The sequence below is a fragment of the Anguilla rostrata genome, chromosome 13 (assembly GCF_018555375.3).
Source record: "Anguilla rostrata isolate EN2019 chromosome 13, ASM1855537v3, whole genome shotgun sequence".
Taxonomy (NCBI): domain Eukaryota; kingdom Metazoa; phylum Chordata; class Actinopteri; order Anguilliformes; family Anguillidae; genus Anguilla; species Anguilla rostrata.
In genome coordinates, this window is record NC_057945.1 from 30,966,812 (window position 1) to 31,030,292 (window position 63,481).

General features: G+C 42.7%; 5 protein-coding genes and 1 long non-coding RNA gene across 6 annotated transcripts; 5 read left to right on the forward strand and 1 right to left on the reverse strand.

The window, feature by feature from the left end:
- The first annotated feature begins 271 nt into the window (after nucleotides 1-271).
- Nucleotides 272-4,921, forward strand: lrrc23 (leucine rich repeat containing 23). The gene is made up of 6 exons (XM_064303890.1): nucleotides 272-403; nucleotides 518-780; nucleotides 1,249-1,379; nucleotides 2,791-2,927; nucleotides 3,542-3,746; nucleotides 4,107-4,921. The coding sequence occupies exons 1-6, from the start codon at nucleotides 321-323 to the stop codon at nucleotides 4,143-4,145; spliced, it is 858 nt and encodes a 285-aa protein (XP_064159960.1). The 5' UTR covers nucleotides 272-320; the 3' UTR covers nucleotides 4,146-4,921.
- Nucleotides 4,922-5,908: 987 nt separating this feature from the next.
- tktb (transketolase b) lies at nucleotides 5,909-15,372 on the forward strand. Its single transcript, XM_064303870.1, has 14 exons — nucleotides 5,909-6,157; nucleotides 8,058-8,175; nucleotides 8,509-8,622; nucleotides 8,762-8,859; nucleotides 9,585-9,776; nucleotides 10,512-10,639; nucleotides 10,992-11,185; nucleotides 11,406-11,570; nucleotides 12,302-12,458; nucleotides 12,836-12,966; nucleotides 13,066-13,149; nucleotides 13,423-13,519; nucleotides 13,864-13,983; nucleotides 14,084-15,372. The coding sequence occupies exons 1-14, from the start codon at nucleotides 6,051-6,053 to the stop codon at nucleotides 14,254-14,256; spliced, it is 1,878 nt and encodes a 625-aa protein (XP_064159940.1). The 5' UTR covers nucleotides 5,909-6,050; the 3' UTR covers nucleotides 14,257-15,372.
- A 1,399-nt stretch (nucleotides 15,373-16,771) lies between these two features.
- On the forward strand, nucleotides 16,772-22,306 carry LOC135237111 (butyrophilin subfamily 1 member A1-like). The gene is made up of 9 exons (XM_064303871.1): nucleotides 16,772-16,913; nucleotides 17,713-18,057; nucleotides 18,345-18,608; nucleotides 19,641-19,748; nucleotides 19,929-19,955; nucleotides 20,193-20,219; nucleotides 20,432-20,458; nucleotides 20,872-20,898; nucleotides 21,081-22,306. The coding sequence occupies exons 1-9, from the start codon at nucleotides 16,832-16,834 to the stop codon at nucleotides 21,605-21,607; spliced, it is 1,434 nt and encodes a 477-aa protein (XP_064159941.1). The 5' UTR covers nucleotides 16,772-16,831; the 3' UTR covers nucleotides 21,608-22,306.
- Nucleotides 22,298-27,736, reverse strand: tnnc1b (troponin C type 1b (slow)). The gene is made up of 6 exons (XM_064303896.1): nucleotides 27,593-27,736; nucleotides 25,883-25,913; nucleotides 24,943-25,089; nucleotides 24,430-24,544; nucleotides 23,082-23,218; nucleotides 22,298-22,719 (listed from the first exon to the last, which is right to left on the reverse strand). The coding sequence occupies exons 1-6, from the start codon at nucleotides 27,614-27,616 to the stop codon at nucleotides 22,688-22,690; spliced, it is 486 nt and encodes a 161-aa protein (XP_064159966.1). The 5' UTR covers nucleotides 27,617-27,736; the 3' UTR covers nucleotides 22,298-22,687.
- Nucleotides 27,737-32,122: 4,386 nt separating this feature from the next.
- On the forward strand, nucleotides 32,123-33,598 carry LOC135237125 (uncharacterized). Its single transcript, XR_010324754.1, has 2 exons — nucleotides 32,123-32,421; nucleotides 33,387-33,598. It is a non-coding gene; the product is annotated as an uncharacterized LOC135237125 (long non-coding RNA).
- A 3,511-nt stretch (nucleotides 33,599-37,109) lies between these two features.
- si:dkey-32e6.6 (extracellular matrix protein 2) lies at nucleotides 37,110-58,239 on the forward strand. The gene is made up of 10 exons (XM_064303869.1): nucleotides 37,110-37,578; nucleotides 37,657-37,788; nucleotides 38,336-38,544; nucleotides 39,492-39,948; nucleotides 40,230-40,345; nucleotides 41,718-41,850; nucleotides 42,254-42,411; nucleotides 42,884-43,023; nucleotides 53,902-54,228; nucleotides 56,404-58,239. Exons 1-10 carry the CDS (start codon nucleotides 37,419-37,421, stop codon nucleotides 56,579-56,581), a joined length of 2,010 nt encoding a protein of 669 aa, XP_064159939.1. The 5' UTR covers nucleotides 37,110-37,418; the 3' UTR covers nucleotides 56,582-58,239.
- The last annotated feature ends 5,242 nt before the right edge of the window (nucleotides 58,240-63,481 follow it).

The following is a 63,481-nucleotide window of genomic DNA, read 5'->3' on the forward strand; positions in this document are numbered from 1 at the left end:
ATGATGAAGAAAAAAGCAGGAGATGAAGGAGGGAGGAGAAAGGGAAAGGAAAGCAGTGGCTCATGCGTTCCCTGGAAAATGTGAATGTCAGCACAGGTGCTTCTCCCTCTGATTCTACTACAGCAAGAATTAGGATTTAAATTAGGAGTGAATAAATAAAAATCAGCTAATTAAGTACATTCATTGTGTGGTTTAACTCTTCCTGGATTATACACTAGTATAAGCCTGGAAGAATTAGTGATTGTGAGGGTACAAGTTTTAATACAGCTCGTCTGTCTTTTCTCTGTACTCAGGTAGAGACCTGCTCACTGACCCAGGAAATGATGGAGCAGGGTCTGTCTTTGCTCTGTCGCACAGGAAATGGTCTGTCTCACGCCTTTGTAAAGCTGGATCTTAAGGACAGGTGAATAACTCAAAGGAACAAAAATGTAATCAGTAAAGACATCCGGGGTGTAAATGTGAAATGCAGGCCAACGCATACACCTCTGACCTTAACCTCCCTGTTCCCCTTGATCAGACGTCTGACAGACCTCACTCTGCTCAGTTCCTTTGTCCACCTGAGATTTCTGGACATTTCATCCAACCACGTGTCAGACCTGTCCCCTCTCACTGCCCTCACTCAGCTTCTGTGGCTGAAGGGCGATGGGAATCTGATCCGGAGCCTTGCAGGTCAGCCCCTGGGCCAGCTGGCCTACCTGCAGTGGCTCAGCCTCGCCCTCAATCGCATCTGTGACCTGGATGGTCTGGGAGGACCTTCTCTGGAGAGCATAAACCTCATTGGTCAGTGTAAACTATTTCAAGCTATTTAGGCTAGCATTCAATCTCACTGTTGATTTGCATTTTTCAGTACTTGCAGAGAACAGTTTTTCACATGTTTTGAAAAGCAGATGCATTCCTAAATAATTTTCTTCTCATAGCATTTTGTTGGTTTCGTGGCCATTAGAAGTAGCAAAATAAAATTATCAAAGCTCTAAATTTTATTGTGGTGTAGGAGGTGGTATTTAGAAGTGGCTGTCTATATGATATATTTTATATAGATATTTTACTGAAGAGGCAGTAGCTTTCCATCACACAATGGGTGAGACAGTTTTTACATCATGATGGTTTTGATTAATTTAATGAAGAATTTACTTTAAAGAAAATCATTTATAGTTATGATTTGGACACCAGAAAGATCTCCATGCATGTGCAGCATAATTCACAGACGCAAGAACCAGGTTGTTGGTGAACCTCTCCTCTTCTCCTCAGGTAATGGCATCCAGCGTGTGACAGGGCTGGAGTACGGCCGGCTCACCAATCTGGTCACTCTGGAGTTGAGAGGAAATCAACTGGAGAGTACAGATGGCATCTATCTACCCAACCTACTCAAACTTTACCTGGTGCGGTACAATACGTATATCATGGCAATCATTTTTAGAACTGCATGGCTTATATTTTATCCTTCCTTGAATTGATTAGTATATCAATGAATTGATTCACTTTCATTGGTAAGTGCCATTTTTACTGCCAAATAGCCATGCCAAAAATGTTATGTATGTGATGTAATAACATTGTGCAGTACACTTCTTAAATCTCCTACACACACACACACAGTACCTATTCACACTCTTGATTAAGATGTGTAAAGCAGGCTGTATAAAGTAAATATTGAAGGTAATGAGCTATTTGAACATGTAGATTATTTGTATGTTCAGAAAATGGGAAAATTATATTAATTTATACTAATGCGATTGCTCATCAAACAATATAATTATAATTGTTTAAGTCCAACAAAAATCAATCTGCATCAACATGCTCACTTTTACATTATTCTAAATATTGAGGAAGTGCATTGTGACCTCGCAAGACTTCCCATGTCACACGTTTAAATTACCCGGTAAATATATACATAATTAATGCCTGCGTGTCTCTGTGTGCTTGAAGTTAAATGCAAAAGTATTGGCACAGTCGTGGCAGATTGGTTGTTTTTACTCTGTAGTAATGATATTTATATTTCCATTCAAACAATGACTATGAGGCAAAATTCTGAATGTCTACATGTATTTTATGACTTGTGTAACATGTATTGAACTATATTACAACAATGCCATTCAATGGGTCATGTCCCCCTATTTCAAGTCAGAAAGCATTAGGACAAAATACGTTTTGACAAATTTAATGACTTGCAAGGTCAATATTTTGTTGCACGCCTTTGCTGGGAATTCAGATTTCAGTTTCCTTTTGAGCAAGCAATTGAAAAACACATGCACTGGGGTTTACATCTGGAGACCACCGACTGGGCCACATCAAAAGCTTCCACCTTTTATTTAGATAAGCTCCTTGGTTAAGTTTGCTATATGTTTTCAGTCGTTGTCTTGCTGCATGATAGATAAACTTCTGTCCAATTAGTTTGGCTGCATTTCTCTGAATGTCTGCTGGAGAATAAGTTTCCTTACACTGCAGCTGTCATTCTGTTTCTGCCATCACTGGATACATCATCAATTAAAGACCATTGGACCAGTTCCAGATGCAGCCATACAGGGCTAAGCCATCCCACTGCCTCCATGACGCTTGACAGATGAAGTCACATGCTGAGGGTCCAGAACAGTCCCTCTCTCTCTCTCCACACTTTCACCTTTCTTGAGTGATGCATTAGTGCCATGTTTATACTACCCATTAACAGGGATCACTAATACAGCCTTCAGCATTGTTATTGCTATTCATTTCCTAGTTGTGATAAGTCCGGACTGATAAAACTAGCGACAGTAACAGAATACGTATTTATCTGTTTTTTTTGCATGATCTGCCCAGGCCCAGAATGGAATCAAGCGTCTGGAAGGTCTGGATAGATTGGAGCACCTCACTACCCTTCACCTAAGAGACAACCAGCTGGAGACACTGGATGGCATTTGTTCCAGTATGAAGGCCTTGCAGTACCTAAACATGAGGTAAGTGTAATGTGGCATCAGTCTCTATTAATATTGCACTGCCACACAACAGTGTGCTCTTTGCTCTTTATCGTAGCTCTTGGCTACACATTCCTTGCAGATTTTATGCAATTCTGAAATATCCTTAAAATATTTCCGTTCTGAGAAATCACAGAAAATCAGTGGAAAGTAGTCCCACTTCAAAAGCCAAAAGAAATGTAATTAAAAATCCATTCCTTGATTCTTACCCAACATATTTCAGTGTAAGTGCTGATATTACAAATGAATAGTCCTTTAATGCTCCTGATCTTGCTAACAAATGATAGCAAAAGATAGAAAGTTTGAAAGGAATATGTCTCAGAGTATTTCCTCAGGGGCTGGTGGCTCATCCTACCAAAGTCATGGGTTTCAGTGTATGAATGCACCTCAGTCTGGAATCAGATACATACTATGCCAGTGCTTGGAAGAAAATGTTAAAATTGTGGATATGTGGTCATGAATGATATATTTATATTTCCTCCTCAAATGCAAACTTCAGAGGAGCAAAAATTATACGTACATTGTTGCTGCTAGAATCATTGTTAGCGTTTGATCAGAGTGTTATGTCTTCTGACACCTCTCCTACCCTTTTAAAGGGGTAACCGGGTGTCTTCTCCACGAGCCCTGGCCAGCCTGGATGAGGTGGCGAGCACCCTGAAGACGCTGGTGCTGGCGGAAAACCCGCTAGCGGAGATCGAGGACTACCGCCTGTTTGTGCTGTCCCGCTTGCCCACGCTGGAGAGGCTGGACAAGGAGCAGGTCTCTGCTGAAGAGAGAGAAGAGGCCAGGGAGAGACACGGGGTCAGTGGGAAGAGGGGGGGGGGGGGGGGGGTGGAGGGATGGACTCATTCTTCTGGATGTGAGTCTGTATGTGAGTTTTGAAGTGCGGAAAAGTTGCGTCCTTGTTATTTATGGACGATTCACATTGCAAAGTGCACTAGAAAGCATGTGAGTGCAGGTGTAGTCTTCTTTCTGTATGTCGCTGACTGTGTTTCATGTCTGTATAACAGAAGGATATACTTCAGGATAGATATGGTGAAAAACAACTGAATGCGGGCAAAAAGAAACTGTGATTAGGTTCTGGTCTGTGAAGAGTTGGGTGAAGTAATTTATGCAGCAGAAACTGCATTTAATCACAATATTCGTTCTTTTTTTCCCCAGGAATTTGAAAATGAAGATCTAGAACACGATGAGGTGTAACCCCGGTGATACTGGGTGCCTGATACACCCTGTGTCTACAGCTCTGATTCCACAGGGCCCGTCACCCACCATGGCTTATATGTCTAAAAATGAACAGGGAACTCCGAGTGAGCAGCATGGGATTTGTGTTGATTATTGGTTCAAACTTACCAACTACCTGGAGTAAACACCTGGAGAAGGTCATTGCACGGATGGTCATAATTGTTAAGTACACTTCTTTAGAACATATTAATGGTACAGGTGCTCTGTCCCTTCTATTCAAAACAATCCTTGGTTTTATTGGGGTGCCCCATGCTGTCCTGTTTGATTATGTATTGAGAGCATGAAGTGCTAAAATCATGCTTTTTTCAGTTAAAATAGCTGTTAAATACAAACCTTCCCTATAAAGACATTTACAAGTCTTGGCACTCATCTGTCTTGAAGGGTTTCACACTTTCAAACCATCTAAAATGTTCAGGCAAAACGAGGGTTTTTCCATTAAATGATCTGCAGTTTCCACTTTGCATTAGTCTGTGGATATTGTGCTAGCCATGAACTGAAGTTCACATTCTGTTTCACATTCCTTGTGTCATCAAATAATGTGAAATTATGCACGTAATATAGAATATAGCTAAGATTTTGGAAAATACAGGATGTTGTACTGTTTCATCTCACAGTTAAATATATTTGATGGTAAGATACTGATCAGTTATATAAAAACTATTAGATTTTATAAGGCTGTGAAGACTCGTCTGGGTCACTTGTGGAAAAATAAAACGCTGATCCAGTTTTCCAGATGAATGTGCTAGCAAACATTTTTTCATTCGTATCAAATGTACATTTTTTGGAAATGCATATATTTTTTTAGAATAATAGTTACAACCTTGAAACACAGAAGTGTATCAATAATGAAGGGACTGGGGAAGTCGTAAAAGAAAACGATCTCGGTGACTTCTCTCATTTTTCACCAAGTAACAGTGAGAAAGCAAAACTGCCGGCACTTCCTTTTGGTAACCATAGGAGGAACTGTTGCAAACAACATAATACATGAGAAATGCTTGAGGAACTAGGTGTGTTGGAGTTCAGGTATTAGGAAATACGTTTTTTGTTCCTGATTTGTCTTCAGGAAATTGTGACATTCGAAAGGCAAGCATTTGGGTTTTCAGCGCCTAGTTTATTCCAAACTCAATCAAGACCAATCTGCTCTTAATATCTGTACTGGTGGTTTAATATACTAGGGAAGCCAAATAAAACTGGCACTGGAACTGTAATACTTGCGACAGCCCCGGTCTTACGTTACCATGACTCTGCAATTTAAATTTCGTTACTGCCAAATGTCTGATCACACCACATCCCATGACAGAAACAGACAGCATTGATTTCACCGCTTTTTCTTTTTACCGTTACGGAGTGAAGATATTGTGACCTATTTTATACAGGTTACGATTAATTCATGAATTAAAGCTGGACCATTTGAGTCAATGGGACAGCAAACGACGGAGAAAAAAATACAGTTCACAATATTGCTTCAGTTGACACACAAAGGAATGACTTTTATTCCTAGTATTCTCACATCAGGTACAGTTTTCCGACCTGTCGACGACAGCTAAAATTCTATGAGAAACTTTCTGTTCATTCGCAATAGAATACTCTCGTGGTGTGTGCACATCACGGCAAACCCCTCCGTCCCGCCCAGGATGTACGTTCCAGCCATGATATTTCCTCTTTGTTGAGTGTCTCCTCCAATGATAAGATAAAGTGGGAGGGCAGTCTGCGATTTTACCTTAAAACTGCAACGCCTCGGTCTCAAAACGCGGGGCACTTGCAGGAAATATTTGGCAGTAGCTGATCGCGCACACGTGGAGTTTAACGTTTAGGGATTTCGCAGGCTGTTCAACTGTTCGGCGTTGGAAGATAAACTTGAAAATGGCCAGCTATCACAAACCCGACGAGAAGACACTTCAGGGGCTGAAAGATACTGCGAACAAGTTGAGGATTCACTCCATCAAGGCAACATGCGCTTCCAACTCGGGGTAAATAAAAATAGACGTTTAGCAATAGTTTCGTTTTAAGATTTGCTGCGTCCATTCATTATGTTGCTTGAAATAGCTAGTTGATCAAAATTTTTTTCGCAATGATAAAGTGGGCCTAACACAAACTGTCTTGCAGGAGGCATTAATTTAGTTCCTTTTGCCCCAAAAATTAAAATCCTAATCTAGGAGTGTGCAAATTAGCCCCAATAAATTGTGGCTGCTAAAATAGGTGGCAATGCTAGCTCGTATGGCCGGTTGATAAAATGCAGTAGACTACCTTACCAAGCTGTTTGAGTCTGAATTATTTATCTTAGTTCCAGCATATTTTAATCAAATTGTGATGTCTTTGTTGGCTAGTTTCTGCAACATGAATACTTTTTGACCTAACAGAAATCACGGGGTGGAGGATGTCATTTGTAGTGGTCTCGTGGTAGAGTTTCCTTGTTAGCTGACCATACTAGTTTATGGCTTCATGCTGTAAATTACCTGAGAGACTTTTCAAGAGAGGTTGTTATAATTGTACTAAAGTGGCTATTCTCTAATGTTATCATCTAACGTTAGGTCTAAATGGAAGAAGCGTAGGGCCAGTAATTGCTTGGTATTTCTTCGTTACAGACGGAGTCGCATTTTTTTTTTTTTTAAATGAACGTGAAGCACGTGGACTACCTGCTGGTGCTAAATGAACGAATTGATTTTAAATGATCGATAACATATTATATGCACACTTGAAATGAGGCACAATTTGGCGAACGTTGCAGAAATTGTCCTTTTTTGCATAGCAATTTACACTTTCTTTGCTCAATGAATTCCCTCATGCAATGCAATGGTCTTTTCAGGTTTTTCCAGAGATTTCATGTCGACGTCCATGATATTTTAGACCCATATTTGGGAATAGACCCTCTTCAGGTATCTGATTTGAGGTGCTCTTGATTTTCAGAAGTAGTTGACGTTATAAATTACTTGTCTTTACTTTTCAGCGACGATGAATTCACCATTCTTGAGGATCAATGGCAGGGAAAAAAGGCAATGTTGCACTGTGATGCGTTTGACCTTGAATGTGAAATACCTAATGCATGCAAGTCACCAGTACTCACTGTTATCTTGACCAGATTGGAACAAACCCGTCTTTTCACTTACATGAGTTATTGCTGCACTAGTGTGGGGTTTAAAGGTTTATTTGGCTTCCCTTCAGTCTTTTTAATTTGTGCACTGCCTGATGCTGTTCTATAGTTTTTTAAACATTCTACAGTCGCGGTTCCACAAGCTTCACTTGTGCTTGTTCTTTGTCCCAATCAGGAAATGTATGTTGGCAGATGAGTGATCTTGCTGTACTCGTACCCCCCCCCTGCCAGTAGCTGGTGTCCTCCCCCTTTTGTGTCCTCCCCCTTTTGCTCATGCACACTCACTGACTCTGTAAGCTGTATGAAGTGCCAGTTTTTGTGCATGCACTTGGTCTACTCTCTGCACTTGATATGTTTATGTGTGGATACTCTTTGCAAAATCGCTGAGCCTAGATGTACTGAATTGCATTTTCTTGTCAAACATGCATGTATTCCAAATTGGATTTAGTCAGTTTGGTGTTGATATTAACTCAATAAAATGGCCCAATGGCACACTGAATTTGCACTACTAACCCGCCCTAGATTATACACCAAAAGCGGGTGAGGCCTGTCTCTTGTTGCGGGATGCTTTGTTGTGGTTGTGCTTGTATACAAATGGTGCCCTTGGTTTTGCTAACTTTGATTTTTAAATTATGATTGAGCAAGTTCCCTGTAACCTTGATAATGGTTTGTAATATGCACGTGTGTTGAAAGATCTCATAATCTGGGCTCTTCCCTGTGTAAATATTAGCTATTGCTAGATGTGGTTAATGAATCTGGACTTTCCCTCCTCCCTTCAGACACCCAAGCTCGTGCTGCAGTGCTGCGGAAATCATGTCTGTGTTGTTCTTCCACACCATGCGCTACAAAGCCAGCGACCCCCGGAATGCCTGCAATGACCGCTTCATCTTGTCCAAGGTGAGGCTGTCCTGGATGCGTTCTCCAACTCTCCTGCAAACTCACTGTCATGGTTACTCTTAATTTGGACTCAGAGGAACATTGAGCTCTTCTCTTGTGTACAGACTAATTCAGGGCACTGCAACCATATATAACCATGTATAGCTGCAGTTTTTTTTTTTTCACCTTAAAATAAACAACCAGTTTGAACTTAAAAACCAGACACGAGTTTGTAGTCAACTGCTTTAATTGGTCAGGTGTGCTCAGTAACAGTGAACACCACAACGCACTGGTTCTTCCGCATCTGGGTAATTCATGAGTTGTCTTCTTTGTTTTGTTTTCCCCTCGCTCCAGGGTCATGCTGCCCCTATCCTGTACGCCGCCTGGGCGGAGGCCGGGTACGTTAAGGAGGCGGAGCTCCTGAACTTGCGCAAGATCGACTCTGAGCTGGAGGGACACCCGACACCCGTGAGTTCGGCCGGGGCGTCAGTCCGTGGCAGGCTTTTCGCCTCCTCGTGTTTCATATTAAACAGTGGTGTCATTGTTGTCCTTGTCTGACTGGTGGTGGTGTTGAATACCTGTTCCCCGTGCCATGTCTGCTCTGCAGAAGCTGGCGTTTGTGGACGTTGCGACGGGCTCTCTGGGTCAGGGACTCGGGGCTGCCTGTGGGATGGCCTACACCGGGAAGCATTTTGACAAATCCAGGTACTCAAGCACAAACCGTAACCTGCTTGCCAGCATTGATCTCTTCCTTGAGTTGTGCAATGGTGGCCTAGCTGTGTGACATAGCCCTATAGTGTAAATTCTCATAGTAATGCAGTCCAAAAGCAAATGGATTATGACCTTAAGCTTTATACTTTATTACTGTCTTTATGGTATATCAAATTTAACATGCAGTCAGTCTTATCTAAACCAGTTGAAACATGAGTGTGTCAACACCCCCGTCATGTATAACAGCAGATAGGTACCACACAGGCCTTCTGTGACATGGCCTCTGACATTCCCACCATGTGACAGGCCTCCATTTGATTCAATAGATCTGTTCATATGCCTTCAAGATTTTTTTTCTTCGATTTCTGCTTAACAAATGGGGATGGTCCAACAGCTGGTACCCTATAATCTCAAGATATGTCTATACTTTCTCACTAGTTTTGACTGGTCTCAGCTCTGTTCCCCTAAAGAAACATGTTTGACTGGCTTTAAAATGTCTTTTACTTGTGTAAAGGGAAGTAGTGTATGCACTATTGTGTTTACTTGGAACCCACCATGGGCACCACAGAGCTCCCTGCCCTTTTCTGTATTAACCGCTTCTTCTTTCCCCCCCTCACACACACACACGCGTACACACTCATACACATACACATGCACGCGCACACACACACACACACACACTCATACATTTACACGCACACACTCGTACACACACACAGCTACCGTGTGTTCTGCCTGCTGGGAGACGGGGAGTGCTCAGAGGGCTCGGTGTGGGAGGCCATGGCGTTCGCCTCCTACTACCAGCTGGACAACCTGGTGGCCATCCTGGACGTGAACCGGCTGGGCCAGAGCGAGGCGGCGCCTCTGCAGCACGACATGGAGACCTACCGCAAGCGCTGCGAAGCCTTCGGGTAGGCCCTTAGCACTGTCCTTATCGCTAGCGCTGCCAAGCCTTCGGGTAGGCCCTTAGCACTGTCCTTATCGCTAGCGCTGCGAAGCCTTCGGGTAGGCCCTTAGCACTGTCCTTATCGCTAGCGCTGCCAAGCCTTCGGGTAGGCCCTTAGCACTGTCCTTATCGCTAGCGCTACGAAGTCTTCGGGTAGGCCCTTAGCACTGTCCTTATCGCTAGCGCTGCGAAGCCTTCGGGTCGTGCTTCCCCAATGAGCCCCTCCACCACACTGCCATGGACCAGAAATCATATGTATTTGCACCACAGAGTGCATTGCCATATAATCACGTATGTCTATATTTTATGAAATTGTAGCATCAAAACCATTTCAGGAAACAGGCTATGAATGTTCAGTCACACCAGTATGTGCAAGAATTACACAAGGCAGAGTTGAGCAAATGCTGGTCAGTTTGGGTGAATTCCAAATGAGTTGCACATGCAAGTGCTAGTGCTTCTGTTGGGGAAGGACTGAAAAGGACAATCAATCATAGTGGGATTTTGGGTCAAGCATGTAAAAGAGGAATTTGTGTTAAAGATGTATTGCTCCATGGTTTTATTCCTGCTGTAAAAGGTGTAAAGTAGAGGTCCTGTGGTCAGCGATCCGTTTGTGGATCAAAAAAACATGTAATGCATGGTTGTAGTGTCTCGCTGAGCGCGCAGAGTGTATTTTAACTTGCGGTCCCCTCCTCACCCTCAGGTGGAACACGTATGTGGTGGACGGCCATGACGTGGAGGAGTTGTGCAAGGCCCTGTGGCAGGCCCAGCAGCTCAAGGGAAAGCCTACTGCCATTGTGGCCAAGACCTTCAAGGGCAAGGGACTCGAGGGTGAGTAGGTCCCCTCACACTGAATGCAAAGAGTTCAAAATGTTACCTGTTAAATGCAACAATATGTGTAAGGTACCACAGGTCTAAGGGTATGCTTATGAGGCAATGAATTAAGGGATTTTCACCTTATCCATGCAAAGTGGTTTCTTGCAGGGGATGGGCTGAGATGTGTCCCAGAATGAGGTTTTTGCTCATGTGCTGCCTCACACTGGTAGATCAGTACAGCTGAGTGTATTGGCACCAGGTCTTTCAGAATTGAGCTTCATTACTATTGTGCTGCCCCCCTACTGTTAGCTGGATGTATAGCGGTCTCTGTGGATTGACGCGATGCTGACGGTGCTCTTCTCTGCAGGAATTGAGAATGAGGATAACTGGCACGGTAAGCCCATTCCCAAGGACCGTGTGGAAGGCCTGCTGGCAGAGCTCCGGAGTCAAATCCAGACCAACAGGTCCCTTTGCCCCCAGCAGCCCAACGAGGACACGGCCAAGGCCGACCTCTCCCCCATCAGCCTGCCCTCCCCGCCCGAGTACAAGATCGGTGACAAGGTGGGAGTATGGACTGGCCGAAGGTCTCAGTTTTTTGATGTGGTGCCAAAAGTTCTTTAGCATTTTCTTTTTCCAGTTCAATACAATTTCTCTCATATTCCTGTTTGAGTTGTGTACTGTAAATGCAGTCGGCTTGTTTTTTTTTTTGGTGTTTTGCCGTTTTTGTGTGTAACCCTTTCCATCATGACACGTGGTCTGCCGTTGTGCCCGCCTGCTGCAGATGGCGACCCGTCGTGCGTACGGTGTGGCTCTGGCCAGGCTTGGCAAGTCCAGTCAGCGGGTGGTGGCTCTAGATGGGGACACAAAGAACTCCACCTTCTCAGAGACCTTCAAGAAGGCCCACCCAGACCGCTACATCGAGTGCTTCATCGCCGAGCAGAACATGGTGAGAGCAGACTGCTGGGGAACCTCCCACATTGCCAGTCATGTGACTTCCCCAGTCTGGCCAATGGAAACTGTTCTGTTCAGTCACTACTGTTCACTGTTACTGTAAATTCCTGTCCCCCTCTACTAATACATCAGCTCTCAGCCCAGGCATATGTGCACATCTTTGATCACAATTCCTTTAAAGACTTAACGTTTAAATGGAAGCCTTGTGAGAACAAATTATACAAATACAACTAGCATAGTTGCGGGATATTTTTAAAAAATGCAAAAAGCTTCATTTTTTTCATTGTCTTCATTGTCTGTTACTTGACCTTCCTGCTGGCAGTGAAAGCATTTGAGGTGATCACATGCTCTTCTGCTGTGTAGACTAATCTTGAATGGAATCAGACCATCCTGTTTTTCAACAGAATGTGCTTGTATGAATAATTGTGATGTGTTGAGCAGGGTATGTTTTCGTGTAGGGAACAAAATAATTTTTACCTTTTCACACCTGAGTTATCAAAGTGTTAAACAAATTGGAAATTCATTGCAGCTTCATACTGTATGTAATGTGTATATGTTCCCCAGAAAGATTAGTTTTCCTGTCCGTTTTTAATATGACTGACATCCTGCAGTCATCAGTGCCTACATTGAAATTGATACCAAGTCCGTGCTCCTGTAGCTGCTTGTTGTACCAGTAATGGGAGAAAAGGTCTCATCTTAATGTACTAATCTTTCTTCCCCACGCAGGTGAGTGTGGCAATCGGCTGTGCCACACGGGACCGCACGGTGGCGTTTGCCAGTACCTTTGCCGCCTTCCTGTCCCGGGCATACGACCAGATTCGCATGGCGGCCATCTCCCAGTCCAATGTCAACCTGGTCGGCTCCCACTGCGGCATCTCCATTGGTGAGGAACATTAGAACAAGAGGAAGTCCCACCATGTCTTATCGTTCACATTGTACACGCTGACAGTGGTTATGGTTTTTTAATTATTGTGTGTGTGCTTACGTGAATTTGGCTTTAGGGTTTTTTTTATTTTCTTTTACAATTTCGGACAACTGATGCCATTTTTGTGGCAGAACTACCCCATCCTCATTTTCAGTTCCTCCTATAAGTACTCTTTTTAGGAACCATTGTATATACACATTATCTGTGTATTAACCATTTTATTGTCAGGCATCCTAAAGCATAAAACGGCTTTATTCTGACACACACTGCTTAAATAAGTGTGTTTTTAGAAGCATGTTGGAACTCAAACCTGTGTCTCTCCTACCTGTGTCCAGGTGAGGATGGGCCCTCTCAGATGGCTTTGGAGGACCTGGCCATGTTCAGAGCAGTCCCCACCTGCACCGTTTTCTACCCCAGCGACGCGGTCTCCACCGAGAGGGCCGTGGAACTGGCTGCCAACACCAAGGTGAGGGTCAGCAGAGGGGCCGTGTGAGGTCTGTTTCAGCTGGCTGTGGTCCCTTTTAGCCTGAGCCTGTTTTTCATTATTCTGTCTCTCACTTTTTAGGGAATCTGTTTCATTAGGACCAGCCGACCAGACCTGGCTGTTCTCTACTCTCCTGAGGAAAAGTTTGAAGTGGGACACGCTAAGGTATTGGACAGTTTTATTGGCCCTCTTTCACTGATTTTAAAGTAATTGGAAAATACACCTGAACTGGATACTCCATTAGACACACTGCTGAAACATGGCTTTCCCAGGAGGCCCCCCTATCAGCCACTAGCCAAGCCCAACCCCATTTAGCTTCAGAGTTTGACCACTTGGTTGAATGGCTATTGAGGCATAACAACTGTATGCCAGTGTTGCAAGAGTGTTTTTTCTGGATTCGTTGAAGTATTTGTATTCTTTAAATGGGTGTATCTGTAGGTGGTGCGTCAGTCGGAGAATGACAAAGTGACCGTCGTCGGGGCAGGGGTGACTCTGCATGAGGCGCTGGCTGCAGCAGATCAGCTGGCAATGGAAGGTAAGCATGCCTCCTATTGGCTGAATGAGGTATAACACCTATGACTGGCTGGAAAAGGGATTTAGTGTCGCTTTAATTTTTACCTTTTGGTCACCTCAAAAGTGACATTGTTGACTACCAGAATTATTTTTATCTTAAGCATAAATGGTTTATAAGCAGATTGTTTTTTGATGGGTAGTTAACAGCAGTAATGTATTGATTCCCACTGGGTAATGCAATTGTGTTGTACCGTAAGGTTTGAGCAGTTTAGAAGTCTGGTAATGCCTCAGAACTGGTTTTAGTTGAATTATGTAAATAAGTAATCTAATCAGAGTTCACTAAACAAACTGTATCCCTCGGCCCAGGTGTGAACATCAGAGTGATCGACCCCTTCACCATCAAGCCCCTGGATGCCACCACGATCGTGTCCTGTGCCCGAGCCACCGGCGGCAGAGTGATAACCGTGGAGGACCACTACAAAGAGGGTGAGGCGCCTCAACCGCTCTCGTTCCGATACGGTCGGATTGTGTAACCGCTCCGGTTCACGGTGGCCGTTTTAAACGCGTTTTCTCTCTCCTCCTCCAGGGGGCCTGGGCGAGGCCGTGTGCGCCGCGGTGGCGGAGGAGCCGGGCATCGTGGTGAAGCGTCTGGCGGTCTCCCGCATGCCCCAGAGCGGGAAGCCCCAGGAGCTGCTCGACCTCCACGGCATCAGCGCCAAGGGCATCGCCGCCGCCGTCAGGGCCACCTTCGCCAACTGAGGGACACGCCCCGACCTCGCGCTCGCGCCCCCCCCCCCCCCGCGGCTAGCCCCGTCTCTGCGCTAACACTGTAAAAACTGCACTTTCAACACAACATCTTTCCACCTAGATTTAAAGCAAGGGGCAAGGCTTGCATTTCAGTTTTTTTTTGTTTTTTTTCCACCGGGTGTGAAGTGGTTTGGGCACTTGCATAGTTTAAAGCCCCTCTCTGCACACACTGCCACTCTGCTCTGGCCTTGTCACGCGAACTGCAAGCAGGGTTTACATTCCATTTTTGATACTCAGTCACTGTAACGGGTTTGCATTTCCTTTGTGCTGTGATCCTTCGGATCTGCGGCACACGGCTCGATGTGGCAGCAGGTGTTTTGGAGGCGCCTGCACCGCACGTCAGGCTCGTCTGTCAGGTTCTCCCCTTTCAGATGAACGTTTTTGCATTATTCACGTTTGTTCAGTTTGCTTTACTGTAAACAGGCCTGGCTTGAACTGGTGTTCAGCTTTCATGTTGATATCCCTCTTTAGTGCAACCCAAATTACCCAAAGCTGTTTTTCCCCCCCACCACGCGTGATCATTCTTGTTCCCAATATCCTCCGATTCATAATATGTATCCCCCCCCCCCAAATGCAGCTATAGTTAGATTTTTGTGACACTTTCTTTTTCTTTTTTTTTTTTACGCTGTCATTCTGTCCGCCCCACGCCCACAAACACTTTACCATAGAATCTTGTCTGTGCTGTATGGGACCTTGCTATCCAGAGCTTTTCCCTGTAGTTACAGGCACACCTTTCCTCTGGCATTGAAATGTTGAACATTTTATTTTTATTAATTTTAATTACGACAACATTTTCCCCTGAAAAATGTCTTTTGAATTTAAGTGAGGATATTTGCATATTCACAATGCTCGACACGCTTGTTGCTAGGTTTGAGTAATGACAATGGCCTGCCCTCCTAATGTGAACCTGCTGATTTGCAGTCAATCTCATCATGGAGTTTTGAAACATCCAGAAGGCTTTAGTTTTCCCTGTGTTACTGAAAGAATCTGTGGCTGCCTGTGTGCACACTTGTTTGTTGCTGTGGTTACGATGTATTGAAGATCGTAATAAAACTGACATGCTTATGACGAGTCTCTTGTCTTGAATGCTTGTGAACTGATGAATTTTTGAAGACGGTGGTTTGTAGTGTGGTTTTTTTTTTTTTTGTTATCCTTGTATATGTTGGCTTTTGAGAGAGTTCCTGTATTCCTGCTGTAATACAGAAGATACCAGTAGAGTGACTATACTCTTCTCACTTATGTCTGTGTCATGACTTGCATTTATATGTATTGGGTAATATGTCTGTTATGAGATGAGACGGTTATAAAAATAGTACAGCTGGAATCTGAACCGCATGAACCCCTGTATTAAAATGCATGCTTGGTCACATTAGGGTTTTGTTGAGTGAAAATGGCTGGCTTTATTTTGGAATGCTGCTACCCAAGAAGAATCAAGCACATTTTCTGAAAAAACGCTTATTAAAATGCATGGTGCAGGGTTGCCACTGGTAATGGGGTTTTGGCTAAACCGGTGAATTTAAAAATCTTGGATTCTAGTCCTGGAAAGTCAGGATTTTATTGCTTATGATCATAGGAAGTCAGGCAGTTGTATGATGGAATTGTGTGATTTTGAATGTCTGTGTTTCTGCCACCAGGCACAGCTGAAAGAGACCTGGGTGTGCTACATATGGTTAAATTAGCAGAAAAACCTGTTTCGTAAAGTTTGTGCAGGTAGGGAGTGATTGCAAACTCAACTCCTGATTCTTAAGAAATTACGTTGTTTGACTCTCAATATGATCAACGTTATAAATATTCTAAGTGCCCCCCATGGGTTAACTCTGTTTACTGCGATGAGGGTGGATGAAGTGTGGCTGTAAAAGTGGTTTTATGAGTATGTTCCTTCCAGGTGGAAGCGCTGTACTTGCATGTCTTTCCCTGCTCTGGCGCTTGGTGTAATTGTGTGTTCCGGAAGTGCACGCGCTAATTTAAGCAGCTGTTATGGAACATCACTGATGTGAAGCGTTTGCGTTACGCAAGTGTACCCTGAACAATTCTGACTTTGCTGTGAAACAAAGAAGCTTTCCCTTTCAAGGCTTCGCTCAGGTGAGATGGTCACTTTTCTATAGCTTACGCTGCTATGTGCTGTGTATTTAGGCATTTAGGAGTATTTAAGGTTAGTGAGGGTGAAATCCAGGTCAAAATTCTAATGTCTTTATTCCCCCCTCATGCGTTATGCTACACTTAAAATATTGCAACAAAATAAAGGTAAATGTGCTGCTGGGAGAGTTATATTTTTCTGTGTGTTACATGCAGAAAGTTTGAACAAATGCAAATGCTGTGTAAAAATAAAAAAGTGTCCCTTCCTACTGTTAGTAGTTTTATTTTGCTGCCATTTAAAAGGGACATTGCAATGGAACAGGAAACATCCATTAGGTCATTTTGTTGTGTGATGTAATATATAATATGGAATATATATAAATATGGAAATGGATTTAATACTGTTGAAACATTTGCAATCAGAGTTTTGTGTTATCACTTACTCCCACAGATGGAAATGAAAGCATGCTTCACAGAGTCCATGCATTTCCTCCTGCTCCTTGCTTTCCATACCCTGACTGCTGGATACAGAGGTAGATTTCAAGCTTATCTTACGAATTAAAGCGACTTAATTCACTGATTGTGATGAAAACTCGGTCCATTGGTCAGTTTTAGATTTTCAAAGAAAAACCAGTGGCAGTTAAATTTTAAACTTTTCTTCTTTGCCTTTTCTCTCTTGGGTGAGAACAGTAAAAACACTAAAGCCGTGTCACAGGGCATTTGGCTAAAGTATGGGCCTTGCTGCAATGGTGCTCTCTGTGGTCTGGAATCTTGTCCTCTTGACTGTTGCCTGGAGGCTGACAGGAAGGAGCATAACAGGTCCTAGTGTTGCAAAGGGAGATGGGATGTCAGCCCACAGAGTGTTCCCTGCTTGTGTGCCTGCAAGAGGTGTACTCCAACAGAGTAGCTGGTGGACTGCAGAGTGAACAGAAGCAGTGGCAGCTTTGGAGGACAGGCTCCCAGTTGTGATTGTGCATTACAAATTTTGGAATAAATGTAAAAGTGGGATAAAATGTTCTTCAGAAGACTTGTTGAATTTTTTGTGCATGTGGAATGTTAGTATTGTTTGTGCCAAGATGGTGGACCACACTGCACTTACTGATTATACCCCCTTGTGGTGTATTTTTCATAGACTTGACGCTTTTTAAAATGTTTTTTAACCAGTTCAATTTTTAACATTTTCTAAATTTGGCAATTCACCATTTTCCCTCTTCCTCTCCTCACCTTCCTCTCCCCTTATCCCACTCTCCCTCTCTCTTTCCTTTCTCTCCCCTTATCCCTCTCTCCCTTTTTTTCCATTCCTTACCATTCTCTTCTGTCTCTCCATCTCAGTTGAGACCGTTCCTGGTTTTCTCCAGCCCATCACTGGAGCGTGGCATCAGAGTGTCACCTTGCCCTGTCACATCGAGCCCCCGCTGTCTGCTGTGGGGCTTCACGTGCGGTGGGACAGGCTGGGATCCGACCAGCCGGTGCACCTGTACAGGTACGGACGCGATGACACGGCCTTACAGGACGAGGCCTTCCGGGGGAGGACTCGGCTGTTCCAGGAAGAGCTCTGGACCGGCAACGTCTCCCTCAGACTGACGCACCTCCTTCCCTCAGACAGCGGAGTCTATCGCTGCCTCGTGCAGGGGGACAGGTGGGAGGATCAAAGGGACATAACACTGCTCATCCCAGGTGAGAACAGCGATCTTTACACAGCCTCACCCCAGGAACTGTGTTAAGGAAAATTCACCTTAGGTTGATAGTTTGACTAGTGTAGTAGCCTGAAGGAAAAAAAATATATAATTAATATTGCAGATCATTTAATAGCAATGTATCGACTACATCCTCTGATCTCTGTTCTTATATTCTTTGGTGCTGAGAGGATCTAGATGTTTCTTTACACAAGAAAATGTCACACCATTTACACTGTTCAGTGCAAGAAGTGAGACTTGTCACTTGTTCCCCCTCCCCTCCTCCAGTGATTGGCTCACAGCCCACAGTGTCTCTGGACAGAACAGGTGTGCCCAGGTTGGTGTGCAGGTCAGAGGGATGGTTCCCACAACCTGAGGTCACCTGGTGGGACAAGAGGGGCGGAGTCGTGACACCTCGCACTACGCTGAGCCGGGACGACCAGGGGCTCTTCACAGTCGTCAGTGACATTGAGCTCGGCTGGGAGTCGGATGTGCTGTCCTGTATGGTCACTGCGGGGGGTCTACGCGGGGCATCCAAACTGCACATTGCAGGTCAGAGGAGAACAGCTTCACAACTGCTTTCCATAAATCTTGAGAGGAACTGGGTTTCATTTTCTGCTTTTTCTGTAGCCAAACAATAGTATGAAGTAAGTAAGGCTGTCATTCCTCCCCCAGACTGTGTGCATCAAACTATACTAAGTGGATTAATAAACTTATGAAAGTTCTAATCCACTTGACAGCCCTTGGTCTTTGTGTAATTGGAAGCAGGGGTACTGTATGGGGCGGTGGAGGGGGGGGGTTAGGATGATTCCAAGGACCCCTAAAAAATTGTGTTGTAATAGTGCAGGGATGGGGTGGAGCGGGGTGGTGTGGCCCAATTTGAGATCTTTTCATGGAGCTCAAAATCCCTGGTGGCACTTGCTTGGAAGATAATAAGCCTTCGAAGAGACAAAGTGGTTCAATATGAATATGAATGAGTTCACAGTGGTTCCATAGGAAATCCCTGACACTTTTAGGTAACACTGCAAGTCATGGCTCATTATAAATATGTAAATCATTACACTTGGGATAGTTGCTCCTTAAAGTTAAAGTTCTTTGAACTTCAGACACTACTGCCATTCCTCTCTTGCTCAGAGGTCCAGACTGCATTATGAACAGGATGCCTATTCTGCTTCACTTCGATTTATATGATTTATAATGAGTCCTGCATCTGTCAACCAGGGTTATGATAATTAAATCCCAAATGTTTTGTGAATTTTTTGCTAAATGGCATATTGTGCCTGAAAGCTGTATTGAATTCTGTTAAAGCAACTGTCAAACCCCAGTCCCAGAGGGCCACGCCTCTGCAGGTCTTTGTGGTTTCCTGCAACTCGGCAGCCAATTAGGGCTGAGAACAAGGTGTGTGGGCTCGTTAGCCAATCAATAACTTTGAGCAATCACTCGTGCCGAAACACGCAGAAAACCAGCAGACACTGTGGCCCTTCGGGACTGAAGTTTGACAGCCCTGCGCTAAAACGAAGAAGCTGAAAACGATGAGTGCTGTGCTGAAGGTCTTCACAGTGAATGTTTCTTGATGTTTCACAGAGAATTTCCACCCCGCCATGTCTATATGGAAGATGCTTTTCATCCTCATGGTGATCGTCATTTGCATCTCCATCCCTGTGCTGTTCAGAGCCTGGAGACATCTTAATGGTACAGGCAGACATTTTCTCTCACTGGCTATTACAACAATTACAGCAATTTTTAAATAACTAATTACAGCCTATTATAACCATTTTTAATAAAAGAAAAAAGTTAGGGTTCGGGTTCATCTTTGTAAACATTAACTCTGTATTAAAATAATATGAATTGATTTGTTTTCTGTGTTCCCAGAAAAGTATCAACATGCCTGTAATTTAGGTGAGTTTGTAGTACATTTTACACTAGATCAAAATGAAATGCCCATGAGATATTAATGTTGCTTGGCCCATTTCAACAAGGCTATATATCTGTTAGTTTTTCAGTTTTGTCAAGTGTTAACTGTGTTTAGGGAATGCCAAACGACTCCATTTGAGCTTTTCTCAGTACCCATGGTTGTAATATTCTAGGCCTTTTCTTTTGTGTTGGCCTTGATTTTAGTTTCATTCTTATTTGCAGTTACTCTTCACCTTGAAAAAGAACTGGGTGAGAATTCAAAATGTTACTTTGAGTTTGTCTTGTAGGTATTAACGTTTATCTATTTGTGATTTTTTTTTTAAAACACCACTTACTTTTAAGCGAAAATCACAATAATGTGTAAGTAGAACTCTGAGCTGGGGTGTAAATATTAATCATTGTGAATCATGTTGCAGGCTGGTTTATTGTTTGAGTTACATGTTGTTTTGTATTTTTTTCAGCTGCCCTAAGACAGCCTATTAAATCAGGTAATCTACATACTGTAAATCTCTGAAAACTTCCCCATGAGCCTTTCAAACTACTCCACATGTGACTGGGCTAGTAACCACTGGGATATTTGAACATTAGAAATATCCCCAAAATAAATTTTAAAAATCATTTCCACACCTTCCCTTAATATTCATTGGGTGATGACAAAGACCTAACTGTTCAAAATCTTATTTTTGGAATGTACAACTGCGCAGGATTATTCTCCTTCATCCAGAACATAATCAAATAGTACACAAAAGAGGCCAAAGGCGCCCAGTTACACTGGTTCTCATGTAAGTTCAACCGGTTGTCAGATAGAGCATAATGTAGGCCTTCATCAGCCAGGAATCCATTTCTGTATGCAATTTGGTTTTGACGTGATGTTGATGCAATATCGTTTGTATTTTTCTAGAGTGGAGATCTATTCGTAGACATGAAGGTACGTAGAGATCCACGTAAAGTTTTGTTTATATATATATTTGGCTCCTTGTCCAGACATGTCCAGCTGTGTGTGGGGCGTGTCCTCAGTGGCTGTGTGTGCTGTGTGGCACATACTAGAGTACGTACTACACTGCACCCTCAGCATTGATGTGATATGTATGTAATTGTGTGTGCCCACAGCTACTGTGACACTCGATCCTGGAACGGCATACAACAGGCTTGTGCTTTCCACTGACGGAAAAGAAGTACACATGGTGGAGAAACGTCCGGAGCTCCCGGAGGACGCACCCTCCCAGAGATTTAAACACTGCCCCTGTGTGTTGGGCAGGGAGAGCTTCTCCTCAGGGAGCCACTACTGGGAGGTGGAAGTAGGCCGAAAGCCGTGTTGGTACGTGGGGGTTTGCAGAACGTCGGTGAACAGGAGTAGGGAGGTGGACACGATTCCCAGCAATGGCTACTGGACTTTGGAGCTGCGCGGTGAGGAGACCTACAGAGCAGGAGGAGCTTCCTTGCTCCTCAGGGAGAGACCCCGCAGGGTGGGAGTGTACTTGAACTATGAAGATGGCCAGGTCTCGTTTTACAACGCACAGACAACTCGTCGCATTCACACCCTGGCCGACCATTTCACCGAGGCACTCTACCCGTTTTTCTGCACTGGGGTCACTGGTGGAAACATCCCACTGATCATCTGTCCCATACAGGCCTGAAGACTGCAGTATCACTGTATACAGAATACCTGGGTCAAATACAAATATGCATTTGAAAATGTATTTAAAGTATTTAAATACTATCTTAAACATATTTTTTTTAATGGTATTTGAAGTATTTGTACCTCCTCTGGCATGCTGGAAGGGTTGTAGCAGTGATTTCCCTAAACTTAGTAACAGCTGGGATTCTTCATGTGCCTGCTGCTGCAGAGCGCCTGTTCAGTATTGGGGGCTGTGTTCAGGCCTAATTGGTGTTCTCTTTCATTTGTTTTAAACCCTAATGTATCTAAAAATGTAACAGCACTCATTTCCCTTTAGGTGATGCACACTTGAAATGTGGTTGAAAGCTGGTTTGTTTAAAATTATAATTAAAAGATTAATCTATAATAACATTTTGCTGGTTGTTATTTTGCATATTTGGGTTTTCACAACTATGTATTTTTTTTTTAAAAGCATCATATAATTAAAATACTCTGTATGTATTTAGTATTTCAATTAAAAATGTATTTGAAAGTAAAATTAGACTGTGTATTTGACCCAGGTCTGGTAGACAGACACAGATGGACTTGTTCCACCCATGGCTTCAAGATCAGGTTTTTGATCCTAACTAGTCAAAGAGGAGATTGGTGCCGGAGATACCAGAACCATACCTTGGGTTCATGACTCAATCACAGACGACGGCGGCTAGGCTACAGAAAAGCTGCTTTCTTTATTGAAAATATACAGTGGTGAGATTGTAGTACAGTAATAAAGTTGTCTTTGAAGATTTACACTTAATTGACCAACGCTCACCAGTAAGTGGGGACCTTAAGATAAGAGCATTATTTTGATTATCTGACAAAAAGAACAGATTTGCAATTTTGCTAATATCCCATGTTTTTGGGGTCTGGGTTTTATGTACAACCATTCGGAGCACAGTTGTGTGTGATACACACTGACCCTTTCCGACCTCCCGACTCTGGTAATGATGTCATCACAAGCTTAAAAGACAGGAAAGGGTGTTTGGTTATTGGATGTTCTTCTGTATCTTTTAATTTCAGAGCATTAAGGTTCAGTCTTGAAATCCGCACGGTTGAGGGTCTATTCAACTCCCTTCATGAACTCCAGGAATTCTGTAGAAGAGAAAGATACTCAATGAGTCATAAGTGTTTTTTTGTTTTTATTTTTTTTAACAAGGTCGGCATGTTATATGATTGGTATACTTTGTGTGTTGGTAGTCTGTTCTACCCACATGGGCACTTTTATTTTATGCTAGATTATTTTCAGATTTGGGCCCATGCACAAATTTGACCCTAAACAGTGCCTTGGATCAAATAGCAAAAATGTCATGCATAAATAAAGGTTCTTTGAGAATATTTTATTTTCACTCTCACTTGTGTATAGAAAATGTCTCTGTGGGTGAATGAGGCTAACAAAAAAGTGCTCAGTGCAAGTCTGCCATGAGATGTCTATATTATCACTACAGTCAACTCACCGTCATAGTCGATCTTGCCATCGTTGTTTTTGTCTCCATCTCTCATCAGTTCCTCGATGTCGTCCTCTGTGATGGCCTCACCCGTAGATTCCAGCATTGCTTTCAGCTCTTCCAGGTCAATGTAGCCATCTCCATTCCTGACACAAGCAGGAAGGTCCACACAAATGATTAAGCCACTTCTCTTTTGTCAATACGGCATTGTTGGGAACTGGATTTGTGTCTCAAAGGCTGAAGGTTTGATTCCTAGCTGGGGTGCTGCTGTTGTACCTTTTAGCAAGGTACTTAACCTGGAAAAATGGTCTTGGAATCCCTTTATTTTTCTGCAGGGTAGCAGTGGTTAAGATATCATGAAGTCTCCTGCTAGACAATGGCACCCCTAAGGCCAACCAGCTGGAGCAGACCAGGAGACTTCAGTAAGTAATACCAGATATATTAAATTATTTAAGCTTCATTAAAATTCTAATCTAATCTATTTGATGCACTGGTGGTCATAAAAATTGGATATACTGTAGTGTTGTTTTGCAGTTTACTGTTTTGTGTGCTTGGGCAAGTACTTTGGATAGACCCAGTCTGAACAGTTTTTAAATCATTAAATCACCAATCTTAATATCTCTCCTGATTACAATGTACTAATCGTTGTTACCTCTGGTGTTTGGGTGGCAGTGTAGTGAAATGGTTAGGCAACTGGACCTGTAGCTCTAGGGTTGCAGGTTTGATTCTCAGGTGAGGAATTGCCATTTTACCCTTGTGCAAAATACTTCCTAAATACTAAATTGCTTCAGTAAATGTCCAGCTATATAAATGGATTGTATGCAAATAGAATGTAAGTTGCTCTGGAAAAGAGTATGCTAAATGCTTAAGATGTAAATATAAAATCAGTCCTTCAGTACAAATGTCCAGCCGTGTAACTGGACTGAATCTGACATTTGAATCTGTGTAATTCCCTTGGGATAAGAGTGCCCACTAAATGCTGACATATAAATGCTTTCTTCTTTCTTTGTTTTCCAATTTGGAATGCCTGATCAAATCTTGTTGTCCCATTCCCTGCAATGCCCTCTGTATATTGAGGAGGGTGAACAGCGGCACTTGCATTATCTGCTAATGCACACAGCCAGCCACCTCACCTTTACAGCCTGTACTCTCACAGCTAAGCTGCATAGTGACTGGCACTGTACTTATAGGAGGACTATATATAGCTGTCACATGCGGATTAGAGGCACCCAGTCCAGTTTAATTTTAAACAAATAATTTTGAACAGATGTGTTTGTAATTATGTTGCTGTCAGAATCCTCATGCGGCATTGTAGACAGAGTCACATGACAGTGTCACATGATGAGCGCAGTCTTACTTGTCGAACATGCGGAAGAGTTCGGCCAACTCTTCCTCAGACTTCCCTTTGCTCTCCTCCTTCATGCAGCGCACCATCATCACCAGGAACTCATCAAAGTCTACCGTCCCGCTGCCTGCAAACGCAGGGACGTACGCACATGCGCACACACGCACACGCACACGCACAAACACACACAAGCACACGCACGCATGTGCGCACACACACACACACACACACACACAAGCACACGCACGCATGTGCGCACACAACCACATGCACGCACACACACACACCAGCACACATGCATGTACATGTGCACGTATGTAAGCACATACAAGCAAACACATGCAAACCCATACACAAACACACACAGAAATACACGTAAACACACAAATTCATACATACACACACACACACACAAATGAATGGGTGGTACAGGGACACACTGAATATTTATATATATTCCCAGTGTATTTGAGAAAGAGCTGATTGGACTGTCAGTACTCGTTGCACCAGATGCCGCTGACCTACCGTCCTCATCTACCTCATCTATCATCTCCTGCAGCTCCTCTGGCGTTGGGTTCTGGCCCAGCATACGCATCACCTTCCCCAGCTCCTTGGTGCTGATGCAGCCGTCCTCCGCATCCTGGATGAAGATATCAAACGCAGCCTTGAACTCTGCCAGGACACAGAAACAAGGAAGATAAGTGCTGACTGCTAGTTTCGTACGATTCAGTGCTGTTGCAGAATTCAGCAAGGCAATCAGGTTAACAATCAACATGTACACACACACACACACACACACACACACACTCATAGGTATTATGTATGCATGTATTTAATTTACATGAGTATGTGCAGAATATTGTACAGCATGTATACACATTAAGGAAATCAGAGGTGGAAAAATTAATTTATGGTGCTTAAAAATTATGAATGATGTTTCATCAAAAGAAAGGACCAACCTCTTAATTGCATGCAAACATTTAGTGAGTTTTAAAATTATATAAGAAGCTCAGAATTACTCTCAGAAAAGGGGTCAGAATCACACATGCGCTTGTGTATGTGTGTGGCTATGTGGGTGTTGTGTAATGCAGGCTATGTCAGAAACACTCCTGGACCCAGGCCCACCTCCAGAAGTGCGTTGTTGCGGTTTATTTATGGCTATTGTGCGTCATGGTTTTACTCATTATCCCAGATGCAGGAAGAGATCTAACAGAAGTGGGACAGTAGATGGCAGCAGTGCACTGACAAAGACAGGTATTAAAATGGTTGAAATAAAATGGGAAATATTGGGAATACAATCTGCTCAACAAATATTTATTCCAGTAACATTCTTGCTGTGAGGACCACAGATTTAATTGTTAGCAAATAATCTATTCGCTTGAGTCAGGGCATTTTGACAGTGATGGCAGTAGTCTGTATTACGTTATGGTGAATACATACACAGGGAGGCGAAACAGGCACTCACCATTCTTCTGTTCTTCTGTTAAGTTTTCAACCTGTTGGGAAATAATGTGAAGTGGGTTTGTGATCCATGTGCAATGAGTCTGGACAGTGCAGGACCCCTACTGTCTGTACAGGACACTATTGTTGCTTTCCGAGTTTTTATTTTAATTTTATTTTTTAAATAAAAAAATAGGTCTGTCAATAATGCAGAGCCCAGGCAAGTTCACACTGTCCTCCAAAGTGTGCTCTGTCAGCCATCGCTTCTTTTCACTTTGCAGTCCACAAGTAAGTATTAGCACTTCAGCTTCACTGCCAGCATGCTATGAGATACAGAAAGTTAGATTGACTAAAACCCTCCCTTCCTGGGCAACACTGTGGCCAATTATGCTGTCGGCCCTGGTGCTTTCCAAGTTGCTTTCCAAGTTTTGTCTGTTCAAACAACTAAATAGGGTTTCAGAAAAATAATGATGCCAGCTAGTTGTGTAAGTGCTTAGGTTCATGCTTCCTTCATAATAATTTGCTTCACTTACTACCTGTGCCTCTCACACACACTCTCTCTCTCTCTCTCTCTCTCTCTCTCTCTCTCTCTCTCCCCCCTCAGCCATCTGCTCTCTCCTGTCATTTTAAATGAAATGTCACGTTGTGTTCTTCTCCCGCTATTCTTGTAATGCAATCCCCAGGACCGACAGCCATTTGTCAGAAGTGACAGCTGTCCAACCCCTCTCCCTCCTTACCATCCTCCACAAATCCTGTTCTGCTCGTGGCAGGTAGAGAAATCGCAGGCATTTTTAGCTCACACTGCCCTCACGCTTCATGACAATAGATATGCCTATGATAACCTAGTGGAGCGCAGTTTCCATCACAGCAGTCATTTAATCATCTTGATTGTATCAACCATCGCCTCTGCCAGCAGCAGTAACTTAAAACCAAACCTGTTAGATGATAAATGATAGAAGAGCCCTAATAAAGTGCTTGTCTCTCTTTTTCAATCAACCAGAGCAGGAGGAAAGTAAAGCTGGCTGGAGCTTGTGGTGCCCCCACAAGCCGAGAGGAAATAGGTGAAGCACAGCATGAGAACAGTTTGTGCCTGAGAGCACCCTCAGCATGAATGGGGCTCATCCTAGCAGCACAGCCCTGAATGAGCACTGCCCTGAAAGACAGACCGGACGGAGTCTGGTCACCTGTCTGTTGTCCCTCTTCGAGCCTTTTATAGACCTTCAAACCCCACAGTCAGGACTGTCTGACCTTAACTTGAAATTCCAACGGGGACGCAAAAAAAGACTCGCCGGGGAGCTCCAGCTGTTTTTCTTCCCAATATGGTATCTTGATACTTAACTATTAAGGAAATTCTACATCCAAACTGAAGTGATTACAAGATTTATACTGGAACAAATTTGCTACAATCATCAAACCCTCTATATCCAACCCTATGCCACTTAAAGAAATAACTGCAAAAAAGAGAACAAAATGCTTTATTTTGCATATAATTTTAATACACTAACAAACATTTCTCTGAATCGACCATAATGGGAAAAAACGTCCCTGTATTAATACACAGACATGAATTCATGCAGCTTTTAAAAAAAAATTTTTTTAAACATTTTTGCTGCACTGAACAAAGATGGAGTCTCTCAGAAGTCTCCACCTTTTGCCACACCCTGTCACAGTCCCATCAGTCCAGTCTAATGCTGACACTTCCACCCCAGAGCTGCCAGGTCCCTGCTCTACTCACCGCTGCCTTGTATACATCATCCATGACTGCTGTCCTTGTCTGGGTCTCTCACGCACGCTGGCACACACAGACGTTTCCACTGCCGCTGACACAGGACAAAGGCTCCAGACACCACCTGCCCCCGCTTTTATTGTTGGAATGACAGCCTAAAAAAAAAGCCTCACGTCACTCCACTTTTCTCATTGCTGAGAGATAGAGAGGATCCTATAATTAGAGGAGGAACCGAGGCAGGCTGACGATAGACAATAGAGGCCAAGTTTGGACAAAGAGGGCTGAGGAGGTTGACAGCCTTGAGGGAACTTGAAGGTTGTCCCTGGCAAAGGTACCCCAGTCCTGGGCAGGTAGGAACACAGCCCGCCCAGGTGGTTTCGTGGTCTGAAACTGGTAGCAGTGATACACAAGTTTAAACAGATAATGAACTGGTGTAAGCAGACTTATGGGTGAGGACCTCTGGGATGGCAGGGTTCTAGAACAGGAAATTAACTCTGTTCACCTGTAGCAATTATACTGCAGCTTTTGATTATGTCTTTTTAAAGCCAAGCCTGAAAAAAACGAATATTGCTGTTTTAATTGTGGTAACTACACAGAACTAGTTGAATCATATAATTCAATCGGTGATACCAGTTTCTCAAACATGTTAATAACAGGTAATAAGCCAAGTTAGTTGTTGCTTAAGTGTGAATATTTGTGCGTTGAATTCTACATTTTACATAAATATTTTTACTTTAAACTCTGGCTATCTTCAACTCCTGTATTAATAAATGTTGATGAAAATTTTTATATCTATATCAACACCTATTATATTGTCTGGTCACGTCATTTGAAACAGACCAGAGTTGTTGAGAATAAATTATTTAAAATAAAAATCTTTGTTGCGCCTGGATAAAATTTTATTAATGGTAATATGATTAATGATAATACTCTATCAATTTATGGTGATTACAATTCTAGAAGACTCCATATGGTCAATAAAAGCATTTACTTTATCATCTGAGTTAACGATGAGGTCATTTCCTTTTTCTAATTCTTCTTTATCCATCTTCTGTTATTCATCTTATTTAGCTAACTCAATCCATCACTGTTCCCTTGGATGGAAGATAATCCTGGGAAAGGTTCCCTCCTTAAAATTGCAGTACCCAATGTACTGTTTTGGGTCTGTTTACTTTTTTCTCCCACTGTCTGGCAGACTGTTGAGCAGTTTGGGCAGAGAGTTCCGGAAGCCGCATTACCAGCTCTCTTTGGCTGTCTATCAGACACTTTGCTGAGTGTGGATTTGGCAAGGTTCAGTTAGAAAACAATAGATGGAAACTTTTTTATGAGGCAATAGTATAGTGTTAACAGTTACAGCAAGCCACGTCCCTTATGAAAATTTGCAGTTCTGTGTCTTAGGTCTTCTTCTTATTGTTCTTCTTCCACATTTGCCAGTCATTTAAATATAAAGGACTGCATTATATATTATATATTGTGTAAAATATTGTAAAATATCTATGTTTATTGTTTAACAAGGCCTGGTTCACAGCTTCATATGATTTAAGACCAGATCAAGAAAAACTGTTTGGGGGGTAAACAATAAAGTTAAGACTGGGTTTGGGCTCAGGATTAGGCATAGAAAAAGGGATATGTGAATACAGAGACTATTAGTCAAACCAAACACAAATGAGCAGTCATGATTGACTAGGCACATTCTACAATCCTTAGACAAGGGAGGATTTAAGTGGCAGACTTGATTTATCTTCATAGTGAAGCAAAAAGGATGCAGCTTATTTTTTGCAGATATTGAGATGAACAAAAAACTAAATGGATAATCACCATAGGTCTTCTGTGCCTTCAAATGCCACATGCTCTTATGTTTCTGTAAGGGCCTACACAGTGTATGATTCTCATCATAATACCCATGAGTCCTTTGGACGGGCACTTGCAGTGCCCTGGCCTATTTTTAGCCTTGATTGTATTATATGAATCAGGTGGTTGGTTGCTTTTCATGATTATACAAAGAAGTTGGCCCATTTCCTGTTTTCAGTGCAGAGCTGTCCTTATCTCTGCACACGAGTGAGTGATATGACCAGCACATCCAGACACTAAGTGCATCTAATGGGGGAATAGAGGATGCCTACAGGGAGGCATGGATATCAGAGCTGAAGTGCTTCACCATGAGAGGGGAACGGAAGAACGAAAGAGCAATGATCAAAGATTTCACACTGAACATAAGAGAACACTGCAGATTTTTCTTTCAAGCTACACTCACTTCTCTCTTCCCTCTTTCTCTCTGGGATGAAGATTAAGGGCAGTCAAGATCCTCCACTCCTCAAAGTACGGTTCATTTTGATCAACTTTAGAGATTAAATACTTGTAACTGTGCACATAGACTGCTATAGCAGATTGTGATTATGAGGTTACATTTAAATGTGTATCTGTACACAGGCATGACCTATACAACTGAAACTATCCATTCTACTAGAACACTTGACAAATGAACTTGATTCACTGCCTATTTTGGTTTCCCATTGTGATCTGCCGCATGTGTATTTAAAGCCATGCAGCCGCAGTGTTAAAAGTCATATATGAAAGACATGTGGTCTTAGAGAAGAGAGTGGTGTATTGTTACTGCAGCAGCCTTGGTCCTGCATGTGGCACAGCTGATCTTAGATTCACCGTCAAACCTCCAACGAATATTCCACCTTCTACATACACACACAGACAGAGACACAATTTCCCAGCTGTCTGCACCCAGATCTTAGAGAGGGCATATGTGATTGGAAAGGAATAGATTAAAGTTAGAAAGTTCTTTCTTTTTTTTTTTTAATGTAACTGCCAACCCTTCCTAAACATAATGCCTTGAACTTGGTTCTTTATCAAATCAGAGTTTGATAAAACGTGAACAGGAGGAGAAGGTCAGACCTATGCCAGACATTAATGCCAGACTGCCCTCATTGCCAGCAGGCTAATGGTTAAGTTATCAAAACCTCTGGGTGAAACAGCAGTTTATAGTCAGTTTTACTGGCAGGCAACAGCACGCTGAAACATTAAACACGCCAGTTAGTTTATTCTGGACTTGGATGTGAACCAGTTCATGGGGGTGATATTACACTTTTAATGCCTTCACTCCAGAGATTTTCAACCTGTGACCCAATCTTAATAAATATGAGGCCCATACAGCCTTATTTGGAAAAGGAAACACAGTCTTCCTGACAGCTGGTCAGGGAAGAAGAAAATTATCATGCTTACATGACCAAGAGATAACTAACTGCAAAAAATGTTTGTTCTACATTACAATACAGGTAAAATAAATACACGGAGGTGTTGAGTGCCTGCCACTTTTCTAAATGGTTGAAAAACTATAACAGAAACCAATATGAAACATATAGCTCTGGTAATAGAAATAATTATAATAACAAAAGTAATAGCAATGTTCTTGATTTTAAAACTTGTATGACCCTGACGGCAAGAACCAAAGATGTAAGCTTGTTTTGATCAGCTGATCAGAATATAAGCCTTTGAGAGTGCACCAGAGCACACAGAGTTCCTCCAAGGTCACAGGAAAAAGAAATTCCTGCTTTGGACCAGCAACGGAGGCGTGTTGCCATTGTGAGGGGTGGGCAGGCAGCGCAGGCGGAACGGGGGTCATCCTGACAATGGTCAGTGCTATTTTCAGTCAGTTTGTCCTTGACTGGAAATGGAGCTCATAGACTGTACCATCCTCTCAGCTGTTGAAGAGGGGAGACAGAGAGAAAAAGGGAGTGGCTATGCCTGCATGGGGAAACCCCACTCTTTCTTCCTTAGGGAGAGGGAGAGGGAGAGAGAGAAAGAGAGAGAGAGAGAGAGAGAGAGAGAGCTGACACCTGCTATTGTCTTGTAGCCATCCATGCCACTGAACACAGCAGCCAAATGTCAAGTGTATGAGCCTAAAATAAAGAGAGTTGTATAGAGTTAGTCTAGAGTTTGACACAACAGAGACAGATGGTGTTTAATTATGCCAATCATCAGTCAGATAGGATGAATTAGATATTTGTCTTCCACAGGATACTACACCATTGTTATTGAATTGAAAATGATCATATTTTGAATCTAGAAATAGTAAATAAACAATATTTGTTCTGCATTACAGTACAATTTAAGGTTATTTATGGCAACCTATAATGTTACTTATGACAAATCAATAATCAAAACCATGATCTCATTAAAGGATGTTAGAGACGGGTTCCGTTAAAGAAATTACATTTCAGACATTATTGATCTATCTCTTGTGGCTTCCTTTTGTTTCTGTCAACGATTGCTGATTGGCGTAACCTGACAGAACACATGATGCAGTTCATAACATCTCAGAGATACACTTACTGAGAGAAGGAGCAAGAATAATAATTATTAGTAATAATTATTATATTGTGTTATATTAAAATATCAAATATTAAATATTAAAATAGAATTATTTTTCTTATATCTTCTCATTTACGCATGACAAGACACTTGGAGTGCATTTGGTAGACTTTCTAAGAAAGGAACAACTTGAGCATGATGGAAAGAATTGGGAATTTACTGGGCATATGCTGTTCAGATTTAATCTCAATTTAATCGTATGCCACCACAAATGAAAATGTTCTCAGGCCAATTAGAACATCCAATGAAAAGGACGAACAATGAGCGCCGGAAGTTATTTGACTGACCGGCAAAATCGCGTTTACATTGGACGCAACTTCATTTTAAGGGCTAAAGAAATCAAAATGTCTGGATTTACTCGTTCTTTCGGTTTTCTCAGAAGCAAACTGAGACCACTCACTACTCTGAAAGCCAACATTTCGGGCAAGCCGGCGAAGCACACTATATCCACCGGTGTAAGTGACGATAGCCCGTTAATTTAGCTAGACTACCATTTTTTAATGATCGACGCTGCAGCACTAGTCAGCTAACGTCAACTATATAAATTCAGCCACGAAGTTACGTTTTGCTTAATTAGAGGTAATTGTATATAAATAATAGGTCAATATTATAAACTTTGTACGAGTTTTCTTTATTTCAGGATTTAGTTCATTAGCTACTTGCTAAAGTTAACAAAGTTATTGTTACTAACCACTTGGTTAGCTACGTTAGGCTCGGGCATGTAGAATCTGGTAATTGCTAGGCTAAGGTTAAACAGGATTTAATAACTTGAGTTTTTCTAGTTCCACATTTTAGTAGTATAAATATTAATTGTAGGTAGTTTGCTACCTTCACGTATCTGAACAACTGCGAAGTCATTTTGCCAATTTCGCATGTTGCAGATAGTTAGCGTGCTATAGGCCTACCTGCGTTTTAACTGCCGCCAAACTAGGGCCATGTTTCCTTTACGTCATTGTCATTGGCACAACGGAGGCCCATTTCTGTAGTCGTGTGGTTCACATTTTCTGAAAAATTCGGATTCTGTAGATTATAAAATTAGCTTTTACTATGAAGAAAAAATGTTTATATTTGTATTGTCCCGTTTACGTTGGTCCATTCAGTCTTATCGCTCCCTTCTTACTTGAGTTGTCTACTAACTGAAATATTGTTAGCCTAATTCGTTCCAGAAATCTATTGCTTTAAAATTCCTCGACTTTGCACTGAATTTTGGAAATGGGTTTTAATATGAACCCAAAAGTTGTAATCATTGTAATCAACTTAAACGGACTGTTTATAGCGATTTATTATTTTGTGTATATGCACGTTTAATCCTTAGCTAATACTAAAAGTAAGGAGTGCATCTGCTTTTAATTTTTTGCAGTATTTTTGGCCTTAAGTAACACATCCTGTCTTGTTGAACTATTGCTGATTTACTCTCCAGGAGCAACTTTTTGTGATGACCGTGATGTTTGTCACCGTCCTGGGACCATCAGGATGGGTTCTCGCCCATTTGGAAGAGTACAAAGCCCGCTGAAGTTACCTGGTGGCCTCGGTGACTGGCAGTCCTCCAAGACTGGTCCTTTTCCGTCCTACCAATGTTTAAATTGCTTTTAATGCCCTCAAAGCTCCTAATAAATATAAAGGAAAAAGGCAGCAGTTGGTGTACAGTGTATTTATTCCGAATGGTGGATTGGTCATTCCTACAATCCTAGTTTCCAAGCACGCACCTGTGAAGCAGATGAATGTGGTGTCATATGGACAACTTTTTCAAGGCACATAAAATGGTGAGGTCTTCCCTTTGCTTCAGCTAATTGTTTTGCTGTAGAATAAAAGGGGCGATTCCTTTCTGCTGTGCTGTTGGTTTAAGTATTATAATCGTGCAAATGGATTACATTAGCTAGCTTAACTTGTTTTAGTATAAATCATTGCCTTAATATCCTGAGGTTTCTAAAAATGCATTCTCTAATAATGGGTCCAAGCAAACATTTTGTAATGCTGCCAGGAAGCATTAACTTATAAGTTTGCCTGGTTTAGTGAAGTCATTTCCTGGCATAATGGTACAGTGCAAGTATGTGCATTGTATCAGTAAACGTTTTTCCATTATGAATGACTTAAAGGACGGATTTGTGAACTTCAATTGATGTTGCTTTAAACAGTATCACAAACTCCTCTGAAGAATTAAGATTTGTTTCTTTTTCCCTATGTGCAATTCAGTGATTTTGCCATTTAACGCCAAAAATAACACATTTGAATTAAGTTGCAGTTGTCATTCAGATACAAATTTCCATTCAGCTTTAATGATGAGATACAATGACTGGAGTTCATTGCAGTGCTCAAATGATAAACCATGCTGTTCCCTGTTATACTATAATACTCATGTAATAAATTGCCTGTTTGTGTGTTGGGTATATAAGATTGACAGAGGTAATGGAGATTCCGGCTGTTCCCAAGAGGCGTGGTTAAGAGCATCGACATGTCATGATGTATACAGTGTATTTTCTTGCTGTAAATTTAGCCTCAGCATTTGATTCGCTCACTCAAACTATTTATTGCTTTACTGTTTTATATGACAGACCTGGGCCAACTGCTTCATTAAACAGCCTTACCACCGGCTCCCATTCAGTTCCATTTAGGCCTACTGTTCCTTTCGAGGCATGGAGATGGTCTTTATTACTGCCACAGGTATTTCTTTTTGAATAATGTACGCTGCCTTCCACAGCTGTTCTCGCTAAAAAGGCCTGAGGCGCACTCTCAATACCGATTTTGTTTTGGCCAGACTGGCCTGGTTTCGGCCAACCGCAAGGCCTTCCGTCTGCAAACACGCTGCAGTGAAAATATATGCCCTTTCCATTCAGGGTGAGATGCAGAATGTGAGTGGAGGGGAAAGGCGAACTGAGGTTGGGTGACTCACCGTGAGGGAAAAGGGGAGAGTCAGGCGGGAGGGAGATTGACTGATGTATGCCAGGCATATCCTAATTCACGTTCTGTATTGAACAACCTCAAATGTTGGCTACGTCAGGTCACCGGGGGGAAGGGGTCCATTGAATTACATCATTGGTTATAAGAAGTCTAGTCTCTTTAAATGTGAGTTCGTTTGCACGTTCATTTTAATTTTACTTGCTTCTACTCTTCTGAAATGTGTTTAAATGAAGTTAAATTCCTAATGAATATAATCTTAAGATAAACAAAAAGGGAGAGTACAAAAAACGTGCCTGTAGCCTGTTGAAACTGTGGGTGGCTACCAAGCTGGAGCCACTTTTAATCAACACAAGTACTTATTCAAATAGACTCACAGCGGCATAGTTCCAGAAAAACAAATGGTGTAACACGGTGACAGGTTACATCTAATTACAGGAAACACATTCCTTAGTTTTCTGCAGCCAACCTCAAAATGCTTTCGCAGTAGAAATTATACCGTAACCTTGGCAACACCACAGGAAGAGGTGCTAAAGTCTGGCCGAGTGTCGCAGTGCCACGCAAGCAAAAAATTTGGGTAGCCTAACTAGGTGCCAAGAGACACATGAGAAATTTTGGTGTGTCAATTGGCACTTGCTTTACTTAACAAGGGCAAGTGATATATTATGTCTTTGCCAGACATCTGGTAACTTAAAAAAAAGTCATCCCATGATCCTGAGTAGTTGAAAATGGACTTTGCCCCAGGATCAACCACTCAAAGGTTGCCATATCATATTGACATCATTTTAAAAACATTAGTTTCATATTCAAATGTATCTTTTGTGTCATGCAAAAATATATGCCTATTTCTTTGTTTTTTGTTTTTTAACATATTTTAGGAACTCTCATCCAGCTGTATGACCTGTAGTCCTGTATGTTTCATTGCACAATATCCAATAAAGTTGGTTCAAAACCCAAAACCCAGAACCCAGCTTGTTGGTAAATGTAAAAAGTTTTTTTTTTTTCTGGGGTTTTTTTTTTTTGGAGATATCATTTTGCAGCATCTTAATACATTTTAATAAGGTGCGGGTCACAGGCAATGTACATTATTTGTTAATTAAGGGTCTTGAGCAAAGACAGTATGAGAACCACTCTGGTTTAAAGAACAGTTGTCAAAATGCAATTTGATATTGCAGTTTGGCTCATTGATTAAGAGGACGTTGCACACAGTTTAAACGGCACAGACTGTTTAGTCTGTGTGCAACGTCAAGCTTGTGACATAGGTTTGGCTATTCTGCAAGCGGAGGTAATTCGTTTTCAGCAAAAAGAAGTTTGCTCATGAGTATTATTCTGTTTTGAATAGATGTAGATGCCATAGCAATACCTGAATGGAGGCTCTGTAGGCAAGTTACCCAGTCAGTTATGTGGTTTCAAAGTGACAGTATTATAGACTCAGAACAGAATGTTCAAGGAGTGTTTAGTATTGGCATTTTAAAAAGCTTTTAAAATTGAACTTTTGTTCTCTATTAATGGAAAAAAGGGAGGGGTGTGTGCTAATTTAATTTTTTGGTCATAAGAAAATAACTTTGTGTATACTTAAGACTGGAGGACCATTCTGCCCGTGTGGTTGTGGAGGAGGTGGTGAAATGCATCACATTTAATTCTGGCTGCTGATCATGCCAAATGTCAGCCTGGGTTTCCATCTGACTGTGACTGAAGTATTCTTTCCTCGTAAGTTCAGAATGTTTAGCATCATGTTCCAGTTCCACATATCAAAAGTAAAGGGCCCATCAAAACGCTTAGATTTCAGATGGCTTTGCAGACCAAACTTGGCTGGTGTAGCGGTTGACATCTGCGAGAACTAGGAGTGAGGCAAACAGGGATACTCTGTGACTGAGCTGCTAGAATTTCTTAGGAGTGTGGCCACTATGTCTCTGAGATTTTGGTGTGTGTGTGTGTGTGTGTGTGTAGGGAGGAGGGGATGGGGGGGACAAAGCTGCCTTTCATTCTGCCCCAGACCTTACTCCTTTTCAAACATATGCTACCAACGAAGCGTGGCCAACCTAGATGCCTCCACTGAGATGCACAAAGGGACTGATGTTGAATATCTTTTCTAATTTGCCCATATGGATTGACCCAAAGGCTTAAAAGAATCCAGTCTCCGGGCCCTATGGTTTGGTCGATGCCATCGTCACTACCATGTCTCAGATATGCTTCTCTCACTGGAACTCCACCTTGGTTTGTTTGTTTTAGACCCGGGAATGGAGGGAGTGGGGTGGGGGTGTAAAGAGAGAGAGAGAGAGAGAGGGCAGAAAAGTGGTAGGTGTGTTTTTTTTTTTTAAAGGAATGAATGAAGGGCTTTGTTGGACTCATTTTCCGTTTTTTTGCCTTCTCCCTCGTGTCTCTTCCTCTTTTCCTTTCTGCTCCCACCGTCGCAGTTTGCGTGAGTGCGGAGAACCGCACTTCATGGAGGAGAGCATTTAAAGTCCCTGCTCCAGTCAGTGCTGCAGGCTGAGCTTTTTTTGTTTGTAGGAGTCTTAACAGCAGCACACAGACTCCAGGAGAGCTACTCTGCACGATGTACAGGGCTGCGCTGGTCTACCTGAGCGTGTGCTGTGCCGTGGCCTCCGTCGCGGACGGGAAGCCGCAGGCCAGGAAGGAGCAGAACGGGAGGGGCACGCGCGACCCGGCAGCCATCGCGGCGGACACGCCTGCGCCCGGCGGAACTCCGCCCGCAGGTGAGTGGAGGCTGCGGGATCGGTGTAGCGCGGGACAGACGCTCCGCCTGGTGTAACCTCCTCGTGTCTGTGCGCCAGGGACCGGCGGCCGGTGCCTGGTGAAGGGGATCTATCTGTTTGAGGGAGCTGAGTGGTCTCCTAAGCCCTGCTCGGTGTGCCGCTGTCAGAGAGGAGTTCCAACCTGTCGCTCCACACCTTGCGCTAATGGGGGTAAGAATGCATCCACATTAGAGATCACATCATATGATAATCAGTTCAGATTAAGATCACTGGAGATGGAATTATTTTGTCAATACATTCAGTTAAGTCAATACATAATTATTTTGCAAGGGATGTTTTAGAAATGAATATATTACAGCAACTTTATAGTCATAAGTATTTTGGTAATAAAGTTTTATTTAATATATATTATTACTATTTAAAATATTTAAGATCATGAATGCATTTAAACTTGGGTAGCTTAATCTTGTACAGTAAACATTTTGCAGAGTATCATCGTGCTGATTTTATTGCGATCAATATTGGTGCGTAAACAAATTTGCAATGGATGAGGGTCCTGAGTGCAGTTATTTCATACTGTGTGTCCATGTAAAGATATAATTAAGGCTGGGACTTGTTTTTCTCCATTCAGTGAAGCAGGCTCCCTGAAATGTAAAATCACTAATAGTTGCTTTTTTATATGACAGGCTGACCAGTGCTCAAACATTTTGGTTGTGTAAGTTCCAGCCTCACATGCTTTGTGTTCCTTCTCTCTTAGCTCCACTGGCCCCCCAGTCCTCAGCCCACCGGAAGAGGGGTCAGCTCCAAAAAGCAGCACCGAAGGTGGGGGGCAAACTCGGGGGGAGGAACTCCAAAAGGGACGATGGCAGCTCTAGACTGCAGCTAGCTGCTGTGTCTCCTGTCAGGAAGAACGTGGCAGAGATCAGCTATAAAAAGCAGGAGCTAGGGTCTGTTTCAGTAAAGAAGGTGAGTGGGTGAGTGAGTGTGTGGAAATTGGGACTTGCTGGCATCAGGGGACAGATGCAGTCTTTACTTCCATTTTTTTATTCTCCATATATCGCACATTCAGAAAAGTAGAGGAAAAAGTACTGGAGGCAAAATGATAAATTAAAAAACAAGGACGTTTCACATGCAACATTTGCAATGGAGAAAATGTGCAGATGTCCTTCTTTTTGAATTTATTCCCCAAACTAAAATGCTTAATTTTGTCAGTCCTACTCTTGTAACATCCCCCCACCAGTTCATACGGGCATGTATTTAACAAGTGGATCCTCTGAGCTATCAATGATTTTCACTCTTCATGGTATCTGCTGAGCTGTAGCTGCTGTGCCGATGGACTGTGCACTAGCTCCTCTTGCCCAGGCAGATCACAGTACCTTAATCAGAGGGGTTGTTATTGAGCACTGAGTCACTGGGTTACTGCAGACTGAAACCCTTTCTCCCTGCTGGATGCAGTGGGATATGCCTTACTGCATGAGACTCCCAGCCATAGCTGATAGTTTATTACTGACAGTTTTATCAGTTTTTATCTGATTCTCATTGGTAATGGCTGTCCCCCAACCAAGCTAAACCAAACCAATGTAGGCTTCATCAATATTTTTCCTTTGCCTCACTATTAAACTCAAATTAGGTTTTTAGTAATTTTAAAGATTCGGAGATTAAGTTGTAAGTGCATTTACACTGAAAAAAAAAAGAAAGAAAATACCGTCTGCATTTATTTGTAAGTAAAAGGTATGGGCATACGGAGAAATTTTGATTGAAAGCAGGCAATAGTCATTGCTTGTACCGACCATTACGCTTATGTGAGTCTGGTGAGGGAGTCTTTTTTTATAATTCATGTGTTTACTTGTATAGTCACTATGTCAACGGCATGTTAGCTTCAGCTTTCTGCTTTGTGCTAATCCCTGGGTCAGGTGACTAAGCAGGTGCCAGTGCTCAGGAGGGCCCAGGAAGCTGAGGTGAAGGTAGAGGTGAAGGGGTCTCTGCAGAAGGGCAAACCCGCAGTCAATGCCGGTACCGGGGCAACGGAAATGAAGAAAGGTCAGCAGGAAAAGAAACGGCTGAAGGCCAAAGATGAGGACGATGATGACGAGGATGAAGATGATGAGGATGAAGAAGATGATGATGATGGTGATGATGATGACAATGAGGAGGAGGAGGTGAAGGAGTCGGACGGCAAGAAGAAGGAGAGCCCGACCACCCCACCGCCTGCACGCTTTCCTGGAGCGCCATTCTTAAACCGGACCAACTTCATGGAGTCCCTCCCAGCTGGGTGCCTGCTGGCCGAATCTTTGATTGCCTGTGGCAGTGTGGGCATGGCCCACCTTCCCATCATCACTGACCTTGGAGTCAAAACCCTCTACCTGGCAGGTGAGTGTTGGAGGGGCATGTGTGTGAGTAAAGTATAGAGGACAAATTAGACAGTCAGGTACAACCTTGCCTGGGGACAAGCTAGCATTTACAGAATTTTGCTGGTACCACCAGCCAATCGCGAACAGCATACAGCATGCATTTAAATCCTTTCCTCTCAGGCCGTTCTTGTAAATAAGAATTTGTTCTTAAGTGACCTGTTTGATTAAGTAAAAGTTAAAAATATGGTGTAAGGTACTGTATGTGGAAGCTGCCATCCATTTTTTGTGTCCCTGATACAGATAACAAAATAGGAAAACTTCCATTCCGGGGCCTCTCTGGGCTGCCCAACCTGGAATGGCTGGACCTCAGCAAGAACAAGCTGGAAGACTCCTCCCTGAGCTCCGCCATCTTCCGGGTGAGTCTGCAGGGGGACGAGACGGGCCCAGCTTTAAAAAGAGCAGAGTGCTTAGTCTTCGGGCTCTTGTGTGTCCTGCACGGAGCCTGATCCCTTCGGCAGGCGAAACCGGGAGGGCGGAGCTTCCGCTCCATCCAAGGGCAGCTGCAGAACTTGGCACCACCTGGATAGACACGCCAAGCCTGGGTCACTGCGATGCTGTGGTTGAGAAAAAAAAAAATGTATTCTAGGTCAGTGAGGAAACCGGTTTCTAAAAACAGCGCAAATATTATCGGTGGGAGTCCACGTGTGCTGTGCGCGGTCCCTCCTTCCCAATGGAGCAGCGCTTAAAGTTCCCCCTGAAGCACAGCCACTAATGACTTTGTTTCTTCATGGAGAGAGCTCGTCCATGCCTCGTGAATTACCACAGCAGATACTTATGAAGGTCAGGCACCTGTTTTACCAGTTGTGTTATAAACCAAGTGGTCGCTGTATCCTGGCGTCCAGACATCTTGGCCAATTTCACCATCCCTCCCCTGTCAAAGTGGCTAATAAACCTCTCCCTCTCATATCCCCACTGGTGTGTGATTAGCATTCTGGCAACAAAATGGCTGTCATTCATAAACTATGAGGTTCAGTAACCTTGCCAAATGTAAAAGGCTTTGAGAATCATGAAGGTTATGACGAATCATTTCAATGCAATTATTTTCCATTATTTGACGTTATTGGATCACAGTGTGATCTGCCACAGAACTGTAAGTCCCAGGAGCATCTCCAAATTTATTTTCAGCAAAACCTATAAAGTTTACTGAAGCATCGGAACAGACTGCTCTGGTCACTGATGGCCATCTGACGTTATGCCAGTGGAATCATCTGATTCCCAAAATAAAACTATTAGACCATGAGAAGAAACCACACCCTTGGGGAGTATGGCTGCAGATGTAAGGTGCAGACAGATCTAGACTAATCACAGGGTTGGTGACCAAACAGATTGACCAATGAGCAAAGGCGGAAAGTTCTGGATGCCCCACAAAGGAAAGGGACTGCAGTAACTACTTCCAAATGCGGAACAAATGCATCAAAATTTTACAGCATTACCATCCTCATTTCCTACGAATGAGAGATCTCCAGAAGGCAGGCTGTTTGGTATTACTCATTTAGTGTGGTTCTAGCCTGATACTGTTCATGGGACTTCAGAACCTTTACCCTACCCTTATGCTAGGGTAAAGGTACTTGTCTGCAGTTAAATCAACCTTGATTTCACAATGTCTTGAAACGCAAACTGTGATGTGATCCGTGTAGCAGAGAAGCACAGAGATACATGAGCCCACTGTGAGACTTGCATGTTTTCGCTTTGTGTGGCATCATGCAGTCCACCCTTGACTTTTTGCAGAATCTGACACGGCTGAGGAGGCTGAACCTGGATGGGAACAGTCTAACCAAGATCCCACTGCTGCCTGCATCTCTGGAGGAGCTCAAGATTAATGACAACAAGATAAGGAGCCTCACAGCTCACAGCTTCAAAGGTGCCAGAGTGTGCATGTGTGCTCTGCTATCAAGATTGGCTGTGTCTTTATATTGTATGGCACACACACACACCACACACACACAGACAGACACAGCACACACACACACACACAGGGATATGGGGTTGTGCCATATTTTGGAAGAAACAGAGGTTTTGCCTCTAATTTTAAAATCATTTTAGAATCCATGATGGTCTCAGTAGTACAGCAGTGCAAATCCCCACTGTTTAGACTAAGCGATATGTTCTTCTGAATTCGGCAACCCTCCATCAGTGTTGTCTCTTTGGGGACTATGTTTTTATTGGAGCTGAGAATAAGCATCTTATGCCAGTACACATGGTGGCTTACCAGGTGACACATTTGCTATTCTGGGGGGTGGTGGTTTGGGTGTGGCTACCCTCAGGTCTCTTCAAGCTGCTGACTCTGGAGCTGGAGGGCAACGGTTTCCATGACGGGAACGTCTCCCCATTGGCCTTCAGACCCCTCAGGGCCGTCATCTACCTTCGGCTGGACAGGAACAAGTTTCGCGGTGTCCCGTCTGGGCTGCCCCCATCGCTTCAGGTTGATGAGAAACCATTTTGTCAGTAAAATGTATCATTTTTGCAATAGCTTCAGCAGATGCTACAATATCACACAGTAGTGGCTGATACTGTTAGTATTTTACACTGGCCTTATTTTAATGTTTATTTTAGCATTGACAGCTGGCACCATGGCATTTTAGCTTCTGTCACACAAACACAGTGGGCAGCGCGTTTCCCTGTATGCTGAAACTTTGTTTGTTTTACTCTATCCACTATTTCAGTAATAGCGTATAAACCATGATTTATTTAGTATCTAAATATTCGAAGAAAAATGCATTTTTTCCCCAGAAATGTAATGTGTTGTACTATGTCAGGTGCAGCTTTTCAAGAGTGTAAATTATGAATGTCCAAGATGAAGGGTGACTTTTTCAGTGGCTGATATTCACAGAAAGTGCTACCAGGGGTTTGCAGCTCAACATTTCAAGCGCTGAACACATTGCCCATGTGTCCAGGAGCTGCACCTGTCTGAGAACCGGGTGGAGGAGGTGCACGAGGGGATCCTCAACAAGTCGCTCCAGCTGAAGGCCCTGGACCTGAGCCACAACCGGATACGCGAGGATCGCATTGCGCCTCGGGCCTGGATCCACCTCCCGTGAGTGTGACCGCATCGTTACCGTTCGGTACCGCTTCCGCGCACGGGCCTGTCCAGGGTCTGCTCCGCGCCCGTCGCAAAGATAAAGGCCTGTCGCGTCAAATTACCAGTTTAGCTCCAGCTGAAACCGTCTGTTAAATCGTCCGTCCGTTTGATTGGCTAAATGGCTTCCATCCACCTACGCTGATGTGCGCTGGGGGTTCCGGCTCGAACAGCTGCTGTGCATCACTCATATGGGTCCAGTACAGCACATTAGTGATGGGAGAGATGAGTCACCCTGCAGTATAAAGTGATTTGAGATGTTTAAACTTTGAGATGAAAGGAACAATATAAATGCAGTGTATTCATTCATTCATTCATCCTTGTGTCTACTATCACTTTGGCCTCTTATAGCATTGGTGAAATTAATGGTGTCAGTTATTGTTTCCACTGATAACATTTCTATCATCTTGGCATTCTCGTGCTACAGTTGTTTTTTTCCCATTTGGTCAAGATCACTGATTTTTGTTCAAGTAGCCAAAACATATTTGCTACATTAGTAGAAAAAAACGAAAGACTTCTTGAATTAATACACCCTCTCACTTGCACCTTCAGAAGGCTATACTGCTTTGTTAATGATTTAGGTCATCTGCACATATGTTTGAAAAGCAGAGCACAAGGTACAACCGCCATGCTTTCAGGGGTTTATGGTAAAATGGGAAATGCACTGCTTAAATCTCAATATTTTATGTCAACATTAATACTTCATAAATCACACAGTTTAGGAAAGGGAAGTGTACTGTACTGTGCATGCTTTGGGTAAGGGAGATTTTGCATTTCTCTCTGAATGCATACTACACTCCTATGCCTGCGACAGTATGTTAGATTTTAGATTTTCAGTGAAGTCATCCTTCATGGCTAAGTGCATCCAAAAACTTTGTAATGTAATTTCTCCACCAACCACAAGAGGGAGCAGTGCTCCTGTAGTGTCCTGCCAGACTCACTGAGCTGAGAACCTTTTTTTTTTCTTGTTCGATGCGAGCACTACTGCAAAAACAACAGTAGGACATTTTTATCATGCTTGGAGCTGATTTTAGTTAAGCTTATCAAAAAAGTAAGTAAAAAAAATTAAGTCAGCAGCAGAAATATTCCCTTTTTTTTGCTGGATGACATATCCAGCTGTTGTGATATTTTTTGTAATTATCTCCATATTATAACCAAGCAAAACTGATGAGTGATTAGGTGACAGTTGATTGCATGGTCATGGCAACATCTGGAGGCATTTAAGCAGATACTTTTTAAAAAAAAGAATGATTGATGACTCTGTATGCAGACAAGACAGCGATCATTGTTCGGTCATACAGTATGCTCGATTTGTTCAAATATGGTCAACTCCTATGGGTTTTTGTTGCCATGGAGTCCCTGAGAAACATACCGGGGTCTTCAGAAGTGCATACATACATGCATTGTGGGGGTGTCACTGAATTCTTCAAAATATGCTCGGTTGCTATTGAGATTCAGAGAAGTTAAGGGAAGCTGTTAGACAAACCTTAGCACTTTATGTCTAACCACACTGTGACTGTGGAGAAGCATAGGTTCAGGCTATGTGATTTCAGCTGCTGACTTGGGTTGTAGAAACAGCTGTTTATGACCAACTTTGGCAATGATCTTGCGTTCCAAATTTAGGGACATGAAAACTTGCTAAATATAACTACTTAGCACCACCAAGAACAACCTCCATCATTCTTGAGCACACCATACCACAATGAAATATTATGAAGACGTGACGTAGTCATAACCCCTGCCCATGGAATTCTGGATGGTTGTTGCAGCACTAATTGTTTATTTTTGAATCACCACGACTAATCTCCATCAACTAAGTATTTACTTTTGAGAGTATGTGGCTGAAATGAACAGGGCCATGTGGTATATTCTCGAAAAATTTGAATTTTCTGAGAGAGATTGAGAGATAAGAGATGGGGACAGCAAATACATTGACCTACTACTGAAAATCTGCGTATACATATGTGAACAGACATACACACTGTCCTATGTACAGTGGGTGACTGTAGTGAGTGACAGCTATGTAGCTGCACTGCAAAACACTGGTGCAGTTCCAAGCATTCGTTGGCAACTTCTATTTTTTCCTGACCTTAATTAGCTTGCCCCTTTGCTACAAAACATTGAATTATGGGGGCCCTGAAATGTAGTTTGGCTGCAGAACAATGGCATCTTGAAGAGAGCACCAGTCTTCCCAGTTTGCCAAATTCATTATTTTTCAGAGAATTTTTATACCGCCATAAAATTATTATTTTTAGCATTACAGGGTCAGGGCCTCCTTTAAACTTTTTTTTTGTTTGTTTATGGGATTTTTCCGGCCATCTTGTTCCAGTTTAGTTCCATGATCTTTAGTGTATCCTGTGCACATTGCTGAAGTCCTTTTCATAGTTGGGTGATTTATTGGGGAAAGGAGGTGATTAGTGTGATTTATGCTCCCCACTCCTGCCTCTCTCCTTCTCCTGTCTCCTCCATCCCTGAGGTTCACAGTGTGTAATTGTACTCTATGGGGATGGTAATAATAATTGTAATTCCATTATTTTATGTGTTATAGTATATTTGTCTGTACATGGCGATATATTTTTATTGCACAAGGACTTAAGAAGAAATGAAATGGTGGTTAAGTAAAATATGAATTGAACCCCAGAGCATTGAGAAGGCTGGAGTAAGTCCGGCCCTGTGCTTGTTTTCTGGGGAACCCTGGGAGATTTTATTTGACGATGTGTCCTGGGGGCCTGTGAAAATCTCCATCACCCCCAGCGAAGAATAACTAGCTGAGGGTAACGTGTTTCAGATGAGTCCGGGACTTGGCTTGTGTGATCCCTCGGTGTGATCTTGGGCTGCCTGCCAACTCTTTGGGGTCCGTTTCTGAACGCATAGAAGATGACCAAGATGAGAAATGGCTCCGACAGGATGCAGAAATGGCACAGGGGACAGACTCTAATGCACTCAAGACCACATTATCAAAGAAGGCTGGGTGGGATGGAGTGAAAGCAGCGCTGTTCAGTGGTGACTCTTGAGGGAGGGAATGCCAGGACAACAACCCCCCAGCGAATGTCGACCCCACAGAAAAATCAGCCAAGCGCAGACCTACCTCTGAGGCCATAGGGAGTGATCTCCAAGTGTATGTTTTCAGGTTTCTGGGAATTGTTACACTAAGGAACATCTAGTTGTTTTGTACAGTGCACATCTGAAAAGGCATACCCACTCCATCACACTTCTGCACAGTGGCCTTTGATGCATTCTGGTTTCTCTAAATTCACTTTTTCTTATTTTGGTTAAACAAAGGCGAGCTGTGGAAACGAGTGGGTAGGTAATGGTCATAATGCATCTGTCATCTCTTATTAAATTGGACTTTTAATCTTAATGACGACTCAGACATTGCACCTTTCACTGTAGGTGTCATTTGAAGCAGGTGGCTTGAGCATCTGACTATGGCCCTGTTATCTGATCACACAAGTCTACTTCTGGTGAAAGACATTCTGTTTTACTTTGCTCAAGCAGGGTTTGCCAATTTTCTCTCGCTTCCAGATTTCTTGGATCTCTGCTTCCTTGGTAAAAGCTGAGTTTTAAAAGCCCCCTTAAAACCCCCCAGGTTCTTTCGAAACACACTCTCAGCCCAGTGCTTTCGCTCCCATAAAAATGTTGATCCACAGTCTACAAGCCATTACACGCCCCCACCCTGCCCCCCCCCCCCCCCGCCCCCCAGCCCCCCGGCCCCCCGGCCCCACACCAAAAAATGAAAAGACAAGTGTTTGTTTTTTTTGATAGTCTGTCCAGTGTGGACACAAGTTGGATTGCATTACAGTGCAATAAATCCCTGCAGTCTGTCAGGAGCCAGTGGGGTGCACTTCTCAATGTGACCCCAAGAGTTTCTCTGAGGCTGACTGAAGACATTGTAATGTCTCGGGTTTATGAGACGCGGAGTAGGCTTTTGTGTGCCCAGCTGTAGCTGACGGTAAAGTCTGCAGTTTTCCCCCCCTCTTTTCAGTGGGAGGAATGCACACTCTGCAGTGCTGTGTGAGACTGCAACACGTTTCCACTCGGTTCACTTAAGAGCTCTTGAAGATCCGCAGTGGCCGTCTATAGAATGAGTGTTGCGGTCGCTCACGTCCCCCTTGACGATAGATAAGAGAGGGGACCTGTCTGTGCACGAACCCCATTACTCTTAATGGAGGAAATGCCAGTGGATGTGAATGCTTGTGACTGAATGCCCCGAAGTGCTAAAGCAGACCCCGGAGGTCTTGTTTTCCCCTTCCTGCGTTTCTGCTGCATTTGTTTCTAATTAGGACAGGGGTTCCGAGACCGAATTCACATGGGATCAGAATTACAGTTGTCGGGGTGAGGTTTTTTTTGCTGGTGGTGGTGATTCTGTTCATAGTTGCTGGGGGTAGCTGTGTGTGGCGGGGGGTGATTGCAAGGCCAACGGACTGGAACATGCTCTCTGTCTAAATCATATTAAAGGCAAAATTTGTGGTAGTGCTCAAATAAATTCATTTTCTGAAGGTACCTTTAATTGATGAATGACTGTGGTGATAAAAACAGCATAAAAGAGGGTGAGTTCAGGAAGCTCTGGATTATGACCAGAGGTCTTTAACATGGTGTTATTGGTGTTATCCTAATAGCTTACACAGCCCATCAAAATGTCAAGTATTTTATGAACTCGCTACTTTGAGAAGATAGTTCCAAGGGTAGCAGACCAATGGCAATAAAGAAAATAGCTGATTTTGTTTTAAGTGTTTTATATATTTTTCTCACTGCAAATCTTTTTTTTAATGGTGGAAAATGAATAAGCATTCTGGAGAATGGTGTCCTGGCTTCAGACCGGATGCAAGTTTTATAATAGCTTAGATAAAGAGTCTGAGCCTTGGAGAAAAACCATTACCACCTGCAGGTCTGAGCAGATGCGTAGCACACACACACACACACACACACAGTCACAGACTCACACAAGACACATTGACACACCGGCACACAGACACACCGACACACACACTAACACACAAATACACACACAGACACTCACACTTAAGAAAAATTAGCAATTGAAATCCCTTTAGAATATTTATTCTCGTGTTAATTAAATGATGATAGCCAGAGGTTTATATTTGTACCCGTAATTCTGGGCCAACTCACTATTAAAGTGGTTTCAGTGGACAGTGTCTTGCATCTTATTCCTGAAATCAGGTTAACTGCATGACAGGACAATATTTTTTTTCATAGACAGGTAAGCTGCTGATGTACTATATATAAGGTTTCTTCCTGCCACCCAGCTTTATAAAAGTGGTGTTATTACTCCTTGTCACTTTAAATGGTTTAAGCTGATTGTGTTTTATGGTTATGGAAAGCTTGATCTGTATGCTTTGTGATTTAGCATTCTGCTGTGTAACTGTTCATAACTGTTGCATTTGTATTCCTTTAATCGTAAATAATTCAAACTGATATTGCTCTTGTGAAGTCCTCTTAAAGGATAGTCTCTATAGAGTTGCTTGAAGAGAAAAATGTTTTTGAATGTGAAGTAATTAACAGATTTTTCAGTGAAAGTCAAGGATATTAATAGGACCGCCTTCCTTGGTTGGTTGTTTGTTGTCAATTTCAGCAACTTTCAAAAACTTTGTTTTATTTCTGTTCTGTGTGTTTCTTTTCAGATTATGATTGTAGATATTGATAGGTTTCAAATAAAAAAATAAATACATTTGGGGTCTCCAAACCCACTCAAATGGAATGTCCAATTTGCTAAGTACAAGCCAGCTTGTACACGTCCTCTGCTGATGGCTTGTGAGAGTGAAGATAACTCGCAGTTCTCCTTCTAAACACACTTGATCAGCCAGATGCTTCTTTTCACACCGCAGCCACAAGCGTTCATGGAGCAGGGGCAGAGGAGACCCAATCATACGTATGTGCAGAGAGCAAGCCACGGGCACCCAGAGGGCCACCGGTGGTCACTTGAGCAAGGAACACTGGTGACCGAATCCCTCCTATTTATCTCTTAGGTGATGTGAAGCCACAGTTGGCACTGGATTTGATCAGAGCCTGTGGTGCTCAGTCATGCACTGCTAGCACCGCTTCTACAGAGTGAGCAGTCCAGGAGCCCTTAGTTTTCAGCTCCTGAATTATAGTTAAATGCAGAATAGTATGAAAATCAGGAAATGGCACATATCCGTTCCCTTTGAGAGGTCTTGTTATTTCAGCCACGGTTATATAACTGTAGTTGTGTAACCCTGACATTAGACTATTCTGGTCTGTGTTGGCAAGCACGGTGGGGTGGTGATGGGTTACTTTGGCTCCTGGTAGCTGTTAGCAAATAATGCCCCGAGGGCCATTGTTCATAGTTTTCCTTGGTCCTGTCCTTACAGAGTCCTCTTAAGAGTCTGGTGTGTGTCAGTGGTGTCTGTCTCTTTTAGATTATGTTTTAGGAACATTTGCAGAGCAGCGACTTTCTGATGTTACAAGAGTTTGTCTTTTTTTAAGCATCATTCCTGAAATACATTTGTAAATACTCTCGGTTATGCATGAGTTAGTATGTTTGGGCAAGTGTGTGCATATTTGTGTGTCTACATGTGCGTCTGTGGGTATATGTACGTATGTATGTGTGCATGTGCATGTGCACACGTGTCTGTGCATGCATGTGTGTGTGCGTGCAGGTTTGTGCAATTGAAAAGAGTATGGTGTTTGTGTGGATATGTATGTTTGCCATTAGACATAGTTAACGTGTGTTAGGTCAGAGTAGAAGAGGGACAGGAGGGCCTCCAGCTGGCTGAATTGTGTTAAGATGGACCATGTATTTTCTGGGCCACCATCTTCTAGCACTGGACACGTGTTTTCTTAAATATGGCATCAAATGAAAAGCATGTGGAAATGAACATCCGAAGGCGATTCAATTGTCAGAAAAGCATTTTTCCAAATGGGGGGAGCACCGGTAATACGTTATTATCTGTATTTAACAAAAACCCTGCTGTATTGCTGTCTCTGCAATTTTTTTCTTTTTGTTTTGAATATTTATTTTTTCTTGAGGCCAAAGTTAGGTTTTTTTTTTTTTGGTCAAAGAGGGACTCAGATGTTTGGGAGGAAAACCAGCTGATACACACTGTACAGTATCTTTCATTACTGTCTGTTGGAACGATGCATCTCTAGATGCACTTCAGGTCTTTCTGCATTAGACATGCTCAGCCAGGCGACCCAGCCAGGGATGATCAGGCCCCAGCTTGTGTTCTAGGGGCTGTGTCTCACCCAAGCACCGGTCCTCTTGATCCATCTTGGGTCATCTTCAGGTTTTTTCCGCCGCCTCGCTGTTGTGGCAGATGGCTTTCCTTCTGTGTGACCCCGTGATCAGGGGTACCACCAGGGATTTTCAGCCCCATGAAAAGATATCTCACATGGGGCCCCACCACCCCAGAGAATCCTATGTTCTAATATTTTCTCAGGGCCCCTGTCAGTCAGGGCCCTAGCAACCCCCCTAACCCCCCACCCTTACAGCACCCGTGCCTGTGATGCCCAGTGTGTCATTGGCTCTGCACAGGGACTGCCCCGCAAAATCTCTGCACCCTGTTTCCGTGGGCCAGCACCTTGCCTTCCAGCCTCTCTTGTGACAGTCACTGACCGGCCCCTCACACTTGGTCACCTTCCTCTCAAACGGCTTCTCCTTGTGGAGAATCTTCACACTGGTGTGACAGATTTAGAATGTTGCATCCGCGCAGATGATGTCATCAGATGCGCGTCAGATGCGCTTGAAGAGAGTCATAATTTTTGTATGGACAGCACAGACTGACCGAGTGTACCTACACTGGAATATATGAACTCTCCACGTGCAGCAGTCTCAATGACAGTGAGGTGGCATCTATATTTTTTCAGCACAATTCCAATATCTTGTGTGCGTCCCTATTAGCATGTAGCAATGCTCATACCGGTCTGGGCGTAGACATTACAAGGACAATGTTTTGTCTCCATGGAATACAATTCAGTTTTTCCACAAGCACCGATACGCAGTCCAGAGTTCTCTGGCTCAGGCAGCGGCACTGCGGCTTTCTAACCATATTTTGCCAGTTTTTAGACCAATTTTCTCCTTTCTCCTTTATTTTGAAATGTCCAGTCGTATTTTTTAGGCCCATCTCCTCACTCTAACATCCTCTGCCAGCGCTCTCCTTTGAAGCACGATCTGTCAGCCGCCATTTTTGTTTTTCCACTCTGCAGTTCATCGACTGAGCTGTGCACTCATTGTATTGGAGAAATGCACACCATGTACATAGGTGAGTATAAGTGCCCAATTAGCTGGTATCACACTTGCAGGTACATGGACATTCTCTTGGTCTCCCAGGTTGATTCTGTGACCAATTATGTGCGACCATGTGGTATTGCATATGTGCTATTAAAGCTTTTTTTTAAAAAAAAAAATCTCCCTATGGGATAGAAAATCCAGCAAAGGGTGGGAGGTTGTGGTTGACGTGGTTTAGTGTTCACTCCAGGGGTGGGCAGTGGAGTACCCTCGCAGCGCAGGGGGTCAGTGAAGATAACCATATTTGAAAATGGAAAAATCAAACCCAGTGAACTCACCAGGGGAGACGACAAATATTAGATTCAGTTGTGATGTCATGTGTAAATCAGACCAGATGCTGATCCTCCCCAACAACGCTCCTAAAAGAAGGGAGTCCCTCACAGGGAGGGAATGTTCCAGTAAATAACCTGGCCGACCAGAAACAGACTTTTCATTGCTGTTTCACATAAATACTTTTTCTAGACTGAAGAAAACAGGAGTGCTACAGGTAAAATTTATTTAACGGTTGGGGCAAACTGTGCGACGTTACAGCCAGTCTGGCACCTCTTATCCTTAATTTATGAAATTGCCCTGCATTCCACAGTGCTTTTCATGAATCTGGAGCATCAAAGGATGTTCCTCTCCCCCGCAGTGCCCAGCACTGGAAGCCTGCATGGGCTGCATCTGTCCCATAAACTCTGTGAAGTCTGGGTGGGTGTTTAAAGGCTTTATAAAGTTTTAATGTCCTAGCCTAGAGCACAGTGCTGGGGACTTGTGACATGATGACATTTTACTTTTTTACTGATTACATGATGTTACCGTTTACTATTATGTGAGGGCCTGTGTCACATAATCACAAATCTACTGTGATTCAAATTGATTTGTTTTTTTTTTTTACTTGTTTGTGGGTTGGCATGGGAGATTGTTTTATGTGTGGAAGTCTTCATACAGGTTGTTTCTTATAAACTGTTGTAAAAACTGAATTATGTCCAAGAAAAAGGGACAGGGATTGGGGAAGATGATGGGGAAAACTATATATGGAATAAAATAAATAAAGGTTGTTATTTTCTTTCAAAAACATACATTTTGTCATGGAAAGTTCCCTATATTCCTGGAAATAGATTTGCAAAAATCTCCATGGACATTTTCGTAATTTACCAGGAATATCTCCTCCCTTTGCAACCCTAAAGAACCCTTGAGGACCTGTAGAGTTCTGAAAATGATACTTGACCTGGACCTTACTTGACCGCCTCCTACCCAAACCTGACCTGAACCAAGGGTAAATTATTTCTTCTCATAACTGCCCCCAATCCGACCCAAAGCGCAACAAATAAGAAGCCACTTTGTAAACCTATCAATGTCTTTTTATTTATTATGAATTAGTTTAGGAAAACACAGTAGCACAACACCAACTAATTTCCTCTTGGTTACAGGTCTAGTACTTCTTTGGCAACTACACAATATTAGGCCAGTAAAAATGAATTGGACATGTGAAGCTTAATGTCTCCAGTGCCAGTTACAGTTCACAGTTCTTTTAAGTAGAGTTTTGCACTTTCAGGGCTACCACGGCGCAATATGGTGAAATGCATACACATCATCCCTGCGTTTCAATTACATTTTAGAATCCTGAGCCTACCTCGACACAAACTCAGTCCTTCCAGTGAACAGAAAGTACTTATTTTGTCTCATGGTGACAATAACGATGTCAGATATAATGAGGGCTCAAAATGAAATTACAGCAGTACATTTTCTCCTTTTCTCTATAACTTATTATTCTACCCTATCCAAGTGACATCTGTTTTTTTTTTTTTTTTAACTGTGGAAAGCTGATCCATAACTGACTTTATTGACTAATTGCGTGTCCAGCTGTTTTCAATCAGATCAGTTAGCTATTATACTAATACCCTGAAGAAGGCTGTTTTGCCATCATGCATGGGTAGTACCTGCTTCTTGGTAGTCCTTGCAAATAAGGGCCCCATTGAGATTATTTTAAACTGCAGGGATTTATCCTAAAGGTTTCCGTGTACATTATAGACATCTCCCCTCAGAGCGTGTTGGCACTCCTCCAGCCTAAAGGTTTTTTTTGTCTGTTCTCATTGCTTTCATAGGAAGTGACCTTAAAAATGGCTGCTGGGCGGTTCACTGAGGCCTATTGTCTCAAAAGGAATCCAGACCATGCCAGTGCCCACTGTGGCCGGCAGCTCCACAGGGCGATGCCCAATTGGCATTTCCGTTGCCCGGGGTATGGGAGGTCAGTGGGTTGGGGGTCTGGCTTTCCCAGCAACCCCTGCTGGTGGGGCATCCCTCTTGCTGCAGGTTGAAGCCGCATATGAAAGGTCTTCCTCCAACTCCACTCTATGCCAGCTTAGCTGTAGTCTGTGTTGTGAAATCCACCACTGCAGATGTCTACATTCTCCCCATTGGGGTGATAGTGGGGATAGCACATAAACATGGCAGCAGCTGCTGATTGTTAGGCATTCAAAATTGGGTATAGGAGTTGAACATGCTCAGCCCCATATTGGGTGCCACATTTCTTATTTTTAAAACTGTTACTCTTACATAGTCTTCTACGTATTCCCCTGAATTCCCAGTAAGTTGGAAGCCCTGGATCTCTCCCATAACAAGCTGGTCCACGTGCCGTCCTTCCTCCCCGTCGCCCTGCGCCAGCTCACCCTGCACCACAACCAGATCGAGCGCATCCCTGGGTACGTCTTCGGCCACCTGCAGCCGGGCCTGGAGTCGCTGCACCTGTCCTACAACAGGCTGGCCGACGACGGGATCCACGGGGTGTCCTTCCTCGGCCTCTACCGCACGCTGATCGAGCTGCTCCTGGACCACAACCAGCTGCGGTCCATCCCCCGAGGCCTCCTGCTGCTCAGGACCCTGCAGCTCGTCAGGCTCAACAACAACTTCATCAGGTAGCCCACGCTCCACCTCTCTGATCCACCCGTCTCACCTGTACTCCATCTGTACTCCACCTGTAGTCCCTCCATTTCACCTACTCAACCAGCTCTCCTTTTTTACATGACTTTTTATGCCTCATTGACAAAAATAAAAACTAGTGGCCTGTAGGGGGCGCTTTGGCGCCTGGCTGGATTATTCCCATCATAGTCAAACCTGCTGTCATCTCCTGCTGGGGGCTCCAGGTCAGAGTTGGCAAAGATGTAACCCAGAGTCTCCTTTGCAATAGATCAGGTCTGTACTCACAGAAAGAGATTTTACAGACTGCATCGCACTTATTAATGTTGGTCTGAATGTTCACGTTTTTTGTGCAATGTACAATGTAGTTATAAAAGGGTTTATTTGGCAGTAACGACAGCAGTGCATAAATGCTACCAAAAACATTTGGCTGTATATGTTTATGAGACCAATTAGTGACAAGCAGTAAAGAATGGAGATTGGGTGCTGGAAAGTGGAAAATGAGAGCTGTAAGCAGAACAAGTGTCAGGAGGCGATAGAAATTAAGTTTAAAAGGTGCTGTTCCACCATGGTGCATCCAGCTGGAGCAGTCATTCTCTCCTCGGCTGGAATCACATCCTGGCCATACCAGCGCAGGCTGTGACTGGCAGGCCTGCAGAACAGCAAATAATTGGTCTCACCCGGGCAGACACCGTTTCAGTAGGTGTTGGTTTCAGGAGGTGTAGATTTTTCAGCAGGTGTAGATTTCAGTAGGTGTAGATTTCAATAGGTGTTGGTTTCAGTAGGTTTAGGTTTCAAGTAGGTGTTTCCTTGTCCCATCTCACAAAGAAACTTCTCCTCCTGGTTGATTGGCCACCTCCTGTGTACCTGTGCCAGGTGCACATGAAGTGTACTCTTCCGGTGCAATGAGTGCAGCACACCTGGTGGTCTGTAGAGTGAAAACAGAGTGTGTGCTAATATGAAAATTGGCAGAGAGGACGTTGCAGCATTGGAACCACGTCCTAATGGTTATCCCAAACGATTCATAGAAAAATAATGAGAAAATAGCTTCTCAAATGTAATGATTGATTCTGTGAAATGTATTTCTAAAAAAATGTTTTGTGAGCAACAACGAATTGTGTATGAGGGAGACCATTATAAACCCTATCTATATGCACTATTTTAGACAGAGAAGGCAGGGTAGCTCTAGGACATGTTTCCTGCTGCTATGATTACTACTCCATTTTACAAAGGAGAGCATCTCTTATTTTTTGGTTCTGGCCAGGACAACACATCAATAATATATGCCTATTTGAAGAAATTCTGTGCAACAATTAAGGTTTTATTTCAGTCCAGCATTGTCATTTATGTTTTCCTTTGAGGTTTGTTTTTCAGTCAGACACTCATCCTTGCAAGCATTCATCGTCTTCCCTCTTTTTTCATCTCGTTATAATCTCATTATCTTTGGCTCACAGAATGTTCTTGTCCTCAGAGCAAGATGGAACAATAAACAAATTGGTATAGGTGTAATTAGTATTTAATTTTCTCCAAAAAAAACAGGCTGGGCCGATCGAATCAAACATTAAGGATGGAGAGATGGGAAGGAATTTTTAAAATTGATAAAGAAGTATGCATTTATTTCTGTAACCATCATTAAAGAACTGTGTGTTTTTGCTGCTCTGTGAAATGTTTTTGTCGTTAAGAACTTTCTTCCATTGCAAAGCTCCATAAAGCCATAATTGCCCTGGTGAAATAACAGTAAATATTGTGTTGCCAAAGCACTCCTAACAAACCATTCTCACATCAGTTACAGTATGCTTTCAAAACTGATATGAGCCCAAATGGGATAAACCCTAAATGGGGAAAACTCACTGCTAAAGACTTGGAAAAAGATCATATAATTTTCAAGTCCCTCTCGCATAGCTCACCCTTTGTTCAATGCTGGATATGCTGACAGAACAATCAAATATGATTCTCGGATTAGCTGATTATGCTCTTTATAACGGTTCCTGCTTCAGCTAACTGTGCACATACTGGGTCTAAGAGTGTTAAATATCCTTTCTTAGATTTACTGCTGCTCTTTAAAACATATTGGAGTGAGAAATGTTACATTAAATTCATTGAGCATCTGCTAGATTAATTTAAGGTAGATAATTGCTGCTACATGCTCTTGATTGTGCCCCGCCCTCCACCAGGTACATCCCCCTGGACTCCATCTGTGACACGCGAGTCAGTGAAGACTCCCCCCTGGTCTCAGTCCACCTGGAGAACAACCTGATCGACCGGCGACTTATCCCGCCAACCGCCTTCTCCTGCATCAGGACCTACCACAGCGTCCTGCTGAGGCCACAGAGACACGAGGAGGAAGAGTAGGAGCTGCTCCCCCACCTCATCCCCCCTCCATCCTACTCTTCACCCTCTCCTCTTTCGCTCTCTTTCCTCTTCCCACCACTCATTCTTTCTAGCTGAGCTGCTCTACCCCCAGTTCCACTTCCTGTGGACAGCAGACCACACTGTAACATCACACTGAACTAACAAATTCAGCTAATCTTGAGCTATGTTTCCATTAGCCTCTATTTATACACCTTCACAATGTTGTTTCTCAATTTTGTGCCTTGTACATATACAGTTGTCTTTACGTAGGCAGTTTTGGACAAGGAGAAATTGCTTGTCTAAATGTGTATTACAGCAAATTGAAACATTTTCAGTTTCTAAAACACCTGTTACACATATTGGCCACATTAAAAAAACGAACTATACTTACAATATGTGCGTATGATTCATTAATTTGTCGATTGCCACAAAGTATGGACCTTGCGCAACTCATGTCATGCCATGTTTCCTGAAAAAAAACACTTGGAAACTGCACAGGGGAAAACCATTGCTTTAACTTTCCCAGGAAAATTTGTTGTGTAATGGTAATACAGCTTTATTGTTGACTGAATTAATTAGGGAATTGCATGGAAAAGCTGATGTATTGTGGTCCTCCTCCAGAACTGGAGTTAAGTTGCCCTGGCTTATGTCATCTCCTCTCTCATCGTAATTCATCTGCTTCCTCATGCATATTTATTCGCCTGGAACCTCCTCAATAACCTGAACCTCAATCCACAGAAGTCTGTAGGAATATACGAGGGGTGATTAAACTCACGGCTCTTGATTTATCACAGAAGAAAGGAAGCATTTCATTAATCTCACTCCATTCCTCTGCTCTCTACCTCTACCTTTCACATGCTCTTCCCTTTCTCACGACATTGACTTTCATGGCTCCGGTCCTGCATCGTTTGTTTTGCCATTTGTGTTCCCCTGCTACTATTCTTGTTCATACTAACAGGCTTCTACAAAAAAGATGCTTTGCTATCAGTAGGAGCAGTACAATGTGTTTCCAGTATGTGTCGAATATATATCCAGTATCGAGTCATTGTGGAAACTGTCAGTAACAGTTATAGTCAGTGCATGACTGCATCAATGAAGTACCCTTTGTAGAGAAAAAAGCTCATGATTGTGTCAATGCTAAAAATACAACAACCTTAAAAAGTCTTAATTCTGCTTAAATTTTGTGTGTGTGTGTGTGTGCGCGTGTGTGGGTGTGTGTGTGTGTCTGTGTCTGCCTGTGTGTGTGTGTGTGGTGTGTGTCTCATTTGTGTGTTTGAGTGTCAGCCATAACTAGCAGCACTGTGACAAATGTGTCCCAGGCACATAGAGCCCTATTGTTTGTCCATGGAACAATGGGAAAACTTGAGAAAAAATGTCAGCAGGAAAATATCTGCGTGTTCTAAATGAAATCGGCAGCACTGTCTGCCGGTTAGTAAAAACCAGACTATCCCCAGGAGATGTCCTCTTTCATTGCTGCCAGATGACCCTTTTTGCCTGATTGGGGAATCAGTTGTGAATATCAATTCATATCCATTTCCTTAATGAAAATAAATGTCTTGTATTTTTTTCCTGCCATAGCTCTTTGCTTGTTTTCAGATCTCTGAGAAATGTGTGTACGACTACATACTTCCCTGGTAAAATAAAGTATTAATAACAATTATAATGAAATATTTTTGTTGGGCATAAATATTTATTTGATGTGAGGTAAAACCCACATGTGCAGTTATTCTGATAGTACTGAGAGTAAAAACATCAGTTATCACTCACACGCAGGCCCGTGAGGTAACGTAGGACTCTATTCAAACCCATAGCAGGGCATCAGCATCTCCTCACATTGCCCTCTACCTTCGTTGGGCAAACAAATGAACTCTGCTCAAGGGGTGATCTTCAGTCATTCCTCACTGCGAACTGATTTCCCCAATGAACGACAGCAAACCAAAATCATTCGTTTCTTATGCGTTCAAGCTGAGGGTTGAGATTAGCGTGCATGAGCCTGTTTCTCACTGCAGTTGGTCTTTTCTGTGCGGAAGCCTCAGAGAGTCCAGATTACTCTCTGTTTGACTGCTGTGTTGTTGAAGCCCAGGGAGATTTGGCATAAAAGGTGTGTAATTGGACACATGCAGAAAATAATGTGTGTGCTGTGCTGCCCTGCTGCACTCCCATGCATTTGACTATTTCTTTAGTTTTTCTGCTGAGTGGTTTGATTTTTGGTTTTCCTGTCAATTCGTGTAACCTTGCTAGCTATTTGATCCACTCCTGAAGCATCTGTGTTGTGGCTAACTGTGTTGTGGCTAGCCAATACATCACCAAACACTGCATGTATTATTGTTGACACTATCACTATATAGTGCTGACGGGAAAAATACTTATAAATATAGTGTATTTCATTCATTGTTATTAGACAAGAACTGTTGTCCTGTATTCAGTTATTGTGTTAATGATAACATTGTCTTTTAGATAGTTTGTCCTTTGACCACAACACAGTTTGAAAATACACTATATGACCAAAAGTATCAGTACATCCCTTGGTCTGGGGGTGTTTTTCATGGTTCAGGCTGGGCCCCTGAAGGAAAATCTGAATGTTACTGAATACATTCACATTTTAGACAATTCTGTGATTCCCCAAAGGTTTGGGGAAGGCCGTTTCTTGTTTCAGCATGACAGTGTCCCTGGACACACAGTGAGGTGCATATAGAAATGGTTTTGCCAAGAACGGTGGAGAAGGACTTGACCAAATGTATGTGGACACCTGACATCCAACATCTCATCCAAAATTATGGGCATTAATATGAATTTGGTCCACCCTTTGCCGCTATACCTTTGCAACCTCTACTCTTCTGGGAAGGCTTTATACTACATGTTGCAGCATTGCTGTAGGGATTTGCTTCCATTCAGCCAGAAGAGCATTAGTGAGGTCTGGCACTGATTTGACGATTAGGCCTAGCTCCCAATTTGGTTTCCAATTCATCCCAAAGGTGTTGGAAGGGATTCAGGTCTGGGCTCTGTTCAGGCTAGTCATGTAGTGTATTAGGTATGCGTAGTTCTTCAGAATCAGAGTATAAGAATGATGTGTTTCTGTGTGCATGCATACATTCATCTCAGTGTTGTATAGTATAGTGTTGTGTATAAATGTCAAAGGAAAGATTTGCATATGCATTATGGAGTCTAGCACACATAGCCTAAGGTGTTTGTGTCTTGAAGTGATATCATATTTAAAGAAACCAAATGAGATGATAGGGCAGATGAACAAAAATAGGGCCAAGTTATTTCAATAAAAGTAGGAAAATATGGGAATACTAGAATTGCTTTGGAACATGGCACGTTTGTTTCCTATTAAACATAATTGGAAATTTTAGCCAATATAAAGGTATTCAGACAGATTTTGTGACTGATTATATAGAGTATGCTTTGTGTATGTAATATTTTTCTTGACATAGCACATGCAGCAGATGATTAGTACTCTAGAGATAACATCTGGGAATGTTAGTTTAAATGTGCACTTCCCAGGAATGCATAATTCCTAGGAATTGAGTTTTTGGAATCGTACATATTATCTACTTTCCTAGGAAGTACACACTCAGGTTATAGCCAAGCTAAACCTTTGATAACTACACAATAATGCAGTCACTTGAACTGATAGGTAATAGAGGAGGTGTTTCCAAGAATTTCAATTTTAGTTACTTAGAATTTACCTATCTTTTTTTACCAGTGGTATTTACCCAATCATTTGCTGTCCTTGCCACATATTTACCTGGCAAATACCTAGCACTTAGGGGCTTGTAGAAGAAAGCATTACCAAACAATTTGGGACAAGCTGACGCCATTTAACAAATGGCTGATGTCCTCTTGTTTGCCATTGTTGGAAGTACTTGGAGTGTAATAACAGCACTTTTTAGTGTATACGGACGAGATGATGCTGATAGGTGATTATGGAAGCAGCTGTCCCTTCTGTGTGAAAAAAATGAGTAACTGTATCACTGTAAGTAGGGTGTGAAAACTGATTGTGTAAACATCAGCAGCTTATCAATCAATATATCAATCAAATTTGTTAGAGGCATTTTAAGCACTGAAAAGACACTGAGAACAGAAGAAAGAGATTTAGTTATGATTATTATTAATTTTCTAAACTACTCATTCATGTGATCCACAGTTATCATTTTAATTTGGTTAAAGTAACAGTAAAGGGGAAATTATTATTTTGTTTGAATTCCTGCCTCGAGTATTCAATAACCCCGTTGTTCAACATGCAGGCAATTTAAAATTTCACTGTAATTACAAACTTACCTCATCTTTGCAGCTAAACAGGGGATTGTGGAAAACAATATATTCATTCATGGGTACTGGGAGAAGAGTTGTTTGTATAAAAATGCAATTGGTTGCTGTACAGTGAAAGGCTGCAGTTATTATGAGGATCAGCAAACAGATTCGGGGGAGTGGTTTTGTACATAAGACATGCTGAACAGTGCAAAGTAAAAGTTACAAAATTGTGGTGTCCGAATCTGAAAGGGGAAAAAATTAAGGATAGTCAATAAAGGATTCAAATTCACTTCACTTCCGAGATCCAAGTGAGTTCATAAGAGCCGATTGTTAAAATCATCACTCATGAAGCATTACATTATGCAGGATGAGATGCTCTTTCAGTGACAAATAAGAATGTACTGTAATGCCATCTCTCTCTCTCCCTCCCTCTAGCTCTTTCTCTCTCTGTCTGTCTCTCTCAAACACACGCTCACACACCGCCATTATATAAAACAGCAGTAAAACCGTTTCACCTTCTGTACGCCACAAATCACGCTGGCTAATGGATGACGGTAAAAGTGTTGATTGAAACACTGGGCGGACAAATAAAAGGCTCCGTTGACCGTTTTCCGTTTACCAGCCGTTTGCACCCCCCCCACCCCCCCTCTCCCGGTGAACTTGTGAGGAATTTAAAGCCGGCCTGACTGACTGTGCAGCGGGAGTTCTGTGCGATCATTCCCCTCCCCTACCAATAACAAACACAGGAAGCTGCTGTTGCCGAAAAAACAGACAGGGAACCAGAAAAAGAAAACACAGCTTTTTTGATGTCAAACACCATGGAATGGAAACCTGCGGTCCCTCTTCTCTTTCATAATTCGCTTGCGGTGTGTTCTTCTCTTAGAGATGTTACATTTTCAGTTTGTGCAGTTCTTGTTTCATTTCCTATTGTTTTGTGTTCCATTTTTCAAAAAAATATTTTTGGGCATTTTTTTTTTTTGCAAATGTATGCATTGGCCACAAAATATCCGCTGACTGACATTTCATGTACCCACCTGGACCTATGAATATATGCATGTTATAAATGAAAATTAATGAGATTATAGACATTCTCCAGTACTAGTTCATTGTCTCTAACATGGAGGAGTTGGTTTTACTACTTACTACCATCAAAAGACCTGAAATGACTCTATTAAGTGTTTTGTGCTTTCAGGCTAGCTTGTTCAATTAATTTAATTCTTATTTAGATCAGGTGATTGTGTTTTTCCACAAAATAAATGTTCTTATCTTCCTCAACAATACAATGTTCAGTCCTTGTTCAGAAATCCAGAAAATATTTCTGAAGTAATGCAGACACAGATGAATCTTTGAATATATATGTGCGTGAGTTCTCTAGACTTTAAAGCAAGGATCGATGATTTATTTTACCTACGACATGAATGTGTTTCTCAAAAAAAATGAGTGTACAGTTATGTGAAATCAGAGCTACACTATGTACTGAATATGAAAGACAGGCTGCAATGGTTGCTTGCGTGCTGGAAATGGGAGCGGATTAAAATATACCATGTCATTACATGTTGCACAGTGAGCAAAGCCAGACCCTGTGGAGGAACAGAATTTACATGATTATAATGAGAATGCCTGGAAGCGGCAGCACTGGAGGGTTGGTAGCAAAAACTGTTTAATCATGCACTCGTTGAGGAATACATTTTTCATTATTTTGAGTGATGTACATCAGCCTCTTCCAGTAAGGGTGGGGCCAACACCTGTCCTTGGCTGTCTTGCAGCCAGTTATACCTCAGATCATAATGATTTCAGCTGAAGGTGTCTTTCAGAGTTAGGTCTCCATTGCCTGAGGTTCAACTAAAGGCTACCAGGATTCACATGGACATCAAGCTAAACCCTTTGCAAGTCCACAACAGTTGCAGGTGACTAAATGCTTAATTTTTACTAAAGAATGTGAACATAAATAACAGCATTATCATTATGTAACATATATTAATCCCCATTCACCAAACACAGCCAAGCACACAAGCCAGGCCCATATTACAGTATATCATTATGTCAAATATAGAATCACATCTCCCTGATTTTTAGCCACAACCACTCATGCGTACGCACACCATGGTAATCAGTCTGTGCTTTCATTTCAAATTCACCCCTCTAACATCATTCTTCTTTAGCACCTGCTCATTACTGATATCTTAGGCACTTCTCCCAATGCTGAGGGTGGCAGAATTCATTTTTGGTTTTTTGTTTGGCTTTGTGAGTTTGGAATGTCATTTCATTACTGTGGCTTTAGAGGGAAAGGGGGACACATGGCCAAGCTCTAGATTTTCAAAATATGGGCCAAGAAACTGAAAATATGAAAATTGTGCAGTAAGTCAAAAACAGCATTTTAAGTTGAACCTTAAAGTTTAAGTTGGGCCAGGAGCTAGCAAGTGATAAGGCCTTCTCACTTGTTGCAGCTGTTTTGGCAATCTACTCAATGATGCTGTCCACCCAAGGGTTAGATCACTGGGACAGACGGCTCGGCTGGTTCACTCATTTCCCAACAAAAACAACAGCAGTGGTCACTCATTAGAATGATCAAGAAAGCTGTTGAAGTTGACTGCGTGTGCAGCATGTGAGTTTGACATTTAAATGACAGAGTCGTTCCCACTC

Excerpts from the sequence above, each read along its gene's own strand:
- lrrc23 (XM_064303890.1), top strand. The coding sequence starts at position 321 with ATGATGGAGCAGGGTCTGTCTTTGCTCTGTCGCACAGGAAATGGTCTG. Across the intron at positions 404-517 it reads AAGCTGGATCTTAAGGACAG|ACGTCTGACAGACCTCACTC; the intron begins GTGAATAACTCA and ends CCCCTTGATCAG. Across the intron at positions 781-1,248 it reads GGAGAGCATAAACCTCATTG|GTAATGGCATCCAGCGTGTG; the intron begins GTCAGTGTAAAC and ends TCTTCTCCTCAG.
- tktb (XM_064303870.1), top strand. The coding sequence starts at position 6,051 with ATGGCCAGCTATCACAAACCCGACGAGAAGACACTTCAGGGGCTGAAA. Across the intron at positions 8,176-8,508 it reads ACCGCTTCATCTTGTCCAAG|GGTCATGCTGCCCCTATCCT; the intron begins GTGAGGCTGTCC and ends CCCTCGCTCCAG. Across the intron at positions 13,984-14,083 it reads GGAGGACCACTACAAAGAGG|GGGGCCTGGGCGAGGCCGTG; the intron begins GTGAGGCGCCTC and ends CTCCTCCTCCAG.
- LOC135237111 (XM_064303871.1), top strand. The coding sequence starts at position 16,832 with ATGGAAATGAAAGCATGCTTCACAGAGTCCATGCATTTCCTCCTGCTC. Across the intron at positions 16,914-17,712 it reads CCTGACTGCTGGATACAGAG|TTGAGACCGTTCCTGGTTTT; the intron begins GTAGATTTCAAG and ends TCTCCATCTCAG. Across the intron at positions 20,459-20,871 it reads AAGACAGCCTATTAAATCAG|AGTGGAGATCTATTCGTAGA; the intron begins GTAATCTACATA and ends GTATTTTTCTAG.
- tnnc1b (XM_064303896.1), bottom strand. The coding sequence starts at position 27,616 with ATGGATGATGTATACAAGGCAGCG. Across the intron at positions 24,545-24,942 it reads AGATGAGGTAGATGAGGACG|GCAGCGGGACGGTAGACTTT; the intron begins GTAGGTCAGCGG and ends CTGCGTTTGCAG. Across the intron at positions 23,219-24,429 it reads CTCTTCCGCATGTTCGACAA|GAATGGAGATGGCTACATTG; the intron begins GTAAGACTGCGC and ends TGCTTGTGTCAG.
- si:dkey-32e6.6 (XM_064303869.1), top strand. The coding sequence starts at position 37,419 with ATGTACAGGGCTGCGCTGGTCTACCTGAGCGTGTGCTGTGCCGTGGCC. Across the intron at positions 37,789-38,335 it reads CACACCTTGCGCTAATGGGG|CTCCACTGGCCCCCCAGTCC; the intron begins GTAAGAATGCAT and ends CTTCTCTCTTAG. Across the intron at positions 43,024-53,901 it reads CGGGCCTGGATCCACCTCCC|TAAGTTGGAAGCCCTGGATC; the intron begins GTGAGTGTGACC and ends CTGAATTCCCAG.